This window comes from Chrysoperla carnea, chromosome 5 (genome assembly GCF_905475395.1).
Source record: "Chrysoperla carnea chromosome 5, inChrCarn1.1, whole genome shotgun sequence".
In the NCBI taxonomy this organism is placed as follows: Eukaryota; Metazoa; Arthropoda; class Insecta; order Neuroptera; family Chrysopidae; genus Chrysoperla; species Chrysoperla carnea.
In genome coordinates, this window is record NC_058341.1 from 26,780,561 (window position 1) to 26,852,649 (window position 72,089).

Below are 72,089 nucleotides of genomic sequence, written 5' to 3' on the forward strand. Positions count from 1 at the left end.
AATTAACAAATCGAATCAGTTACATGACTTACTGCACCAGAGTATGCCTTACTTTTAACTGAAATTAAAGTATCGAACCAGTTAAAAGTGTCACAGTAACTGGAATTATGTGCCTTAAAATTACGAATTTTTTTTCAGGATTATCGTCTCTAGGTTGAGCCCTGTTCAGAGTTTTATACCATACTGTATTGCGGGAAAAACTTTAGTTTTCAATTACCTACCATAAAATATGTAGTGTATAGTTTTTCGTAATGTCATCTTGTCGGAAGTTTTTCAATTTTCTTAGTGAAAAACTACTTATTTCTGATCATTGATTTTAATTTTTAGATTCAAGATACTAAAGATTTTTATATTCAATTTACTGATAAGAAAATTGTATTTTATAACAACCTGTTTCACGATAAATATATACAGGGTTAAAAATAAAAGATCTTTGCGGTTAAACAGGGCAACGTTGGTTTTTTTTTTTTAAATTGAATTAAATATTTTTTGTAGCAGAATCTTAACAGTTATTTTTATTACTTTTGTTTGAAAAATTTCAATTTTGAGCACTAAATTTCAAGTATTTTCGGGCAAAAAAGTTTAATAATCTTTAATTTAAGAAATTTTTAAAGCAGCAAATCTTCTAGAAACAAAATTTCCAAAGTAGGGACTCGTTTGACTATGAAAACAACTTCGTATAGAAAAGCTTAATACTGATACTAATTCCCCTGGATGATAATGAGATGATACGTGTTTTCTCGTTTTACGATTTACCGTTCCATTTTCGAAATATGAGAAACTTAAAAAAAAGCACGCTATATATAAATGTTCTTGTATACGGTAGAACGTAAAGTGATACATAAATATAAATGAGACTATTCAAGTTAAATCCCCTTTTATTATTCGATATTTTATCAATTTAAATCATCAATTTTATATTCAGTTATTAGGTTTACTATGCGACACATCTAAATATATCAAATACGGGAGAAAAAGCGTAAAATAAAAACTGAATGAAAAAACGCAATTATTTTATCATCAATTTTTTATTGAAATATTCATGGATTCTAAAACAATGAGTGTGTTTTTTCCAATAATATTCATAATGGAAAATTAATTGAATTTCAAAAATTGTCTCAATAATTTTATCAATATTTAGATATTATAAAAACTAATATTCAGAAAATTCGAGAGTTGTTCTCTATAGAAGAATCATCATTCAGAATTCAGATTCTATAGAATCTGAATGAGATAATATATACAGAAATAAATTATTTCCTCATTTTATTGGAAGATTTTATAAATTAATTTTGCTGTAAGCGCTAATTAATGTCTTGGAATTAAGTTGAAATAAGAAAAAAGTTGTATTAAAAATTAAAGAACTGATTAATTTCTTCTTCACTATCGGCCTATTTGGCATCTTTAAGAATTGCTGCAAACTGAAGATTCTTCCCGTTGGTATCTAAGTTAGTGTTCGCGTACCTACTTCAGATTTATTAAAATGCACAAAATAAAAAACTTCTTTTAACAAAAAAGAAAACACTCTGTTACAGTTGTTTCCTTGGCTGATACCGACCCCAAAATAGCAATAAATGTAACGACATTACTCGTATATTATAATAGTTATTTTAATTTATTAATTTATTATTTTTTCGAGTTGAGAAATGTGATTACATTTTGTACAAAGAAGTAAAAATTGAGCAATGTGAATAAATTCAAATAATTATTTCTCTCACTTAAAAAGCAAATCGAAGAACTTATGTTAATTTAAATTATAAATGAGATAATTTTAATTTAGAAAATAAAACCCTTTTTGTAATGTTTATTATTTAAGTAGGTGGAGAAAATATGACAATTTAAGTGAAGTCGAACGAAAATGTAAAGATATAATTATGTTTGTTATTTGATATCTTAAGAAAATTGAATATTTAAATTAAACATATATATACAGGGTGGAGCGTATTTTATATTATCTAGTTTTTAGTTATTACCAATGAAAAATCAAAACCGAAGAAGATTGGTGAGGAGTTCAAGATGCAACCTTTACACAGTACCTATGGAGAAAAGTGCAGAAGAACTTGTATGCAGCAGTATTATTGAAAGTCTATTGTTTTGGTAAGGTGGGCATAATCATGAAGCAGTACATACACAAATAGTATTTAATGGATGATCCACGTAGACGAACGAAACTCTAATCCTTCGCAGATTTTACCCTATCAATATTCTCAGGCTTGTAACGGATCCACCCTCAAGCAATTTTTTCCACCATCAATCATTTACTTATTGAAAATCAATTACAGAGACAAACTACTTGTGAGGGTAGAACAAGATTGTCAATATTTCCTCCAGACAATCAATTTTTATTGCCAATGTTAAATAATTGTATAATCAAACAAAACCATCATATCAATCACTATTTTTAACCCCCGAACTAAAAAAAGGGGTGTTAAAAGTTTGGACGCTATGTGTGTGTGTGTGTGTCTGTTTGTCTGTCTGTGGCACCATAGCACCTAAGCGGATTAACCGATGGTGGAGGCGCCCAAAATCAAAAATGAATCGAAAAATAAGTAAGTCTGTGGAGTGGACGAATATTTTCTACTTTTTAGTACAATAAAGGTTAAAAAGAATTTGTTATTAAAATTGTTTTTACATAACGATCAAAAAAATTACCGATAGTCTAGCATTGGCAATCAAGTGATCGTTATTATATAAAATAGTGTGTTATATAACTTTTATATACTTTTCTTTATAAAAGATTCACTGCTATATGGTTTTTATAAAATCCAAGCTTAAAGTGTAAGTAGCTATAGTGTTAGTTGAAAATATCCCCTAACTTTATTTGTTTTACAATGAAGAAACCTTAAAACTTGATAATAGAAAATGCTTATTAATAGAAATTTGTTTTATTTTTCACCCTGTGCTATAATAAAATCAATTTAAACAAAATATTTAAAGTAAATAAAATAAATATTTAATATAACATTAATAAAATATATTATTGCTTGGCTGTTATGTAGGACTGTGCGTGGGAATAATTGTTTTATTTTTCATCATAACGGTTATATTCAATTTAAATGAGAATGATTTCAATTTAAAAATGATTTTAAAAAGTAATTTGATATGAGGGCGCATCCTTTATGTTGTAAAACACACTTATAGAACTTCAAATCCAGTAAAATTTCAATAACAATGTTTTTCAGTTTCTGATTTTAGACGATATTTGGAAAACTGATCATTAAACATTTATAATAATAATAATAATTTTTGTAGTATTCAAAAAAAAAAAACAAACTAATTTTTGCTGGTGTAAAGAAAACCGGTATCCTGTATTAAAAGAAGAAAAAGAGTTCGTATGAACATCCGTATGAGCAAAAATTCTTCATTTTCGAGTTACAGGAAATTCGATGAATCCTGTTTCTTCAGATATAGGTATAGGCATGATTTCAGAGAACAGAAAGTAGATTAAATTTTCTTTTAGTGGTATCCTGAAAAGTTTTGATAAAAAATTTATTGAAAAATAGCCATTTCAATTTGACATTTCTTTCGCATTTCCATCTCTCGTTCACATTTTCTTGTAAAAATTATTAGTTTACTCAATGTAAAAAGGCATTTTACATTAATTGTTTAGGAATATATGATAATAAGCTTTTGTCCACTAACAATAAATCGGTTGGTTTAAAGTTTCTAATGATTTATCATAATATGTAGATAACAAAACATTTTTATAAAATATAAGGATTATTATTATCTATTTACATAAATTCTTTAAAAGAATACATCCGGCCACGTGACAGCTAATACTAATCAGATGTACTTTGAAGGTATTACACCATATGAAAGGCTATGTTAGCTTACAAATACAAAAACACGTAAACTTGCAATAACTTGTAATTTGCATATACCAAAATGATTGTATGTCAAGTAATGATGTCATTAAAGACGCCATGATACTCTACATTGTTTTAGAAGAAATAAAATACATGCTGAAAATAGTTTTTTTTTTTTTTTAATAATACTTTTTTGGTGAAAATCAGATATTAAGGTAGAAACAAATTTTTCAAAATTAGGAAAAAAGCCAATTACAACAAGTTTGTAACTCAATAATGTTATCAATCTTGATATCGCTATCATCATGTATATCTTCAATAGTACGTCGTCTTCTGTAATATAAGCTTCTTTTACATTTTCATGGTAAATTCTCATGCATTCCGGAACGTAAATACCTTAGTTCCTTTCCTTAATATGATATAATCAATAGCCTAGGTGCAAACATTATCTATCCCTTACTAAGTGAAGGAAAACATCTACGGTTTCTTTTTTGGATGCTCGCACAAAAGTTGACTGGCGTTGTTATTTTGAACAAGCACATTGATTAAATGTAATTGAAAATTTTTAAGAATGTACCTATTAACGTTCAAATTAATAATAAACATTTTTCTCTCCAAGGAAACTTTATATTCTGTGAATAAACTACAATTTACTGTTCGATATAAATTTTTTTTATCCCGTAATTGCATCCTCACAGGCAATTCACATATTATATCATACAAAGGATATATATTTTTATAGAAATAAATGAATATAGGAATACAAGTGTATCTTTTGTGTTTGTGAGAGAAAGAGATAGACAGCTAGAAAAGAGAGTCAGGCAACCTTTCAACAAAAGGTATTTGATGTATCTACTTATGTGCAACAATTGTAATATCATATTGAGAATAGAATTTGTATTTATTACACTATTATTATAATCATTATTGCTGTGACTATTCAAGTATGGTTATAAAGGAAATATAATCATAAAGGCAACTTAATATAGAGGTTTCCCATTTAAAGTGATAAAACTTTAAAATTAAACATCTTGTCTATGAGATATGATGAATATTTTAATAACTACTATTTGAGTATATTATGGCAGTTTTATGATATATAATACCAGCCAAATGAAACCCCAAATGATGCTAAAAGTAAAATGCCAAAAGAAATTTTTTTCGGAATATTAACCGCAATGACTTAAAATTTCAATGTTTAAAATTCCGTACCAAACAACAAAAAGTTGACACACATTGTCACTATGAGCCAATGTTAAACATGTCTTACACGGTAAGTAGGTAAAAAATTAAGCACTTATTATGCCTTACTTACCATTGCTTATCACGTTATATCATAATTTTCCCAATATAACGTTTCCTGTTCAAAGTTCTATCATTTTAAATGAACCCTTTATTATAAAATCCACTAGCATGAGTATATAAATTGAGAGCATAAAACGGAAACTATAAAATTAATTCGATATTTGAATTCCCTTTTCTGCAGTCAAGTGAAATAATTCAGATGCATAACAAATCTTGAAAAGTGTTGCATCCAATTAAAAAATGCATCCATTTAAAAGAAATTCATTTAAAACGCTGAAACAAGTTTTGTCCGAGTATAAAAAAATATTGTTAGAACAAATTTTAAACATAAAATTATCATTGAAATGATAAATTCAATTTCAGAATATAGACACATCCTTGTACGAAATACAAGAAGTATTGAAATTGAGAAAAATTTCGAGATTTTAACAGAAATATCCGTGACGTTTGTACGTGTTATAAACGTTCGTATACACAGCTCAAAAACTATTATACGTTAGAATGTTGAATCGTCACATCTAGTCCTTTTTCTACTAATATTCTACTACTAATTTTTTCTTGTACGTACAAGGAAGTCATATGGTGCGCACATCAGATATTTAAAATTTAATTATCAATCAGTATACCTACCGACACAGATTTAAGTAAAAATGTATGTAATTAATAATGAAAAAATTTCATTAGAGATATATTATATATAGGTATATACAATACACATATATATTGGAATATAAAACAACAGGCTTTTTTTCAAAATAAAAAATAAAAATAGAAAGTTAAAACAGTGGTAGTAGATTTACAGGTAATAAAGTTTTATTATTATTTTTTATTTTGTTTTAGTACGCAAAAAATAAAATCAGAATCCTGGTATTGTGAATAATACTCCTATTATCTATAGACCTTACATTTACATTCCGATAGTATTTTTTAGAACTGTATATAGACATATGTACGAGCACCAAGGAAATTAAAATCTTAATCTTATTGGAAACAAAAAAAAATCGTTGTGTCCGATTTATTACGGATGTATGGGCAAGGTCGTGGGGACACAAATTTAAAAAAATATATTTTTTCAATTTTGATGGTGAATTATGTTAATTATTACTTGAAAATATAAGACAAATAGTAAGAATAAAAACCTTCGATATATAAAATTGATTTTTTTTTAATTATTTAGCTTTCGATATTCCAAAAACTAAGGCAGATACCGAAAAATTTTATTATTTTTCATCGTCTACATTCATGAAATCATAACAAAATTGAAAATAAGGTACAAATAATTTCAATCACAGGTCTAAATTTGCCTTAGGCAAGAAGTTATTCCACAAAATACCATGAGTGTGAATATCTGGCTAAAATGATATACATTTTTATAGCAAATATAAAGTTATAAGAAATACAGCCTGTCAGCATACTTTTTAAAAGTTTGTTCTTTTCACCTCGGTATAGTACACTGAGTGCAAGTAGAAAAAGATGGTGGTATTACAATTTTCTATTCCTTGAAACACTTGAAAATTCCTTGAAAATAACAAAATGTCTTTAAACCTGTTCCAAACTGGTTAACTTTTATCTTGCAATATCAAAAGCATTAAAATCATTAGTAATCATTAAAAATTTAAATCCGTCTAGATCAGTTTGATATTAAAAATACATATTTCGTTTACAACCCTTGAATTCCCTAATCGTAACTATTATTTTGGTCTTCAACAAAATATGTAACTTTTCGCAAATTTTTACTTTTCCACTTGTTTTCCAAGCCATACATTTCATATTATGATTTAGATCACTGGAATTAAAAATTTGATTATGCCGTAGTGGCTTGCTATTAAACAACACCGTGTAGAATAATATAAACTACAACGCAAATACCCAACAATTTAATATTGAGAGATGAAAATGAGTATAAAATTTTTTATTGTTCCATCGCCTGTCATAAATGTTGGCAACCGTTCGAAGACCACGCCAGCAAGATAATTATAATGTTTTTTATTCATTTTTATAGCCGAAAGGTATACAGTATTTTTTATTATTAAAATATGCGGCAATAGAAAGACACAATAATACTGTATTAAGGTAAGCATGCACATTTTTTATTTTTTGTTATTTTTTGAAAAAAAAAAACTTTTTTACTTTTAACTTATCTTTATTTAAATTATTATTATTCACATGGTAAAACTGTAATATTTTAATTAATTTTATTTTTGTACCATCAGATTTTTTATTAAAATATCATTTTTTATTATTAAAAAAGTATGATCCGCAGTGATGGAACTCGGACATATAAAGTTCAAATTGAAACAGAAACAAATATAAAAATCCCGTAAACGCGTAAGTAAAATATGATATTTAAATCGAAATAACAAAGTTTGAAACACTTACAAACAGTCCAGATAATTTTCTTGAAATTCCACAGCACACCACTGGATACTCATCCAAAATTTAATACATATATGTAACTAGTAGATACCCACCTGTTTCGCTGAGAAATTCCACCTTTAAAAACAAATACTACCGCGTTATAGCCTTCATTATCCTTGTCCTCACTTATCCTTTCCTTTGTTCATAATTTTATGGATTTAAATTTTTTGCAGCGGAATGTTACATTGTCTGCAAGTAACATGGGCTGTATTTTTTTTAATTCAAAAACAGCCCGTGTTACTTGCCGAACTTTCTTATATTACCCCCTTAGAAGTATAATTCCTCTTTTATAGGTAAATCCTTTTTATTGGATACATACATCATACAAAGAACACACTCTCCAAGATTAAGGTCTCGTGGATCCGTCAATCAGTCAGTCAGTCAATCATTCTGGACTGAACATTTTATATAGATATTAGGTATTGATTTCACAATTCATTAAATAAAATTCATCTGTAAGTAACAAGCACATAACGTAGATATTGAATTGATAACGATGGATATATATGTTTTAATTAGAGTGTGTGCTAATAAGAAGTTATTAATACTTATAAGTAATATAACTTAATAATCAATTATTAGTTTCAAAACGTATTCGACATGTTAAATTAATTGAATGAAAATAACAAAACATGTTATACTTTTACATTCAATCAATTGATTGTATATGAATTGTATACGTTCTTATCGAAATTCCTGTATAAATTAACTTAAATTCATTATATTAAGGTATCCTGCCTATTCCTATATACCGGGTGTATCCGAACAAATGTTTTCGAAAATTATTTAAAAAAAAAACTTGCTGGTATTTAATAAGAACAATTTTGACTATTTCAAGTCTTGCTCTATCTCAAACGGTTAATTACATTTAGAGCTAGTTATTGTTATTTTTGTATTCTTTTACCAATTTTTTTTGCAGTTTCCTGTATATCTATCAAGTTAAACATCCCTCAACTTTTGTTGGAACAATTTTACGAAAAACCAAAAAAATTCAGTAGAAATTCAATATAGTATGCAAAGTTTATAGCACCTGTAGCTCCGAAAGAAAGCGTTTCTGGGCATGTATTCTTTATATCAAAATTATATTGTTTCCAAAAAATATAACTAAATCTGAGTGAAGATCTGTTTAACAATTTTGGTTACAAATATTAACGTGTTACGTGATAGGAAAGGGCTGTGAACTTAATACTTCTGTGCTTTTTGTGATTAATTGCATTTATAGGAATAGTTTGTATAATATTTCTCAAACTGTCGCTCTAAAAAAATCTGCCGAACTAAATATGGGTTCTAATGTCAGTTCGTGCGAACATACAAAACAATAGGATTTTGAGTTTTAGTGTTATAGAACAAAAATATGTGGAAAATACAAAATATGGCCATAAAATCAAAATATATGCACAAAAAATTTTGTATATTCGCTTTACCAAATTCGTAATAGTAACTAAAGAACCTCCTTCAATATTTGAATCAAATTACCAAACATGCTGTAAAGCTATGATATTCATTTTGAAACAGATTAATCTCTTTTAATATAAGGTCTAAGGATAGATTTATGTTTTAAAATTTGCGCCCAGGGTGCACTTGTGCTATGACACTGAGAGCATCCTCAATGGCCCACACTCAAAATTCCCAAATCCGGAGAGAAATTATATAGTGGGAAACAGTGAGTTAAGCATTTATTATGAAAATGGGCCGTTTCGCAAAATAATTTACAGAACGAATGATTTATGTGAATTAACATCGTGCCTAGTGACTGAATGAGCTGTAATTTCGATTGATATACAATTTAATTTTCAACAACCATAATCTAATAGACAAAGCCTATATTATAGATAGGTTTACACACAACAAGTGAACTATATTCCTCCCTTCCCCTCTGACTCCAAATAATTGATAATATTCAAACATATCAGATTTATGCTATAATTTGTGTACGATTGAGATTAAGATAATAGATAAATTTGTATATCCATTACTATAAATAATAATTATAGATTTGTACAGAATGGGATAGAAGAGAAATGTATGATTTTGAAAGCGTTGTTTAAAAAAATCGTACTAATTCATTCCTGATTATTTTGTATCATCTTTAACCAATAAAAATAAATAAAAATAAATATACTTGTGTTGCTAAGAAGATATGAGCGCCAGGGAAATTTTGGATCAAAACGTTTGCTTTTTTTAAATAACATTTGACAGATACTTAGAACAGTTAAAATCGTAGGTAAACGAAAATATCAATGTGCAGTTCACATACACAATAAGAGTAATTACGATTAGCTAATGCATACTGACGATGAATACTTGGTAGTCGAAAAATGTATTTTTATAATACAAAAAATTGATCTAGGAAATTGGGGCAAAAATCGAAATTCATTTTTATGTAGTTTAAGATGATATAAATATAATTTGAAAAAATTAAAAGGATCTGTCTTTAAAACTTTTTCAAAATTGAACAGTTCTCTGCTCCAAAATCTAAAAGTACCTACTTGAACATTTACAATAATATTATTATTAATAATAATGGTAATATATGTACACATAATTTTCATGTTTTTGTAATGATTAAATTAATTATTCAGTAAACTATATGTGTGTTTCATCTTTATTTCATCCTACCTATTCGCGCAAACACTCATACAGGCACCCAACTAATAAAATATAATATAGTATCTATCTTTTATGTTCTTTTTCTTAATATAAGGAAAACATACTTTGATTTAAATGTAAAATATATAACGGAAGAATATTTCTTTTATCTTTTGTCTTAAATATTAAATTTGTATAATTTTGTCTCATGGAGTAAGTACCGAGTGTTCAAAGATAGAACAAAAATAATTGATAGTCTGTAATTATCAACGCATTTTTTATTTTTACACTTCCTGTATTTTTAATTTATAATTCTTTAGTTTTCGAACTTAATTTTATTTAAACCATTTTGGGGTTATAATTTTAGGAGCAAGAATAAATATATAGCATTATATCCTCTAGAGGGCGCCGTATTCAATTTAATGTGACGGCATATAGCCTATAACCAGCGGGCGATCAAGACTATACCTCAACTATACCTCATTTGTCAAATTATGATACATCTTGGTCAAGCACATAACTCTCGCCATTGTTTAGTCGAGATAAAAAGAATAATTAAAGATAATTGATCATGCATTTCTCTGGTTCATTTGACTTTAGAAAAACAAATTGTACTAAAAAATATTTTGACATATGATTTCTAGGGTAGCAGACATAGAGAATAATAATATTATGGTAATGGCCTTGATTAAGTTAACATTATAATATGTAAGAATATCTAACTATCAACATTATTGCGAATAAAATATTATTATTATATTAAAATTTATTCAAGAACATGATAATGAAGAATGATGGATAAAATATAAAGAGTGGAGAATATTGACATTAGATCACTACCACCTACTTACTGACTTGGACTACTGTTACACCATCACCAGGAGCTAGACGAATTCAAGGAAACAGTAAACAATGTTGTCTTGGTATTGACATAGTGAATATATAAAAAAACATAAAGGGTGTTTGAAAGGTGTTTTTTGTGTTTTAGTTTTCAATTCTTTTTTGGAATTATTTCAGTCATTCGTTTTCTCTTTAAAACATGATATACACTTAAATAATGGAAGTAATCATTCCACGAGGTTTCTGAACTATAAAAAATTGAAAATTTGCCTTGTTATTTTTTCTTCTTTCCTAATATATTTTAATTAAATCTCTAAGCTTTCACGAGACCTCGAAATATCATCCACAGCAGACAAATACTAGATATATAATGTGTTAAATATTTAATTATTCATCGTTAACTCTGCTAGTCCGGTTTTTTATACGTTTTATGGCCTTTTGATGGAAGTCTCGTGAAACAGCTTTTTCTTTTTGAAAAACTACTTGATGGGAAGTGTTGACAATCTAACCTCCTCTTCGATCTTTTTCTGTAAATACTTCATTATATATATTTAATTTATTTAATAACAGCAGCGATCAAATTACCCAATTTGTTGAATATTTACAAAAATCGTAGGAACAGTTTGGGGAATATAGGAATGATACCTGAAGAAATATGAAGGAAAGCAGCCCCAAAGTTACTGAGACAATATAGAAATTGTTGATAAATTCTTAGGTGAAATATACGCTTGCAAGGATTCAAGGAAATATATTTTCACTGTTCCTCTGTGGGACCCAAACACCTCCACCAATTTCAACAAATCAGGTACCAATAGAAACTTGTAAATAGGATAACTTACTTCCCAAAAATAACCAGAACGGACTCAAAAAGGCCTGTCTAATTATTATACTGTGAAGCCCAGATACTCTATTCGATAAATGAGGTACTGTATGCAATACAAGTGGTACCGATCTAGTAGCTTTGAGAAAGTCAGGGGAACATGGCATATATTGTTTGCCACAAAAATTAAAATGGTATCTTCCGCTTAGGCGTTACGATGCCACAGGCAGGCAGACAGACACACTCACATAGCAGTCAAACTTATAACACTTTTTTTTTTTATTTCGGGGGCTAAAAATAATTAGGATGATGCCATTTTATAGGAATTCTTAATTTAAATAGAACTTAATATTTTTAACGAACACAAAGTACAGCTACGTTTTCCTAATTATAACCTTTTAATTCATCGATATACTAATACAACAAGCAGGAAGGCACATTAAACATACCTTCTACATTTACTAATTTTATTTACGTTTATATCATATAGTATAAAGACCCTGTATATACTATCAGTATATGTATACAACATATTATTATAATATGACGTAGTCATCGTAATGTTATAACATTAATGTCAATATCTAATATCATTCTTGTAAATAATGTCAAATGGATCCATATATTTATTATGATCAAAAAAACTTTTCTTTTTCATGTATGACTTCATCAGTCATCTTTGAAAATATATCACAGATTTTTTTCTATACACATAAAGTTTAAGATTCACGTAACATAACGAAATAATAATACTGCCATTTCAACATCATACTTATTCACGTATTACACAATAATCCAATCTATATTTAGCCTTGTCATTTCGCTGTAGTTCTTTTAAATTCACAAATTTTTAAAACCTAACCAGATTTTTCTCCAAAACTTTCTTACAATTTTCCAACTGGATTTAAAAGTAATAAATTAGTTTTATAGCAATAATTACCGAATGTTTTCCTTGTTTCATTTCAAACGATCAAAATTTTTCGTAAACTAACTTTTTAATTCAATATATTAAGAAGCAATATCAATGATTAAATAATACAAAAATATAATATTTTATTACATTTTCTATTTCCAACAAATTTTTTATAGTGATGTCAAATTTTTATGACTACAAGCAAAATATTACAGAAAAAATTTATGATTAAATATCGTTACAAAAATACGTTTTTGTCTTGACTCGATTTATTTCACTAAATGAAAAACTGTTACCTTCTTAAATATAAAAAAATTGTAAAAGTTATGCTATACAAACCGAACAAAACTCTTTTATTACATTTAAAATAACTTTGTTATCCAATTCTTTGTTTCTGCACTAAAAAAATTGGAAAGTATACCATATTACTTTTTCTTCTATCTTAACATATTCTTAATTTTTGTCTTTTAACACTCATGGGGCCTAGAATATCTAATAAATCTTCAGAAAACAAATATTAGATAAAGGGTGTGTTAAATATTTAGTACCTGTTTTAGTGTCTAAAAGAAATTATAGTAGGTAATTATTGTATTTAAAATTTTATTTCAGCAAAATATACCTAATTCAACACTAATTCTGCTTGGCTGTAAATCTTTTTTTCTACATTTTATAGTATTTTAGTGTTGTCAACTCCTCAGTCTCTATTCCTATTTTTATATCAAAACTCCATGTTTTTTCACAGTTTCTAAGACTTCCCAGAGGCAGTTAATGTAATGGGACCGATTTTGAAAATCTCCAATTTTACATAATTCCGCGGTTTCAAGGCCACAATATCCGAATCAAACCTCTTCAATGTGATGTCTGTGTGTGTGTGTACGTATGTGCATTTGTTCGTTCGGATTCTTCCGCCTCGATTATCTCGCGAACCAGTAACACGTGACTGGGCTGGAAGAGTTTTCAGGAGAATTATTTGAACCGTTTTTTAATGGTAATAAGAAAACTGGAAAAAACTGAATAAACAGAATCTGAAAAGTGTATAAAATGCATCATTTATCTATGGAGATAATGATCGTTCCAGCATAAGCTGCAGTACATGTTCGAAGAATAAATCTATGAAGGCCAACAAGACCTTTTTTAAATGTTTTTCCCCTTCTGGAAAATTAGTCGTGCGAACTACAGAGGTCGCACTCACACGACTTCAGTACCGCCAAATTTTTTATATTACAATTTATGTTAGTAGCGCTAACCAAAATAATACAAATCTTTCAAAGCAAAAACGTGCTCGTGCTTCATCAAGAAATATAAGAAAATGTTTCAAAGACAGAAAAAATATACTGACAATTCCTTCAATTAATCGACTTTGACATTTTTGACTTTTGAAATTACTACAAATATCGGATGCAGGTGAAAAAAGTTTCTTTTACTAGTGTACTTATTATGAATCTATAATATCAATTAAAAATAAATACGTATAAATAGTAATCGTTAGTACATAACTAGCCTTGTAACAATTTAAACGACAAACAAACATGTCGATATCAATATTACCTATATTGTTAAATAAAATATACAAAACATATAAAGGATTCTTGCTTGTTATTAAAACAAAAGCTTTGCTTTGTTATTGTACGATATTATAATGTATTTAATAATGACTATAATATTATGCTTTAGCTTTTGTGTTATTGATATTACTTTTATACTAAATTAGCTAGCAATAGGTAAGTAACTTTATAATATTGTTTACATTAATTTAATTACTGTTTGTGATTTTGTAGCTTATAGAGGGTACACATAGGTATTGTAGGTATGTACGTTCGTTATAAATGTATATATCCATTATAACATACACAATATTCAGTACTTATGTACAATATCCGACAAAATTAAAATCTTACATAAAATCAAAACTTTATAGCAAACAAAATGAAATTTAGTTTATACTATATCAATTTTCAGTTACTTGCAGAAGAAGAAAGTGCATTGTTTAGGGAAGGGAATCTTTGTATATACATATAACCGCTGGTACATCTGTATGTAATTACGTAACTTGACTTGACCGATTCCGAATAAATTCTCACCATAATTTTTTTAGCAAAATGATAAATGTCTGCTATATTAAAACCCCTCATCCTCTAATCCATACTCTTTGTGGTGTAAGGTTCTGAGTGGACAAATTCAGTGTACGACCAAAGGTTAAAGCCAAGTCAGGGGCTAAAACTATATAGAAAGAATATTGAATTCCTCTTTGATTGTTCTATAGAGAATTAAGCACTTGGACTACAGATATCATAACACTATATTATCTATTTTTTGGGAGTGTTAATGATATATTATGAGTACAGCGAACTTTGAGGTTGAAGTCCGATAGCAGGCTGATGGTTACTATGACTTATCCTATCATTTTTTACTCCCTTCCCCTTGAATGCCCAAGCCAAACTATCAAAACTATACCATATTTCGAGCGAAGTGATCTCTAATGCTGAAGACTGAGGTTTGATTGAAAGCCTGTTTTGGTTCCTTGAATAGGAAGTTAGGAGGGACGGTTAAGGAGAAGAAAGCAAGTGGGAATATTAGGTGGTAATATTTATTTAAAAAAGTTGAAGCTGTAAGACGAAGGAGGAGCGTAACCGCTTGCGTTTATATAAATATTATCTCGATTACATAAGTCCAAATATATATTAAATAAATATTATCTCAAAATATCTGAAAATACTTGTATCAATTAACTTCACTAAGCAGTTTTTATTGAAAATATTGAAAATTATTTTTCCTAGAATTCTGTTTATCAACAAATTGTTTTAAAGTTAAAATGTTAAAACATAATATTATTTGTAACATACATTACATTTTATAATGGAATGTTATAAAATTATGAAATAATTTTACCTTTATGACTTTACATATTTCATTACGGGCATGTTATTATTTACAGAATTTTCTGTATTTCAAAATTTCACATAATTATACAGACATACCCATATATACTCCTCGAATAATACAAAAATGTTTTCATAAATTTGATAAAATTTAAAATATACAAATCCTAAATTATAAAATATATTAATTTTAATAGACTAATTAGTAAAATTTTACGAACAAATATTTGATAAAATTTTCATCTAATGAAAAAAATATAAAGTAGCTTACAGTGGCACAATTTCAACAAAAACAGAATAAAATATTAATAGTATTTATTGATTCCTTTATCCCACAATTGATTACCAACTTTTTGATCAATACAATTTCAATATCTTTCTAAATTTTATAATTTTTTTTGAAATTAAACTTTGAAAAAATGTTGTCGATTTGATTGAACGTCATTTTTAACATTTAGCTTCGATAGAACGTAAAATGTACGTGCTTTATACCCACCCCGAGATGTTGCTTATTTATCCATTATTTCTTAAGTCTTGATTTTGTACAAAAAAAAAAAAAAAACAGTTCAAGTAAGTAATTGTTACGTTAAAGAGTCTCTGTTCTGATATGAAAATTTTTCGTTGCAACTTACACGAACCCTTCGTTATCTAGAGAAACTGTGCACTTCAAATCATGATAACACATTACATCATATATGTATACTTGAATATAATATATTCTCTGGTTTTAGCCTTTTCATACCGGGAAAAAATTGGAATTTTACAATTTATAACTTAAATTATAAAAATTATGCGAACATAACATGATCGTCCGAAGGAATAAATAAACAAAGTTTCAAATGAATGAAAAGCAGCTATTCAAGAAAAACACAAAAATAAGTTTTTCTGTTATCTAATTTTTCTTAATTAACACATCCAAAATATGCAATGTCCTATTCTTGGACCAGAATATAACATGGCGACTGCACACTTTCAATAAAAATTAGTCTGTGAAAGTATGAGAACAAAACTACCACCTTTAGTTAATGTTTGTTATAATTACACAAGTTTAAATATCTATACAAGATATGCATATACTCGGCTCTTTGAATAATATTCAAAACTACTAATTTAAATATTTAAAAGTATTGTATTTTATACTTTCTGAAATAAATAGTTCGTTTTAATTCAAATATTCGAGTTCTTATATTATATAGATATGGTAGGAATATGAAGGTGGTGGTACCTTTACTAATGTAGATACCAGGTTGATATAACTATTATAAAACATAATATATACAGAAATATATTTTACTTTAAAATACATTATCTTAAAAGCACAAGCGTAAAATAGAACAAGTACCCTTGTATTATATAAGTATACAAAAGTATAGGGTAAGGTATTATACCTGGATGATATTCTTGAAAGATATTGTAATTAGGCAACCTGTATGGCGTTAATGTTAAGTGTTGGTAAAATAATCGAAAACTATTACACATACATACGTAATTCAAGTTGCCTATTTATTAATTTTGTAAGTTGAGTTTCACATTAACCGTTCCATTGAATTAACAAATTATTCTTTATTAACAAATAGAAACATTTGCACCACTAACTCATTTGCACCACTTTATTTGAAACATCTTTAACTGTACTTTCAATGGTTGGTCCGATTTAAATGGTTGTTGGTGAGGTAACAACTTTTTAAAATCAAAGCCAATTACCGGAAGCAACCGAGACAATGATTGAACATGTACTTTTGTTTTTAAGAAATATAGTTATCACAGCTTATTGTTGGATATTTTATTATGCCATATTTTAGTTTTAAACACATAAATAGTTGTAAAATGTTAAGAAAGTATGGCTTTAATGGATCGTATCTCCCATCATTGAATAATGGGTAGGTATGTATACAATTATTTTGTCAACTTTGATTGGTTAACAAGCAAGATTATCGTAGTACATATGGAAATACTTAAGTTCTATTCATCCTGAGACCTTGGTCAATTCAAAAGGGGGTTCTGGATGTTAAAAAAAGAATTTCTATGCGAAAATTTTGTAGGGTATTCAATGTTTTTTCTTTCTTTCCGCTTGAATCAACTACTTGAAGACATAATCTAGTCAGTCCGGGTGATCCTAGGTAGGTAAGACTATAAACCATGGTATATTATGATCTTGTACTATGTATCACAATAAATACAACATGATTTTTTTTCTGTTTTTTTAGGAACAATGGTTCTATAAGGAGAAATTTTTTCCTTTTCTTTTTTTTTAAATGAATCGAAAAAGCATGCACTGAAATATAATGTATGCTCCAAGGTACGAGACTCTTTCCAGTATAGCCATAGATAGAAATGTAAGAAGATAGATATTTTTACCAGGGTATACTATTTACATTGCTTATTTCTCTTAATAACAACACAGTGAAGAAAAAAATAATATTAGGGATACATTAACAAAAAACACATACATTATACGTTGCAAAAAAGATAAAAGAATTATTTATGAAACAGCAGATATACAAAACAACAGGAATAACAGGAAAAACAACAAATACAGGATAGCTCAGTTTTTATAGATTCCTCTAATGCCAGTAAGGTGTTGAGATCAGAGGCAAAATTTTAAGTCCGACTGCGCATATGAACCTCGACTATCACAAATTGGAATCACGCTGTTTTTTTGGTGACTCTTATTTAAAGGCGTTGGAGCTCGAACTTTTCGATGACGTCCAATGCTGCCTGATTATTTACTAAATCAGTCTATTTAAATTATTTTGATAAACGGTGAACAATCGACTCAGAAAGTTGGTAGAATTTTTCGCTAGCAAAGTATATTTTTTATAGTTGGTACTGTTTGTCTATAATATAAATCACACAATATATAGAATATTCAAAAATTTAAATTAATAAAAACAAGTGAAAATAAGCAATTGACTGAGTTAACTATTGAAATATTCTGTATAAAGACAGCGTTGAATATCAAAACTTGTTTCTTTTAAAATTGGATAAGTTTGAAAAAACAAAAAACTTTTATGTAGAATAAAATGAAGACATTCCGCTCATCATTTCGAAATTTCTAATATATTTCTATTTGATCATCTTAATATAATCCAACAGGTTTGTCAAGAAAATACAATCAATAGACTCTTTATTTGAAACTATCTAAAAATTTTCTTTTCTAACTGAAGTTTTCCCATATTTAAACCGTTACAGAATATATGATGTTTACGAAAAAATGTTTCAAACAAAAGTTATTTAGTTTAAGGAAAGCATTTTCATTTTAACTTTTCCTCTATTTTATACGACTTAAAAGACAGCATCTACCGATCCATGACCCTATTAACCTAATTTGATCATTTATGAACCCAAAGTCCCTTTTTAGGTCTGAAATACAATATAAAAATTTCAGTTTGGCTAATTATATGATCTTATAACAGTTGCTCCAAAATTCTGATGTATCATCACTATTTCTAAGCGTTACGAACTTTACGAACTAAATTTAATATACCTTGATATATTTCATTTATACAGAGTTTGATAAACACACACTTGTGCATTTGTTCAAATATGCAAATGAATGGCTATTTTACTTTATTTAACACGTCAGTTTCAAAAACAAATATTTTCACAGCCGTACTTTTTTAATCAACATTTCCAATATATAAATGTTTCAATTTATTTCACTTGAACATTAATATTTTTCAAAGGTCTTTCAATAATTGATCATCATGAGATTTCTTTCTTTATTGTGTTTTGTTGGCTGTACATTATTTGTGAATTCAGAAAGCGTAGAAGGTAAAGAAAATATTATTTTAGTACTAAAAAATTATAAGAAATACTTTTTAAAAATATCTCTAAGACGTTATACTTGTAGGTCGATATATGTGCATGAAGATATTCTAGGTATCGTTGTTTAAAAATTTTGAATGAACCAAAACGTTTTTGTATTAGGCCAAGCTTATTGTTAAACGTCTGCTTTCAAGCTTATTGTTAAACATTACATTTAACGTATGTGAATTTTGATCTGAAGATTTTCTTTTAGAAACAACTTGTTTACACACATCAAACCTCTTTACACAGAGTATTGAGTTATATGGCAATTTTTGGAATTTTTGCTTTGCATTTATTAGGAACCGTTCAATTCCCTTGAACAACAACTCCGGGACAATAGTTTAAAAAATTACTGATTTTTTGCAGATTTGCAGAATTTGATACTTAATGGTGTATTGAAAAATCGTAATAATTTTGCAAATGGTTTCGGAGGAAAATTACCCTCTCTAGATCCCCTTCAGATCGATGACAGTTTTTCTGTAAATGCCAACACTATAATTGAGTAAGTTGTTTTATTAAAGATATCCAGATACCATTCAAAATTATTTTGTTTTTAGGCTAAAGGATACAATCCAGCATGCAACATTTAAGGGTTTGACTTCATTTGATCAAGCTAGCTTGCATTTAAATACAATTAATAGTACCTTTAGTTTTAAACTTCACATACCAAAAATCGAATTTTCAGGAGATTTCAATCATGATCCAGTAGTTCTTAATGTCTCAAATGGCTCATTCAGGTATGGATTGATTATTATTATAATATAAAAAAATTTTTCATCAATATAAGTATTTAGAACGAGCATCTTGCCCTCAACCTTGGACTTGCTCGTCAATCGCTCAACTTATTTATAACATCTAATTTATTGACGATTCTTGTAGCGAAAATCAAACTAAACATAATGGAGCTATAAAATCCTAATTAACGAGTTAACGATGGAACCGCTTAACGAAAGTTGTCAATATTAGCCACAATTGGTAGCAGGTAGTGTGGATAAGTTATAAAAGTGTGTGTGAAGATAATCCTTTGAAATCTAAAAGCGGTGATAAATGGATATATTGATAGAGCCGCCTTTGTAAATTATGATCCCCGAAAATTTTTAATTGCCCCAAAAGCTTCAAATTGGCTGATTTTGGAATCCTGTATGAGTACCTGCTTTTGTTCATTGTATAATAAAAAGTTTTACGATTTTCCGATACTGTCAACTTCGGTTTGTCACTCAACAAAGCCGATTTGAAATTTTCAATATGTTAGATTCAGAGATGCCCCTATGTTGAGGGTTACACCAAAAGCTACAGTATCATAAATTTGATTCTCTTTTTATTAAAATAAGAAAAAAATATGTGGTTATCAACTTAAAACTTGCAGGAAAATAAAAAATTGACCGAATTCATAACTTAAAAAATTACAGCTCTCTTAATATCGCCTTTGCTCCGTGTGTTAAGAATAATTTTTACGTTGCTGCAACACCAGTTTTGACTTGCTACCTCTTGGTAATATTGAGGATTCGAGTATGTTAAAGCTAAAAAATCAAAATTGTGACTGTATATTATGATGATGACGGTGGTTTAAAAAACACATCCACTGGGATCAAAGCGATTGTTCCTGCAATTCGTCAAGAATCTTTCTACTGCCTCAAATCGATTACTAACACTTTACCACGAACCGCCTATTAATGTACGGAATGATTTTAGCTCAACTTTAAATGATGTTGAATTAAATATAATTGGAGATTTTAATTTTGTTACTTACAAACACCAGAACGGCAAACGGCAAATACCAGAATTCAGTAATCTTCGTGTACTCTTCGAATTTGGTGGACTAACAACAAACGTGAGCTCATGAGTTATTTAAAAAATTAAAAACATTCAACAATAAATTTCATTTTACAATAAATATTTTTTTTAGATAAAAATTCAGGCTGAAAATATTTCGGAAAATTATGTGCAATTATTTATTCCATTGTTAACAACTGACATGGGTCCTTTACTACAGCAAGCTAGCGAAACTTATCAGACCGAAATTTCCCAGTTTGTTACTAATTACCTTAACGAAATGCATCGAATTAAAGCATAAATTAGTCATCTAGGCAACATTAACTGTTGTAATCAGATACCCATTGTAAAATAATGTATTGTGCTTAATAATAAATTAATGCAAATAACTTGTATATATTCTAATAATTCCATGCCCAATTTCAGAAGAAATAAAATTTTCTAAGTAAAAAATATTAGATCCAATGACCAAATCATATTTTCTGAAGCGGGCCAAATTTTTTGAATACAAGGCATTATTTTTATTGAAAAATTTATTTTTATTAGATTGCAGATATTTAGATACTTTAAAAAGCCTTTCGATTCCTTCAAGGTTGAGTTGTCACATTTCTCTTTTTTATTTTGGTGCGTCCAGTATTGACACTTGGACTAGGTATTTATTCATTTTGAATTGTTTCAAAACATGTTTTGGAAAAAGTATGAAAAATAATGAGAACGAGTAAGTATTTAGTGAGTGGTGATTTGTATACTTCCTCCGAGATTAAAAATACCAAACCAGTTATAATATTTTCCAGGGGATTATGTTGGGAAAAATGAAATTTTTCGAAATTTTCTGTTAATTTGACTTTATTTCAAGTCTATTGATGAAAATTTCAACTTTCTAGCATGTTTAGAACAGAAATATTGTTGGGTGATTTTTCGCGCGCTTTCTTAACAATTCACAATCAAGCACTTCAATGCAAAAAGGTCAAAAATGGAGGGATGTTGTAGAGTAAGCTTTAAACTACAAATAAAAATTTTATACATTTTAAAAATCCGATTTTTTCATAGACTTTTTGAGGGATAAAAACCGTAAAAATCCCGTTTTCGAAAACTGGATTTTTGCGAAAAAGATCAATTACATGATAAAAAAAATTTTAGAAGGAAATCGTTCAATATTCTATCGAGTCACCCACCGGTAACCTGCAGTTTTACGTTCAGGAGCATGTTTTGATGGGGATCCTGGAAAAACTTTCCATGCGAAAATTAATCATGCTCAAGGTCGGATTATGTTAGAATCTATTATTTATTTTAGTATGTCCTTTTGCATACAATACAGTACATCCGAGAAGTCCTTAGCCATCTTCACTTCCGTCGTTGATTTCATTCATATGTTCACAAAAATGAGGAAAACAACTACGTTTCTTGGAGTTTTGATCAAATCACGTATATCATATAATGAACTATGGCTTATTTGCGAAACATGAAAAAAGATTTCAAAAAATTAAACTGAAGAGAATAAACGAGGTAATGTTGACAAATATTTTTAATAATTCAAGGTACAAAGGTCGACTTATGCCAGCAAGTACAAGGATCACTATTTAAACATTTATTATGTAAGAATACGAACAAAAATTTGCTAAAAAATAAAAAACTTTATCAAATACTATGAGATTATTTACTTCTTTCCACTTCTCAGACTGAATATTTTTATCCAAATTTTTTTTTACTTGATGACGTCATCAGAATCTAAAAAATTTAATTTTGTTCTTCCACATCCAAATTTTATTCAATTTTGATAAACCAAGTATGTAATTCTACAAAATTTGGGTCATACTTTTCAAATTTGAAATGTTAATTAACCTAACTCTAATAGGTTTCAAGAATGTGGAGTAATGGTCCCGAAATTAAGCACATAAATGATAGCTTACGAAAAACCGACATCGCAGCTGGAAAAAAAGACCCAAAATTAGTGGGTTTTAAAAAAAATTCCACTAAAATCGGATCAAATTTACACATTTCCTTACTAACTTTACTTATAAAACATACATTTTGTTTCGCGCCTCTATTTCTTACGCATCGGTGGCGGGTGCCTCTTTTACCACGCCCTAGTTACGGACCTGGTTGGAAATCCCCGGTTAAATCCAAAGTTACATGGCATGTAATATCACACTAGCAATGTTACTTTGGTTTTTTTTTTTGGATGCTATATTCAATGGGCATAACTGATTGTAATTTTCACCAATAATTAAAAGATTATAATTAAAACAAATATATGTTTAAATTTAATTAGGACTAATAAATTGGATTAAAAAGTTTTTAGTATAATAAGAGGGTTTTTTTTAGCCCCGGACAATAAATAATTTTAAAAAATACAAATCCCAACGCGATAAATAAAATCAGAAAAAAAAATCCAGTAGTTAATACGACAGATTTTAACAGTCGGAGTTCGTTATTGAGAAGATTTGACCCTTTCTAGAATTGAATGAACCCCGACTGTTAAAGTCGCTGTGTATACTACCTGAATTGTTTCTTTCTTTTCAGAATTTATTTTACATATTCAAGTTTTTGATTTTTTAAATTATTTATTTTATTAGAAAGTTTGAAGAGTTCCGGGAATAAAAAACCTTATTATATACTATATTAAAATTTTTCAAGCCAATTTTTAGTCCTAATTAAATTTAAACATATTACTTATATAAATTTTTGATCCCCTTTTAATTCCTTTATTTTGATACCCTACTCGATAGGTTTGGTTAATTTTTTTTATTAACGTGTTACTATTTCGCTCGCAAAAATCCGCCAATTTGTCTTTTTTTTATTCAAACACCCATCTAAGGACACTTGGGTTTTTAGACGAATATAACAATAATCCAAGCCGTTCGGAAAATACGAGGTAATAAAAAAAATTACAAACAAATATAAATACATAAAAACAAAACACGAGCGAAAAACTTATCCTTGATAGTCGGTTAAAAGGGCGACGCTCACTCAGCCTCGACATTCAAATATTTAAACAACAACAATGTCACAATCTTAGCATAATTACCTTTGTAATTATAACAATACCGCAAAACAAATATTTCCACAGATGTTTTTTAATCATTTCAAAATAAGGTATATAAATACTTAATTATCTTCAACTCAGGCATATTAAAAAATTAATATTTTTCAAAAGGCATTCCTAATACCAATCATGAGGTTTCTTTCTTTATTATGCTTTGTTGTGTGTGCATTATTTGTGAATTCAAAAAACGTACCTGCAGGTAAGAAATAAATTTTACTTTAAAGCTTAAAATATAATACCCTAAGAGCCTCTATAAGTGATTAAAAAATTTAACTAACACCGGATTATAAGTTCTAATGTGGCATCAAAATAATGAGCATACCCCAATATCATACAACACGGCACATACAATAAACAAGAAATATATCATAGGATGTTTTTCTTTAGGGCGGTGTTTTTGTAACAACTTTTATTCTACAGCGCGAGCGTATCTACAGCTTTTCAAAATTTTTTGAAAACTACAGAGAATTTAGTCGCCGTACAAACTTACTTTTCATATTGAATCATACACTTACACTAAGTAGATTTTTATATTAATACAAATTTACTCATGGCGTTATTCCTAAGAATATTGAGAAGAAAATTATTCTCTCAAAATATTCTGTTCTCAATATTTACAGCAGCGCGAGCATATAAATTTATCAGAAATTTCACACTATTTTCCACGTAGCTGAAATAAATGCAAAACAATTTATTTTCTTGATCGATTAACTGCAATACAGTGTTCTTGTGTCAGATTATTAAACACAAGGCCCAAAAACTTCAGAACCCAACCAACTCCTCTGTAGTCGACAAACTCTACCCACCAGCCAACACGTAAATACAACAATAATTCAGGTATATAAAATTTTCGGCCTTTTTCTCTGGTTCTATTTTTTCCGATTTTATTTTTTCCGTTTATTTCTAATATAAATATTTCAGATCTCTAAGAGAACAGGGCCAGCATATAAATTTCTTGCAGAGTCACCATCTAAATACTATAATAATACTTATTTTGTAGATAATGTATCTGAAGTATTTTTAAAGAATCGCGAAAATTTTGCAAATGGTTTTGATGGAAGTTTACCTTCTCTGGATCCTCTGAATGTTGATAGTTTTTCTGTGGTTGCAAATACACCATTTGGCCAGTAAGTAACATTTTATTGGGCTTCCTAAATTGACATTGTACAAAAAAATCTTTCTTTTTAGGACAAAAAGTACACTACAGCATGTATCGTTCAAGGGTTTCAATTCATTTGATAAAATTAAGAGTCATACAAGTCCAAACGGCAATTTTGCTATACAAATTCATGTACCAAAAATAGAAATGGCAGGAGACTACACTACTGTGCCTGCTGTTCTCGATGTTGCTGGTGGCCAATTAAAGTAAGTAAAGTCATCACCTTCGTAATTTAATGTCATATTATTTCTCTAATATGTAATGATTCTATGTTGGCTATTCAATTTAAAATCTATATCTGAGTGTTGGTGTTTTTCTAAATATTAATTATAACTGGTTATTAACTTTTAAAGGAGAAAATAATGGAAAAATTCGTTCCAACGGCCTTCAGCCATAGGTTTTTATTTCAATTGAGACTTTGTACAGGTCCCATACTTCACGGAATCGTTATGCAAAGGGGCTCGATGTGTTGACAATGGCAAACCTCTTATGCAATTTATTTTAAACTATCTGACTATATATTTTGATTCTAGAGCAACACTAAATGATATCACAATTAATATTGCTGGCGAAACACAAAAAAGTAAATCTACGATCAAATTCAATAATGTTCACGTACAAATCGTGTTCAAAGCACCAACAACAAATGTAAGTTAACAAAATAATAATAAACCGATGAAAAAGTCATGCAAAAGTAAATTTTGTAACATAAATTTCAACAATTTTTTTTTTTTTTTAGATTGAACTAAAAGGAAAAAATATTACTGAAGAATATTTAAAAACATTCAAACCACTTTTAGCTTCTAAAATGGGTTCACTTTTATCACAAGCCACTAAAGTTTATCAGTCCGAAATTTCCGAGTTTGTTGCTAATTACCTCAATGCTATGCATGAAGGCACTGTTAAGCTTCTGTAGAAACATGTGAAAAAATAAATAAAGTTTTATTATTTCAGAACAATGCATTTTTCTTAGGAAATAAAATTCATTAAAATCAATTTATTGTTTTTATTTTTATTTGTTTATTATAATATTCGCATTTTTGAAATTTGTGTTATTATTTAGATCAAATTGTTTTATTTCATCTATATTTCAACGAAATCATGGTTAAAGTTGCAGAGGATGTGTGAAAACTTAACAAAGAAAACTTACAAATAAAAGTTCAATGTATATCATTAACTATTATCGATCAATTTTCGAAATGGTAATTTTTTTTCATTACAGGTTGCATAGGTTTAATTTGTGATTTTGGGAATAACGCTATCTTTGGGTTATAACAATAAATTCAAAAACGTCTTCAAAGTATCATTGGTCATGATCATATAAATTTAAATAATAGGTACTCACGATATAATATAAAATAACATAAATTAAAAATTTTAAGAAATTCCCCACACAAAATCATGTCTAATCGATTCGTCTGTGGCAACGTAGCTCCTAAACGGATGGACCAATTTTGATATTATTATTATATATTTTAAAAAAAGGTAATTTGATCGAGTTCCTACGGAGGATAGGAAGCCCTAAACTTGCATGTGAATCATAGCTAAGAACACTCTCGATCAAATTACCTTTCAAACAACAACAAATCAAAATCGGTTCATCCATTTAGGAGCTACGATGCCACAGACAGACACGCAGACACGTTAAATCTATAGCACTCTCTCTTTTTCAGAGTCTAATAATTTTTGCAGCTCAGATAAAATTTTATTGAGGAAACGATTCATTCGATATTTTATTAGTAAGATTTAATTGAGAATCTTGACTGTTGTTTAGAATAGTGTGACCATCATTTTTTTTTTTTTTTTTTGAAAATATTAAATTATCAAACTTAAAATGAAAAGATAGTATAATTCGAAATGCCACATTATGGCTTTTGCAATTTCTTGTAAACTTAATATATACACTACCTACCTTATCGATATATGTGCAAGAAGAGCATCGTATGATTTGATATAGTTAATTTTTCTCAAGAAATATAGAAAAATTTCTATAATATTATAGACTATTTATAATATTATAGATATACTCCAAACATCTTAAGGTTTCACCTCGGAATCTAACGGAATAAGCTGAATTTTTGTACAAACTTTAATTTTGATGGTACAAATTCAGCTTATTCCTTTAGATTCCGAGGTTGATAACTTATTTTGATTTAGATGATCGGGTCGAAATATATTTAGTGATGAAACAAATGTTGTATACGCACAAAAAAATATTTCGAACTCTTCTGTTAATTTGTATAAAACAGAAAATCTTTAGTTATTAAAATAAATAAGGGTTAAATTTATAAAAGGGACATCATGAAATCTCTAGCCTTAGTGTGTTTTACTATATGTGCGTTAGAAATTTTTGAAAGAGTCAAGTAAAATAAATATTTACCTAGATAGATGACTTTTTCTAGAATTCTTGGAATGAATAACCATTTGGGTCTTAGGGTGAAACTCAAATGAAGTGGTTTGCCGCCCAACTTATAGTTTTACTGTACTACTTTCATATTATTAAACGTACTAAATTTTCAAAATAAGATGATAGCCTTTATTTCCTATACAAATAATTTTAACATATACAAACATATATTTTTAACATATGTACAAAAACTAATATTTCCACAGCTTTCTTCTACATTCATTTTACAAGTTTTAGAACAACAGTTTGACACAGAGACGGGGTTTGAAAGATTTTGTTATTTGTATCATTTAAACATACTAAAAGCCCATAAAAGTCTCCAAAGTATCAAAAATTGTATATAAGTATTTGTATTAAATATAATTTTAAGTTCAAAAATAGCAGATATTTGTATGAAATGGTATCAAAAGGTCGAAAGGTAGGATATCAAAATCCAGGAAATGTTATAATGCTGAAGATTATGATAATGGTTTAAAATGGGGTGAAAATAAAGATAAATCTGAGTGACAAATTTGATTCTGATCTATTTCTTCATGATTTTTCTAGGCTCTCAATCCGTAATTTAGGACAGTACCATATTGTTTTTTTTTCAATATACATATTTTGTATTACACTTTCAACGAAAATCGGCATTTATCGCTGTCAGATTTCTCTACAAATTCGGTCTCCGATTTAAATAAACACCATAGTCTTCTCGAACATAAAATTTTATATGGTTTGAAATCCCACCTGACTTTTAATAAACTATCAAACCAGCATAAAAAGTAAAAACAGTCATATTTCCTGTAAAGCGAATTTTCATTTTTCTGAAAATCATTTGATAAGATTATTAAATTATACTATACTTACATTAAATATATTCTTGACGTATTATATGTCCTTTCTTTGTTAGAAAACAAATATTTCCACATCTGGCATTTACATATTTTATTTTAGTATAAAAATACTGTAAGTTTTATTTCATCATATTTAAAAATTAATACTTTTCATAAAATACTAATCATGAAATTGCTGTCTTTATTGTATTTTGTTAGCAGTGTAGTTTTCGTGAATTCATTAGAATGTACACGTAAGCAAAATTTATTCTGAAACTAAAAGTATTTACCTTTACAGGGGTCAAATTCTGAAAGCGTAAGCCTTGAGAAATTTTTTTTTCATGATGAATTCATTTCTTTGCCGGACTACAAACAAACAATATTTTTTTTCTACTTAAAAACTATCTCTGGAAGTCTGGAACGATAATCGTTCCTTCAAAATATTTTAAAATACTGTTTTACCTGTTAACAGAAATCTTGCAATATCTCAATAAATAAAAATAGTAGATACGAGGTAGAAGAACAGATAAAGAATAAACTAATTAAAGATGAAATAGCAGACTTAGAAAGTAGAATATATGCTGCAATTCCAAGGTCAATTAGGATTGGATTTTTAAGCTGAAATTAGTAATGGTAGCTTCTAGTATTGTTGAAAATGTATGAAACAAGGCGGTGCCTTTATTAATAATTGAATAGAGTGAGCACGCCTTAATTTTTTTTTTAAATCGCATTAGAAAGCTGAAGGCCCATTATTTTTATGGATTTTATTTACTATACAATTTATATGACAACTTTTTCTTGCAGATCAAGATGAAAGCAACAATCATACCCAAGCTATATTTAAACACCGTGAAAATTTGGCGAATGGCTATAATGGAACATTAAGTCCTCTAGATCCTCTGCATGTTGGAAATTTGACCTTCTCTGACAACATTGAAAATGACGTGTAAGAGATAATGTGTAACCAAATCATCTGGGCTTTTTAACTATCAAAAAATACGATCTGAAAACAAAAAACCGAGAGTTATGGGAACACAGAGTGTCTGATAAGTAGAATAGAATTAAAAAGAATATATTTTACTCCTACATAAGAAATCCTCCATTGCAAATTTTTTTGACCAAAAGACAAAATAAATAAAAAATTATGAAAACTTATTTCAGGAAAGTAAAATTGCCAATGGAATACTTATCTGTCCTGTTAATAATTGTAGGAATTTTTTCGTATATTTTCTTCACGGCAATTTATTGAAACAACTATTTGAAGCCCCCCTCATAGTTTTTTAATGATAGTTTGGTCCTATTTTAAAAATTTCGCATGGGAATAAACTATTAACCAATTTTGTTTTTTACGAAATTGATAAATATTTCCGTTTTTCCAGAATGCAAATTATTTTTAAAGCAGAAAGATTATTAAACTTTAATTTTCATAATTATTTATTATTTCTAATTCAATTTGCCATTACGAGATGAGTTTACATTGTAGATGATGAACTGTTTTATTCAATTCTACTAATCGAACACCACGTATTTCTACATCTTTCAGTTTGTTTGTAAATTTTCTAACTTATCATCTTATTTCAGGGTAAACATTACAATACATGAAGCAATAATTACAGGTTTATCTTCATTTAATTCTGTTAAGAATTGTTTATTAAGCAATGGCTCCTTTGTGTCTTTAATTGGTATACCAAGCTTAAATGTCGCAGGAAACTACAGTACAGTTTCAGAAATTCTCGGTGTGTCAAGGGGTACAATTAGGTACGTATTCAAGCAAGCTCTTCAAATGGGTGCGATTATTATGGTTCACAGATTTGACTGGACCCAAATGATGAAAATTCTATCTTTCTTCAAATGTCTAAAACACTTCAACGTTATTATTGAATTGTAACAGTGAGTCGTGTGGCCTAGAGGTAAAATACTCGCTCTCTGTGCTGAAATCAACACCCTGCACTTGGAATAAATTTTTTAATGTTGCACAAATTCATAAAATCAATTATCGTTTATATTAGTCTTACCATTAGAAAATTATCAGGGGATTACATTATTCAGTTGTAGTGATTGTCTACAACTGAACTTATTATCAAAATTTTCAGTTTCATAATATTAACAGAAAAAGTTTTATAATGTGTAGGAATTTTTAAATAGCGTAGGCTATAACTAACTAAAAATAATAAACAATGACTATAAAATAATTTCCACTCAAAATTGAAGAAATCGAGTTTATTGTTCATGAAATAAGTAGTTTTTTTAACTGTAAAGATTTTTAGAATCGTTAATTCAGAATGTTTTTTGTGGTTTAAGTGCAACATTAAATAATATCGAGATATCCATTAACGGAACTTTATCGCGAGATCAAAGGAACCCAGTCAGCAATCTAACAATGTCTGTGATATGGGACCCTACTGCCATGACAAATGTAAGTTGGCTTTTAATTTATAAATAACTAAAACACATTGAAAAGAAAATTTTTATCAATAATTTTTAACGTACTTTTTTAGATTGAAATCAAAGGTAAAAATATTTCTGAAAACTATGTAAAATATTTGAAGGACACTCGTTACTTAGGGAAGATTTTGAATCTAACCTACTCAACCTACCAGCCTGATGTTATCCAGTTTCTTACTAATTACTTCAACGCCATCGAAAACCGATACACTCCGAAACACCAATAATAGCAATCTCTATTACTATTGATTTATGTATGAAGCTCGTTAATAAATTCATGCGAGATTACTTTTGTTTAATTATTCATATAAATACTAAACGAGTTTAAAATAATTCAAGATTTTTTTGTAGTGTTTATAATGCGAAAACAAATAAGGCATGCATATGGTCCAAGATAATTTTGAGGCCTATGAGTTGACCTGAAAAAAAAATTCTCTTTTCTTCAATTCTCGAATGAGACGAGTATTGCCACAATAGAGATTTAACCATTCAATTAACTATGATAATTAACGGAAACACAATCTTTACAATTTAATTAACGTCAAATTTAGAAGAGGTAATGTTTCAAATACGGAAAGTCATGTACCTTGAATCAAACAACATTATGTATCTTGATTCACTTTACAATTATACTCTTTCGTTTTTTATTGCTTGATAAATATAAGAGGGAAAAGTTGGAGCTGTTGCTGAAGCTGTAGACGACTATAAGAGAAACGTGTAAGGTTTTCAATGGCTCAATTACTGAGTGAGCTAAGATACATTATATTTTACCATGGCTCACGTACCATAGTTTTTACTTTTTTTATTGATAGTGAGTGGAATATTAGTGCTTAAAACAGGGACAATTCTCATGGCAATATTTTAATGCATACTTGGTATTTTGGTATTACATCTTCCCCTACTAAAAAACTTTAAATTTATTTTAATTATTTCTAAAATAATTACCAAAATATCCATGATTAGTATAGTTTATTTTTCCACAGCTACATTAAATAATACGAAAATTAAACACAGGCTTTATGACTACGATAAAATATAATTTTGAAATATTCTGTAAATAAAGCTCATCGTACCACTAACTAAAAAAAACCTCAAATAACCATATAGTTTTCCATTGTATTTGATGGTGTGAGTATGTAATATAGAGAAAGACCTAAATCAGCAGACAATGGCGTCGATATGCCGGCGCCAGACAACACCATTTTATTGTATACCATGGCAATAAAATTCACTTGTTGTCTTTACTTACTCTTGCATACTAAAAATGTCTATACTTTAAATCTATCCTCTTTTATTAAATGTACAAATAAAGTTAAGCTCATAAATAGAAATATTTTTATACAACAGTATGAGTTCATCTGAATTTCAACCTTTCATATCTATAGGAACACAGACATTTAAGTTAGATTTTTGCCTGGTGAAATTTTAGTGGTACGGTACTGTTATTGTGATAAATTTCATAAATCAAGTTCTATATTTATCGTGGCAGCAGTTTTAATCTTAGGGGTTAAGAGAGAAATGAAAAGAGAAATTTCCAACTCAAGAGTGTTTCCGCTGAGCTTAAGGCCCTGCCTGTAGTCGTAAATAAAATTTAGTGAAATCATAAACCTATCAGGTACCTTTTCTTGCGAATTTCACGGACAACGACTTTTGTGCCAAAACTTTTGAAATTCTACCTTCAAATTTTGATACTTGGCAGGTTTTTAATGAATAAACTTTGAAAAACTGTCATTGGTAATATTATTAACCAATGTTTCCATGACAATTGCCTTTACGTCTAAATTGGTGCTGACTTGCTTCCTACAGCGAAGGGTTTCGGAGGCTAATGACCCAAAATATGTGTCATACTTGGAAGGAGAGGTTTTTTATTTAACTTTCTTTCTGTTAAGATTCTCCAGAGTTTGTAAAAAAATGTTGATTTTCAAATCCGTTTAAAAATCAGCACATGTTCATAGATGAAAAGAGATAAATGAATATTTAAAACTAGAAGCAAATTTTTAGTAAACGTCATAAAGTTTTAGGAAATCAAACATTCGAAAATCGATTAAATTTTACGAAACCGATTAAAAAACTGTACAAATAGACTTTTTCATTCGATATCCAACGAATTTACAAAAAAAGTTACTCACAAATACCAAGCAACCGTAAGGATTCCTACAGAATAACCACTTTACTTCAGTCATTTATTCCAAAAATACTTAAAGGTGTGCGATAAAAATCGAGGATGAGATAGTGCTCAATTAAAATTTTTATTAAAAAAAGCTTGGTGGACATATCCGAAACCTTATACAAGAAAAAAATCACATGAAAAAACACCTTTAATAACTGTGAATGAAAAATGTTGATATTTCATTTTCAATTTCACGCATATTACATTTTCTACAGGATGAAAAAAGGAACTTTATAACATTTGCAAAAGCTATATCACATAAACATTACGGTTCTATAACCATACAGTTAAGCTCAACTACAATTCGATATATCAACAGCCATCACACTGAATAAATGGTTTTTCTAAGATAAAATATTAAAAAAAGAAAAATAATATAATCCAATTATAATAGTAAATTGCATAAATGTACTAAATCATAGATGAGATGACATAAAGGAATAATTATTATAGCTTTTTTATTATTATAGCTTACCAATTTTTTGTCTCCCCGACAGAACTAAAAGATTTTAGAGATACAACAAACTGTTACAGATAGACCAAAATTTTTAAATACAATAATGTTTTTCTTTTAACTTTGTTTAACATTTTATAAAAAAATTTACATTTACATTTTTGGCGAGTGCAACTACGAAGAGGCTTTGGAGATAATATTCATAAAAACATTTTCTACTGTTTTGAGCTCAATAAAAAAGATCCCTGCAATATTAGGTAGGAAAATGGCTTCCTGTAAAACTGCTTCAAACCGTCCCTAAAATGTTAAAATATTTTTCAGGTTCTGATCAAAGTCTCTTATGACCACAAAACTTTTTAACCGAGCTTAGGACGATAAAAGCTGCACATACATTATAATTATATAGGCCGTAGCTCGAAAATAACTCGTTAACAAATTTTTTGGCCATGAGAGCTTTTCATCAAAACGATCCGAAGAACGTTTTGGGGGTGGTTTGAAAAAGTTTCCTAGTCATGTTCTAAAATCTATAATATATTTGTAGCTTTGATCGCCCATAGCTTGAAAACTACTCACTATAAATAATTTGTGGCCGTAGGACCTTTTTTTAGAAGGATATAAAGAACTTTTAGGGTGATTTAGAAAAAATTTCACAGAAAGCCATTTTCCTAACTAATATTGAGGGGTCTTTTCTGAAGTAAATACAATCTGTATATTGCGTACGATTGTGTGTTTGCATTTATGAAGATATGTGAATGTATAAATGTAGGGGAAAATCGATTGTATTGTACCAGTTTTGACATAGACTCAAATATTAAATACTGTGCTGGTATCTGGTATCTGCTGAAATAATATGCTTAAGTGATACAAATATCAATAGTATTTTACTTTCTTTTTATTTATAGGCAATTTAATTACTAGTATGATATACAAATTACATGATGAATTCGTCATTAACTAGCAGAATAAGCTTTAAAATGAGAGGTAAATCATGGAATTTGATTAAGGAATAAGGAATATCGATAAAGGAATTATCCCGAAAGGAAGCTATTGATTCAATTAGTTATTTTTGGTTTGGTTGCAAGAGTAAAATTAGAGACATCATCATATTAAATATTATAATAATCTGAACAAATATGATCTAAATGCATGAAACTCAGACTTTGTCTTATTTTTATTGGCCTGTTTTTAAACTTAAAGATACTTAAATAACACCAATACAATTAAGTAAACTACAAGTGGTACGATTTAAGAAACCAGAATTTTTTTTTTTTTAAGAATCAAAGAAATATACGTTAAATTTTAGACGTAGCCTTAAAAATTGAACACGTCTCAAAAAAAAAAATTAAGAAAAAAAATATTTTTGAAGTGTATACTCTCCCCTATATTGTATATCTTAATATATATATTTCTTGTGTGCGTGTGTATGTGACTGAACTCCTCCTAGACGGCTGGACCGATTTCGATGAAATTTTTTGTGTGAGTTCAAGGGGATTGGAGAATGGTTTAGATTTACCATTCGGTCCAGTACAACTGTTTTTGAGGGCTCCGTACCAAAAAAATGAAATTTCATTAAATGGTGGGAGCGCATATAAATCATATCACATTATGTATACTATGTGTACTATGTATTTTTAATAGTATTCAGGTATTGTCAATAGGAATTTATTAGAGCCATATGCGAGCGCAGCGAGCTCTACTATCAAAGGTCAGGGCAAAGGTCGAAGGTCAGGCCAGTCCAATAAATAGGAGTTAAATTGGGGTTTAGCGGGATGGGGTTTAGCGGACAGGCTAAACGTAGTATAGGTATTCATGAATTTGAGTTACGTTTTTACGGGACAACGTCCGTCGGGGCCGCTAGTATATTATAATATTTGAACACTTGTCAATAAAGTAAAGAAAACGTCGATTGTAGTTTTCGATTTCTGTTTTTGGAGTGAAAATGTGAAAACGGAAATTGGCACGAAGTTTGTTATCATCAAAAATAGGAAACGTTAACACTTTTAGTAGCATTATTTCCTTATAAATATTACCGTGTATTGTGTTGTTACTATATACATGTATATACAGTACACAAGTTGGACTATTCAGGGTGAGTCATTTGACGATGAAAAATTTTGCTAAGAAAGAATAAATATGGAGTAAACAAAAAAAATGTTGCGCTAAAAGATTAATACTTTTCAGTCACCTAGAAATTGAAGGCGATCTTAGAGAAAAAATTGGAAATTTATTCATTATAAAAAGTAAACATATTTTGTTCGATACAGTTTAACTTTTAGATAATGTTGAAGAGTAAGGAAAATCTCTAGGTGTTTGAAAGACAGACGTCCCAGTTCAAGTCTCATATTTTTTGTTTGAAAAATTTTTTCCTGTCTTACAGCTTCCTTACGAGATTTTTCAACTAAAATGGTGCGCCTTGTATATGAATGTATAATACCAAAGTAAATTTTACTGAAAAAAACATGTAATGTATTTTTTTTTCCATTTTCTTTATTTTTATTGTATATTTTTTAAAGAAACATGTCATAACAGATTTCATGTATATAACGAATCAAATATAAAAAAAAAAAAAGAAGAAAAAAAATAGTTCTTTTTTATATTCTATTTACAATGTCAATATTTTTCTATTTTTTCTACTCTGCTAAAGAGTGTCAATTATCGATTGTTTTATCAAATCACTTAGGAATTTTGTATAAAAAGTATCTCCCGTTCAAAAAAATGTGGCACAAAAAATTTACCTGCACAAAACTTGATTACAAAATTGTACGATGGAATTTTTCTAGCTGAAACTATTTAATATGCACGATTTTTTGTGCATATTTTGAAAAAAAATTGACTAGAAAAAAGTGCTTCAAAGCAGCTACAAAGAATCGTTCAAATAAATATTACCAAGGATAATGGATCATTCATCTGCGACAACTTTCTAATTTAAAATAAGGATTATCCATCGTCTGACGCCTTCAAATTGAACTAAAATATTTCGGTGCCCAGATCAAATTCGTAATGCTTTTTGGTAAGTACCAACTTCCCATCCCTTCAAACAAATTTCGCGATTTTTTGCAATTTTTTAAGGCAAAATACCCCTTTGAATTTGATGAAACTCGGCGGATGGCGGGCTTTTGATCCAAAAAGTATAAAAATCAGGTTAATTTAATAATTAGACCGATAGAAAGTTACAATGTCAGCGAGTATCATGGACAAAACTTCATTTTCAAAAAATTAAAATCCATAAAATTGTGAACAAAAGTGACGATAAGTGAGAGCTATAACGTGAAAGTCTTTGTTTTTAAAGGAAATAAATTGCCCAGCAAAGCGAGCGGGTATCTGCTAGTGTTAATTTAAAGTTGTGAATCCCTAAAAAACACTTTTTACAAAATATGATATGACTAAACTTATTTTAATAAAAATGACGATTTCAATAATAATAATCATTTATGAGGAGGAAATATGACCTTATAACCGGTAAAGTAAAAACAATGTACAAAAAAATTGTTTTATCACGATCTGTTTATATAAATTTTACATACTTTTTATTTGGAAATACACCAAAAAAATATATATACTAAAATGAACAATAGATTTTTTTTTAAATAATAACAAATGCAGCCAAATGTGAAGAAAATAATATAAAAATGAAGAGAATGTGTCAGGAAAGTATAAATGATTTTCAGTCTCATTAGATGTTCACAGATAATAGAGATTACACTCTTCAGATAATAACAATACCTCTGACGATAATTCTGAGTAAGTATAAACGTGGAAAAAAAGATAAAATTCCCGTTTCTTTCATAAGTCCCTCGTGTGTTGGTATATATATTATATAAGAAGGCAGACGCCTTTTCGTTATGTTTCGTTAAGAAAAATATTTTTCATAAAATTAAAAAATATAATATAAATATGTTTTTCTACACGCTGACCCATTTTCATCAATAGCGGTTAAAATATTGTTGGGTGACCTAACTGTCTTAATTGTTTAAATAAAATGAATGTAAGTAATAGTTTAAAACCATTTTATTCTAATACTGACCATTTTTTAGTAGTGTTAATAAATTGCAAATTAGAGATTACCATATTCCTATAAATCAGTGCCCAATTAAATTAAGGAAATAATATTTTTCCATTTTCAAGAAAACTTTTTTAATTTCCATATCAGATGTTTTGCTGTCACTAGTTTACCAAATCTGCAGCTAATATCCTTGTTTTTTTCTAAATAATCGACAAGCTTCTGTAACTGTTTAATACTCTCATCTGCGAGTTCACTGTATGACTGGTCAGGCTGCGTTGGTTTTGCTGTTGGTTTTGATGTTGGTTTTAATGTTGGTTTTGGTGTTGGTTTTGATGTTGATTCTGGTGTTGGTTCTGGATGAGGTTTTGGGACTACAATTTCAAAATTAAAATATACCTAACCAAGTTATCAATTATTTGAAAGGGATTTCCCTTATCCTTCGGACTCCCAATACCAAATAATCATTCATTTGGTAAGCACTACTACAACGTTATCTCCGAGTTCACCGTGCTCCTCGCGTAAGCAAAACCGTAGAATTCAAAAAAGCTTTTCTCAGATTTTTCATGATAAAAGTAATAAATAAATAAGATAATTAATTATTTACCTGTCTCTTCACCCAAAACAGCACAAGCTAAAGCGAAAATCGATAGTACAAAAATTGCCAATTTCATTATAAATGTAAGCAGTTTTAATATGTTCCAAAAAGAAAATGATTTACTTTTTTGAAAGGACTTACTTTTTTCCAACTATATATACCATTTTGAAAGATGATTAATCATTTTTATTGACAAATATACGTAAAGCAGTGATAATCATTTCTTTTTCAGATAATAAAATACTTAACACAAATTCTGAATAAAATTTTCAACAGTAATTAGTAGTGACGAAATAAAATAGAATACCTATTGTATTATGCAAATAATAATGATTGACATGTCTAATTTCAAACAATAATTGCGATTGTGCATCACGAATTCTTTTTTTCATTCAAGTGAAGTGAATTTTCGTTACATATGAGATAAATTGAAGTCACGGTAAAATCGAAAGTCCGGTATAATTTTGAAAAGTCTTAGATTAACTAGATTGAGTACTACAATAAAGAAATTTTTGGTAAGAATTCTTTGTCCTTACGGTATACTCGAAATTTGCAATTTTAATCATTGAAATCATTTAACAAATGACTTAAAATTTATAAAATAAAAAAACCCCAAACAAATTTTTCGGGTACGGAACCATAAACTCGCACTGGAAACACATCGTAGTACACTTTCCATTAAATTACCCTTTTCCTTTAAGCCTTTTCCAATCTGAGCCGATTTTGATGATCATCGCCAATTTTTTAGTTTTTCGAGTACTTATCTTTGTTTTGCATTACAGCCATATTCTGAAATGGAATCTTCGTGCAAATCGATAGTTATAAAGAAGTTTTAAACTGGAATTAAAATCATCACCCTGTCGCCTAGCACGAATTTTTACCGTGCATCTCCCGGACCTTAAGATTCTTAAGTTTCAGTATAGATTTATATAGAATGCAAAATTCTACACTTGTGTTTCTCTTTTTTTATTACTGAATAATGCTGACCCAATAACAAAAGTAAATAACCATTGTTGGCGGACTTGAAAAATAAAAAAAAGATCATTTTAATCGTCATTATCTATCTCTTCTTACTTTTTTCATTGATGTATTTTCTAGAGTAGTATAAGTATTATTTAAAAATAAAGACAAATAAAATATATATGGCATAAGAGTTAAAATATAGATCATCTAACCTCGATCTTATATTTCAAGTACTATGAATTGAATGAATGCATGAAGCAAACAACAATCTACTCTCATACTCTTCAGGAAAATCATTGAACAGTGATAGGGTACTTCAGACTAGAGAGAAGAGAAAAATATCTTTATATATAAAGTTGTATATTTATATGCATCTACATTGTGTGTGGAAAGTTTCTTTCTAATACGATTTATTCCAATACCATGCTGAGTACTATATATCATTGATATATCATTGGTATTCTCGTAGAATAAACGGTTGCTGTGCTGGATGTAACACGAAATGGCGAAATATAAATAATTTTGGATTGATACAACTATGTCAAATAATATCCTATCCAGGATTGTAGTAGACACAAAACCTTTGCCAAAATATCCTTTAACTAACAAAACATTATTAGCTATTTTTAACCAAAATAAACCAAACCAGTAGTTATTGATCACAAAAGATTTACAGGTATTTAGCTGAACATACCAATTCGAAGATATGTATTTTAAACTAACACATTTAAAACTACTCAATCTCCAATCAATGATAAGTGACAATAATTTAAAGTGCTAAAATTGATACTTTTGATATTGAGATAGGAGAAAGCATAAAAGGATGCACAAATTATAGCAGATTAAATCTCTCAATAAACTTGCCATGCATTAATGTCGTCGTAACTTCCCTAACTTAGTTTAATTGGGTCCTGCACTTCCAAGTAATTTCTTATAAGATGGAAACGGATAAATAAAAATTTGGTTGAAACAGGTTCCTCAATATTATGGGGCGAAATTCAAATTCACCCTGTTTATGAATTATATGGGTATCTAGAACTTAGTAAAAAGTCTATTAAAGGTTCATCTAACGAAGAGACAAACATTGCTCCACTATAAAATGCATTCACCCCGAACACACATATATTTTTATTGTATATAATAAGTATGACGATATGTTAGATACAGCTTACAGAGCCACTAGTAATATATGATATAGTCAAGCGACTTTTGCTGCTTCGCAATCTTACATCGCAATAATAACAATATGATATATGTATACAAAATGTTCCATTTAACCTGAGACTGAGCTCAAAAAAAATTGTATATTTAAAAGCTTTCAACAAAACTTATATGAATATATTTTAAATAAAAAAAGTCGTCTCAATAAGATTGACGAGAAGGAGTTCAGAGGTATTTAAAAAATGCAATCCTTCTGTTACAAGGTATAGGCATCAATTAACTAGGAAAGTTGCAAAAAAAACAGCTTTTGTTCGAAATTTTTTGTAAAACAAATACATTCAGCTGAAATCTATAAATTCTTTATATTCTTGTTTTATTGCTCCCAATTATTCGAAAAGTTGATAAAAATTTGGTTCCACATTAAAATAAGAAGGTTACCTCGAAATTCCCTAAAAAACATGTTAGTGTAGTTTCTTTTAAAGATGATTTTTGCTTTAGATTTCTACTCAATGTATTCGATTTCGAAAAAATGTTTCAGGAGAAAAGGTTTAAGTTTTAAATGTATGCCTCTATCTCTTGCAGCAAGCACTATTTTGAAAATCCGCAAGTGCAGATTAACCAAATAATGCTGACTCAATACAACTTTTTGTCATACATTTTTTTTCCGGATTTGTAGCTCAGGCTTAAGTTAAATGAAACTCCCTGTAGAGCTATTGTTTTTGAGAATGAAAAGATAAAAAGTGGTTAAATGTAATAAGAAAAATAGAATATCTAGTACAACGTACTTAGACCACATGAGTGCAGTTACTAAAATAGAGAACTGGTATACATAATGTGGTCATTTATAAAGAGAAAATTTTTCAAACATTGACGAACGGAAATGGACTAATTAGGTGATTTTATGAACATCTATTCTAAACTTTTTTTCGTATCATTAATAGTTCTAAGCGTTACAAACTTGGGACTAAAATTAGTATAAATTGATTAGTATAAAAAGAGCAGGCCAAACATCATGTTGGTTTTGTAAGATTTTTTTTTTTTTGGCTTTCGTTAGATTGTTTTTTTTGCATACATTCATTCTATGTTACCCGGACTGTCCCTAAGTGTCACTTGTAGCTCATTTTTATAATTAAGATCAAATGATTTGTCTCATACAGAAAACAAAAATTATTTATCTGTTTTAGTTTGTTGGGTTATATTGAGACAACTTATGTTTGTATAATTTTTTTTATTGATGCTAGCTGGATTTTTATTTAAAAAAAAAAAATAAATCATATTAAAAAAAGCAGGTGCAATAAATCATTTTTCCACTAGATTTTCCATTTTTCCATTAAAGCAATAACCATTACAAGACCAAGAGCAGCTTACGTGCTACTACTAGTTTTATAACCCTTCCGAATACTTTATGCTCTTCTAAGTAAGCAATAAGTGTCTGCAGTTGTTTAATTGTATCTTCTCTGATTTTTTTGTATTCACCTTCTGGTGGAGAAGGTTCTTCAGTTGTAACAGAAGATTTCGGAGTACTTTCTGTAACTGTAAGAGAGAGTGGAGAAGTATTAACTACAAAAAATAAAATTTATAATTTACAAACTTTGTTATTTATTCGAAATAAAAATCATATGCTATTTCTTATAACAAAGTGAATTCAAGGAACTTGCTAAACTTTTTGATTTTGGTGTCAACTAGCGCCCAAGAATATACGCTTCTTTACGACCATTTTGATAGTTTAAACACATATTCCTCCATTTTTGTTTACATAGAATGTTTGATTACTTTTTATGATACAAAATGATATAATGTCAAATCTTGAATGATCGTTTTGCCTTAATATGTCCCTTAAAACACTTAATTATGTAAATATTGACTTACTTGGTTCTGGTCTAGATTCTTGCGTTGAAACCATTGACATCAACACGAAGAAAGAAAATACTAAAATTATGATTTTCATTGTAGTTATCGCTACAGTTTTCAGATTTCACAGAAGAAAATTTTAAACTATTTTTGTTATCTGTATGTTGTCTTTATATACCATTTTTAAAGATAATTACTCGATTATAGTTAACGATTTGGGAAAACCAGAGATAATTCCGACTTTCATAACACATTTGACGCAATTTAAATACCGATTATAATTTTTAATGTTTTAGTTTATTATTTTAATTTGTGAGTTCTCGATATCTATGTTTAATTACTATGAACAGTAATCTAAACAAAATTATTTTGTTTCATGGATAATTTACCGATAAAGTTAAAAAGGCACCCATCAATTAAATAATTTTATTTCTATTTTTACTGCTCGTATGTAATTTAAAAGTTCATATTTTATATTATTTAAATTTATAATAATAATTAATAATAAAAATTTGATCGAATGTTGCTGGTCGAATAATTCTGGCTAATTTAAAATATATGTTTTCGTTTTTCAATAGGTGGTTTTAATTTGACTAATTTTTGTTGAAAATTGTAAAGTCTTTAATCTACCTTTTATTAAACAATAACGGCAACAAGAAAACAAAAATATTATGTAAATTTTAATATATATGTTAAAAAATTAACTTACCTTCAACAGAAGAACAATTTAACTTGTTGTAAGGTGAGGCGATACAACAATTTTTATTCAAACAAACTGAAACAAAATTTATTCAAAATTACAAACTTTTATCTTCAATTTACATTTTAATAAATAAATTATGCTCTACATGTAACAAAAATAATTTTCTCAAAAATTATATAAAAATTTGTAAACAGGGTGCATCCAATTTGGTAACTGCCGAGTAAATTCAAACATAACGGTAAAGAGATTTTGAACAAAGTTTCGGAAGCAAAAGCACTGAAGATTAGCAAAAGGACTAGCCATTCGCGAATATCTACGTTGAAAAGTGTGTCACAAAATAAATAAATAATTTATCAATTAAATTTTGGTGGTGAATATACATATTTATAGATATGCCGATTTTCCACTAAGCGGACGGGCAAACAAAAACAAAACTGAAACTGCAACAAAACTGCATCAAAAACAAAACTGAAAGGAAACATAAAAGCTAGCTGGAAAGAGATGACCATACATACATACCGGTCAAAAACATAACCCTCGCCATGGTATAGTCGGTAAAACTAAAACTTTAATAGTCATTACATTGCCAGCCCCCAAAAAGTTTGTAAAATGATACAGTTTTATTTATTTCGATTCGAGTTTCAGTTTTGTTTTTGTTTGTCCATTTAGTTGAAAACCTCCTATAGCTACTTGTATAGTATACCAATAAAACTATAGCTAAATTTTCTGATACACACAATTTATTTTTAATATCCTGTTTGTAAGTGTATCGAAAAATTGTCATTATTTTAATGTTATCTACCATTTGATGAAGTTCTGTTGAAAAATATCAGTTGGAAAGTGTTCTTAGAAGATTAATCTACACAGAAAGGGATTATTTTTACCTTTAAGGGACTTATTTTAACATTTCTTGCTCTAAAGATAATTTTTTGTTTTTGTAAATTTTTTGTTGGTCTATTATACCAAAAAGGGAAATCATAGTCATTTAAATGTGTATTTATTCATACAACATTAATTATTAAAAACTAATTTAATTAAATAAAACATTTTCGTAGTTTATTTAAAATTTGTTCTGTGGTAATAAATAAATTTAAAAAAATAAAATACTAATTTATTTATACACACATTTGTCAATTAAATTATTGTGGTTTAATAATAACATAAATATGTATATTAATTTTAATAAATATTGGGTGAAATATTAATAGGGAATATTAGGGATTATAACATAATATTATATTGAGTAAGATAATAACATAATATTATATACATATACTTGGGGCACATTATAATAATAAGGAATTATTCCAAAAATATTATTAATGAATATATCATTTTGATGTTTCATACTTTATCGCAATCATACAACATGTAAGAAACTGTGTTGAATGTTACCTAATCGTATAAAACAATGTTTGTGGCGGAAATTGTATCCTCTTACTTTAAATATTTAGTCCAGTGCACTCACATAAATCGTAGAAGTGTGACCCAAAACTTTCGACACTAGATTTTAATATTTATTCATTCAACAGGGGGTAGTTTGGAGACCTTGAAACTGATTTTGAGTATTCGAGAAATTAACCTTTTCACCTCCATCTTTGGAATGCCTGGCCATCAAAAAGTGTCTGACCTGCCATAGTCTCTTTGAAATTCGCCGGCATAGTGCATCTGAATACTGAAACTCTGGCCGTGAAAGCCAGCTTTTAATAGTACCATACTTGATTCCACCTTTTTGTCACTACTTTTTTCCATTGTACTTCTTTTTGCGTTTACACAATCAAATTGTAAGAAACACCAACAAAATTGTTGCTTTCCGACGCCATATTGACTGTGTGTTGGTTTCAGCGCCAGATAGCAGATAATGGAACTAAATTGAAATGATTAGGTGTTTGATTGAATGCTGAATATCGCTCGGGCCGCTAGTTGAACGGCGTCGTTTATTAAATAGGTTAGCATGTTAATTGAACGTCTAATTGAGCTTGTTGGCTGCGACTTATAAACAAGATTTAAAGTTGATAAGAAAACGTGAAATCCTTCGAACTTTTTCACTTAAATTAAACCAACTATTTTTAGGCAAGTAATGTTATTAACATTCAGCCATTTACTCACACTTGCTACGTACAAATGTAGGTACTAACTGCTCTAAATATTCAAGAATGTATGAAAGTTTTAATAATAGAATACGTGAATGCGATTATTTTCAAGGGGGAATATAATTAATTTTTATTAGAATCATTTTCCAACGCATACACACATAATATGGTAAGAAAATGTATGTACACATAATTCTTAGATGTATATCGAGGGAATATGAACATATTTCTGCAAATTGAAGTACATTTTGCTCATATTAATTTACATTTGAAGTTAATTACTTTTTGATTATGTCTCTTTATTTAACAAAATTACATTTTTACTGAAAGAAAAAGATGGTTTTTTAACAAAGTTACTAATTGTAAGAAAAAAGTGTACTTTTAAACAATTTTTTTATCTCTAATTTCGATAAAACTCAGTATAAAGGGGAATTTTGACTCAAAAAGTACCTTATATATAACCCCTGAAAGACAGTTACAGGCGAAAAATGAAAAATGCCGAAGAAAAAACATTTTGCGTAAAACATCGAGTGACGTACTTACGTAAATTAATAAATGTATACTGAAGTCAACAGGCTTTAAAAGTAATGAGCTGTTATTACGAATACGAGGAACAGAAAACAATGATATTAGTCGCTTAAACTTATTTTCTAGCTATCAACACTAGATAAAATTTTTTCTTTAAAACCTTGCATTGAGATACCTAAACTGCGTAAACCTTGAATCTTGTAATAATGCTGTATAACTTACAATGACACGGCAACTTGCATACAAAAAACATTTGAATTTTTAATTAAAATAACTCAGTGGCATACATAATATTCAAGGGAAAATCATCGAGAACCAATTTTTAAAACTATACGTAATTTTACTGAAGACAATTTTGTTTCAATTTGACTGAAAAGCACTTTCAACGATAGCCCCAACTAATAAAATGCCAATTTTAATTTGGGAAAGTAGTACCCATATTTAAACATGGACAAACATTTGAAACAGTCCTTTTTATTTTCAAGTGTCATTTCATTTATTCCCATTGCAAATAATAATATAGGAGTACAACTTTCATAGTTATACAACATCCTTCCTATGTAGTATACATATACATCGCATCACAGTGAGGTGGTGAACACAGTGAGGTGGTGAACACAGTAAATGACAAACATTCCATTTAATAGAAATGGTACCAACATTGCATATCTGAAATGATTCACACAATAATGAAGTTTCCCATTAAATGCTCAATTGTTGTGGTATATAAATAAGTACCAACCTACCAACTTACTCTCTATTTAAATAAACTATTTGCCAAATAATTAAAATAATGTTCTAGAATGAATATCATTTTTTGTTTAAATTGGCACAAAATATTTCAAGGATAATGGATAATACTGTAAAGGATAAATGAAGTTTTGAATTTACCAAAAAGGGCTAGTTCAGTCTTACCGAAATTACCTGACCTAACATAATGTCAGGTCAGGTAGTTTATTATTAAAAACCTTAAGTTTTATAGTGATATAGTGACCATATGAAACATAGTGTAGGCGCTGACTGGGATTCATATACATTTACAGATCCCACCAAACAAGGAGTGTTTTTCGACGTATTTTGATCCACTGAACCCGAACTTGCTCATTTCTCAGAACGAGGGGAAATTAATTGTTTATACGATCATAGCTCCTAAAATATTGAAAATTTTAGTAAACATATCTACATAAAGTCAAGTTCTACATGAAAAAACAAACATTTATTTCTTTTATTCGTCTTGATTCGTCGAAGTCACCCTTGTTATAGAAGAGGAAGCGCAACGGGTATTGGACTCTTCTACCTATCTCAATTTCTCTAATAGTAATGAGATATGTAGAAAAAAATGCTGTCTCACTGTCTTACTCGTATTAAAGGTTGTCACAGGTTAGCTTATCACTGTCGTACTCGTATGTTAAGTTAAAAGTCCGAGGGATTTCTGTGAGCACCGCTTGGCCAGGCCTGCTTTAAGATACTCATTTTAAAGGTATAGTTCTATATTTTAATGTTATGCTCATAAACATACGAAATCCACTCAGCACCTACACTAACATGGATGGTTAAGGTTTTAGCATGTAGGCGCCTTACTCATATCTAGGAAACAACATCTGAGTCAGTGTTGGCTCAAGCCTTTTTGAAGATTATTGAACATTGGACCAAGCTTGGAATGAAGAATTTGTTTTCATGGGATTTAACATGAAATTTGCTAATGTTTTGAGGTCTTGGAATTTTCTTACACTTTATTTTTGGTTCAGATTTCAAAGAATTCATTTTATTAGGAAATCAAAACATTTGATTACATTGAATATAATATTATAGCTAACAGGCAGTTTGTTATACAAGTTTACATGGAATTTAATAGTCAATAGTTAATAATAGTGCTGATGAATAACTAACCAAAACCAAACCCAACGATTCTCCCCTCCGTAGCTTCACAAATCAAACTATTGATACACTTACAATAAATTTGAGTCCACTGTTCAATATTATAATATAGCATGTACCCACATTATTTTGAATAAATACTAATTGTTTAGCATACAAATTATAAGCACAAAGAGGTTAACTAGCCTTTGTTTGGGACTTTGCAACTAATAGTAGTCAATTTTCAAGTATGTCAAACAAATTGATGTTATACCTTAAAGCACAGAATTTCTTTTTAAATTTAGTGGTTGAAGTATACAAATTTGGTATAGGTACTGCATGAATTCCTTATACCAACGTAATACAAGATGAAGAGAAAAATATGATTAATTATAAATAGGAAAAACTATTTTCTTCAAATTAAAATTCAATTCAATCGTGCATCAAAACGGATTCAAATAGCCTACTGCAACACAAACTAGTCATTTTCATTAAAAAGTAGATACCATAATCCAACAACAAATAATTCAAAGAGTTGAGCACATTTAAAAAGTCTTAATATTCAATGGTTTTATTTATAAAAAAATAATATAATTCGGAAAACGAAACGGAAATACTGAAAGATAAGAAACAGTTAAACAATATTAAAATAGAAACAGGGCTACATCGATAAAAAGATTGGGAAAAATTAACATACCTTCGACCATGCATAAAAAAAAACAAGCCAAAGAGCTTAATATCCTTTGCAAAGGAGAATATAATAGGTAAAAGTTATTTGTCTCAGTAGAACTAGTGAGAAATGTCCAAGAAATTGAGAATCTAATACATGCAGTAGAACTAACGACTAAGAAAAAGTATCTAAGTATTTAAAAAATTATTAAAATTTCTAGTTTAAAAAAAATGGAAGCTATTTTCTTATTTCTATTGAAACCAATAAAAGGCAAAATTTTTTAAAAATATCTGAATATACCTTATTTAATTAATACCTTATTTAATGAATTATAACATAGAAAATATAGATTCGAAGATATGGAGTTTATCAGAATACACAATATGTAAATAAATAAGATAGTGTAAGCTCCATATTCATTCATTGCTTGTTAAATGGAACACACATTGAGTTTACATATGAAAATGTTTATTGAGTGCAATTTGATATGCTTGCTCTTGATGTTCATTGTGATGAAAAGTCCATCATAGTTCATCAACATAAAACATATTATTGAAAGTGGTGTACATGTATATGAATAGTTCAATGTTTATTAATTTACAGTAAAAGCTAGGTATAACGTCTTTGAAGACCAAGTTATGGTGGAGTTAAAGACTGACTTAGCTTTCAACTCTAGATTAGTTAAAACAATAAAGTCTATATATATTAAATTTCTACAATTTAAGCCGGCATTCCACTAATCGTAAATTTTTAAAAGACTAGCGTGTTTTGCAACAGTTGAAAAACCAATACTTGATATTATTATTTTTCAACTGTCGCAAAACACGCCAGTCTTCAAAAAGTTTACGAAAAGTTAAGTTATTATATGAGTTTGAATTTTGTTTTTGTTTGTCCGTTAAGTGGAAAACCGATTTTATAAGTATACACTTTTTAAAAGTTTAAATTATTTCCAAAATTTCAAACAACTGTATCTCAAAGAAAAATATTAGAATAGATCTATAGCTAAAATATTCTTGCAAATAATGATGATGTATTACCGAATTCTTAGCTTTAAACTGCGCAATTTGTGCATTTATGATGTTTCTCTATTGAATATTATACATCTAAACACCCGGTTCAACACCGTTATTTAGCATTTACAACCTTTCCTTCATAGATGTCCCATAGAAAAACGGATTAAGGCTTTAGAATGACGCATTCTGTAATTACTTTTTTCTAGTTTGTTAAGGTTTTTTTCTAGTTTGCAGCTTTGAAAATGGCTTTTTGTATTATACTGTATATTTTATTATACTTATTGTACATTAAACTGACTGTAACTCAAAAACAGCCAACTTTTCAATAAATGACAAGAGACCTATAAAAGTAGCTTTTAAGGCTAAAAAGTTCAATTTATTCGATTTCATGTAACATAAAATCCAACGGAGTGGAAAAATGTGCAATATTCTCCATAACTTCTTCCATTTTCCTTTAATGTATTTTCTAAGAATTATTATTTTGAATAGAATTTTTCTTCTGAAAGTCAGAGATATTTCATATTTTTCAACATTCAAGCTTTTTTTATGTAACATTATTATGCAATGCTCGATTCCAAATATCAAATTTTTGTTGTCAAGTGACTTTTTAAATGTATTTTACTGTATAAATCGTCTTGATAACTATTCAAATAGGTATACTCTAAAATGGTGTCTATTTATCTAACAATTCACTAATAATATTCTATGTAGGCTTTCGAGTAGGTACTCTATAAATACATGAAATTATTATTAATTACATATCACTTCTAGCATACTAAAACAGCTCAGAGCATAGTATCATCTATCAATTTACACAGAATTGGTAAATGTTATTAATAAATTTACTAGAATTATCTATTTATATAAACAAAAATGAAAAGTCAAATATATTGCTAAGTGCAAAACTCGAGAATGGCTCGAGAAGTTCGGCTTTTCTTTCATAATTTCGAAAAAGCACAAGAAAGGTTCTGGGTGGAAAAAAATTACTTTTTAAGTAGTCTTCATTATTTCTGTGGTAACCGCTCCAAAACGTCTTGCTGGATATAAGTTTTTTCGTAAAATCATTAATTCCCACCCCCAATCTGTAATGAGCCCGATTTTGTAAAACCCGACTGAAAATAAATTATACACTAAAAAGACCGAAACAAGTTTGGTCTTAAAATAAACTATAAACAAAGTAAACTCTATTTCGATTTAACAAACTATATTATGAGCTGAAAACCTAAATTAAACACCCACTACAGATTGTGGGTGGGGATTTATGGTTTTAACCGAAAATCTTATATCAATCATGATGTTTTGGAGCGGTTTTCACAGGAATAATGGAGACTACTTATCTGAATGTTTTCATGATTTTTGTATTTTTTGAATCAAAATTACCTTTTATATTGAGTGTCGTAGAAATCACTCCGGAAAATTATCGAGCATAGAATGGAATTGTAAAAAATTCTCTGTTGTAATATTAACAGCTTAAAACTTAATGAATTCCCTACAGGTACGAAAAAAACACTTTTTCTTATTCCCGAAATGTATATTTATGATTTATTTACCTAAAATGGCTTATTCACCAGAAGATATTAAACAAATGTAAACAAAATTAGGTTAAAAAAATCTAAATTAAAATAATGGAAGTAATGTTGTAAGAAACATTGCTCGCTCGTTCATATATTCAGTGATTATAATTGAGTTAACAAGTTTATACGAACAAACAACTGGAAATAGGTATACATTAAAAAGTGTATTATATTGAAAAAGAGCATAGTTTTCAAAAGCAAGTAGGAAAAATAAGGAAATAAGCATATTATATAATTATAAATTTCTTAAGACTTGGTTGGTACATGTAAATAATATAAGAAGTAGCTATCTTCAATATCTAATCTGGCTACTTAACTACAGGATGCTTTAAAAAAAAGGAAAAAAAACTCCTTAAGGATACCGGAAGTGGTTTATTTGTGATTATCTCTTCTCTGGAAAATTTACTTAAAAATTTAGTTTTGGTTATTACAGCGGAAAAAATTTGTATAATTTTCATCGAAAAAGTACTCCACCGTCTTCATGGCTATGCTAGTCTCAAGCGTAAATGGATTTATTCCATCTCTTGTTGGGAGAAGTATGAGAGGCCTGGAGTTCAATTATTTCAATTAAAATTAATTTTTAACCACAAAAAAGCGCTCCATTCGCAGATAAGGAGGGAGCTATCTTCATCCATTCTCCGCCTCTGTATTCGCACCAGTTGCTTAGACATAAAAATTCTAATTGAGCCACTTTAGAAAATATTCATTTTTTTTCTTTGTTTCTTGCATAATCTTAACGAAATTTAATTGAGACAGAGAAATATTAATTATTATTTAAAGTATAGTTACCATAAACATATTGTAATCTTATATGTCGGAATTTATTGTTTTCATGAATTATAGTATTAATTATTCGCATTATAGACTATAAAATGAATTTCAAAATTTATGTTTTTCTAAATTTTTCGTATTCATAGAATTCTTTGTTTATCATATTCATAAAACTCTCTTAATTCACTCGGTATAATACAATATGTAATAACCAACTAGGGAGAGTTAAGTTTATTATTTTAACTTTGACTTATATAAGTTATTAATATAATTATTTTAAATTTAATTTTTCTACAAGTTCTATAATCTTTAATAATAATTTAAATAATGCTATACAATATATAGAAAAGAAATTAAAGCTGTCTTTCATCATGAATTAGCAAATTCTTAAGCGCATTAAGAATATGAACTTCTTCCCGCGCAGCTTGATGCTCGTTTTCTAGTTTGAAAAATAAAATAACATGAAATGAAAAATAAAATTACATTTAAAGATTTCTTGGAACATTTTATTATAATCACAATTAATGTTTAAATTGTAAACAATTTCTTATTAGTAGCCTAAAGACTAATATAATTCATTCAATAATTGGAAGAGGTTTATATAAAAGAATCAAAAAGAAATAAATTTAAAAAAAAATAAATTAAATGTCTAAAATATTGAAGATAATATTACCGAATTTGTGATATTTATATTATTATATACCTTAAAAAGAGAACAGCGGATCCATAACGATCTCACGAAAGGTACTTTAATTTCCCAAAAGATATAACAAAAGTTTCTCATATTGCTCAGAACCAATATTGTGCAAATAAAACACAAAAGGTTAGCAACATTTATAACGAATGACAAGAGAAAATACAAAATACATTTATATTATTTTTGAAATGCGACTTCATTTTAAAGATTCACTTATAAAAGTGGCTTCAATATCAAGATCCGACCATGAACTGCCTCACGATAACCGTTGACAAAAGAAACTGGCCTTCGAAAGAGAAGTTTTTATAATTCCATCTACATTCCAACTTGCATGGATTTTTCATTTCGAGTAACACGAAAGATAGAATTCCAGTTTTAACCAGTTTTTATCGAATAAAACATATATTCTCACAAATAAAAAAAAATTTCAAAATTTCCGCCAAATTTGCCACTCTTAAATTCTTGCCCCCCTAGGAACGTACCTACTCTGCCTGCATGGTAAATCTGGGCCTAGAGACAGATAGATAACATCTTAATTCTATATTTTGTCATTTAAGCGAAAACTGTGCAAAATTTGAAACAGCATTAGTGAAGAAGTTTGTATAACAGAAAAATATATGCAAAATATAAACATCTAAGCATTCAAAGCTCCTTCAAAACTCAAAACTTTCACTTTCATCTTTTCAAAATTTCCATTCTTCACATTTTTTTGTGAATTTGTTCAGTATTGTATCAAACTTTTAAGTTTAAATAGCTTTATATTACTAAATAATTCAATGTAATAAAATGTTTTAAATTCTTTTAACATAATATTCTTATTTAATTACGAGTAACAATTGTTGTTAAGTTTACTTACTGTCATTTTATATCAATTGACAAGCATATACACTATACAGGGTGCTCTAAGTAAAAAAAAACAAACATTAAAACATCGTAATAAAATAGCAATAAATATACCTACTATAAAGTGAACCTTATCTCGAATGTTGTTAATAATTACCCCGACAACAACGAGGGCTATGTGTTTCACCGGTATGTTTGTATGTTCATCTCTTCCCTCAAAGCTTCTTAAATACTTGAACTAGAGGCATGACATAGAAATATATTTTAATTTAATGATACCATGTTAAGTATCAAATAGAAAGGTCTAATTAGCTATTAGAAATAATAAAAAATTCTGTCTGCAAGTCTACGTACGAGTAACATCGAATAATGAATCATAAATCTATGAGACATATCAATCCTTCTAAGAAATTTAAAACTGGATAAAGAATACCATGAGGATAAGTAAATCAAATCTATACACTGGCTATTTATAATTGAGGAGTACGTTTATGGCTAATTTCTCCTATATATGAGAGATTCATAAAAATTCTGGACCTATCATTTAAGCCAGAATTCATTTAAGCCATATTTTGCATTTTGTTTTGTATTATCAACAATAACAGGGAAATAAAATTAACACTGTATATTTTCATCTTTTCTGAAACATCTATTTTATAATTTTTTTTTTTTTTAAAGAACGAACCAGTATATGTATTATTTCTATGTAGATACCTCCTATGTAATCTTGCAAGTAGTCTATTTTTATAGGTAGTATGGGAGTATTCTAGTCCTATTACTGTTATTACTCATATAACATTGTATTTATAATAAAATAAAATGTAATTTCAATTTAGTTTACTACACCTTAGATCGTAAACCCATAACGAAGCGAAATTTCTTTTTATTTTAGCATTTGGACGATTGGTAAAGGTAAGTTTTATGATGAAAAAAATTATCTTTTTACCCCGACTATACAGTGGCGAAGGTTATGTGTTTGGCCGATATGTATGCATGTTCATCTATTCGGACCTAGTTTCTAAACAATTTATCATAATTTGACAAATAAGCGTCTTGATCATCCTCTGGTTATAGACCGTCACATTAAATTGAATACGGTGCCCTTTAGAGGACATAAAGCTATGATAGCACTTTTCAAATATACGTGTGTTGTTATACTTTCTCACGCAATTATAACCCCAAAATAGTTTAAATAAAATAAAGTTTGAAAACTAAAACCCCGACAATTACAGGATCGCGCTCTTAAAAGTATGAAAACAAGAAAATATTTTTAGCTGTTGTTATGATAAGTAAAATCGTCATTACAGTCGGGAGACTTCTAGAAATAAATGTTCAGCGGTTCGAAATTTTTATTATATCATTTGCCTTTCTGTATGTACACCTCCTTCAACATATAAAACAACAAAAAAAGGTTTTGAAATATGAAAATTGAAAAATATGTCTCTGTCCCAAAGTTGCGATAGAAATTTTGTTTTGTTATATGCTCACGGTTTACCATGTTTGAATATAGATAAAGCTATCAGCTAGGATGTTGTTGTAAAATTAAATTCTAAATTTGAATTTACATTTTAAACTTTTAATATTTACATAATGGTAGGTAATAATAATAACAATAACAAAAATGTTTTTATATGCTTTGCGGTACAACAAAGTATTATTATTTATAAGGACTTGCTGATGAATGGGTAACCGCATTCTATAACCACAAATTATATTAAAATTATGGCAATTATAGTAAAACAGAATGAATAATCAACGAAATTTTTAATTATTAGTATAACCTCAAACTTATATAATAAATGTGTAATTATAGTTCTAGCTGCATTACTGAATTCTACCACTATTTCAGTTAAATTTCTGTAGCCAAATACTTTGAGCTTTTGAGATAAGGATAGTGTGTAATTAATTGGCTAAAAGCGTTTAAACTCTTGACAGACAAGCCTCAGACTTTCTGGATCATTTCCGATTTCAATAAGCAAATTATGGAGCCTTTGATTGAAAGGATTTCTTAACTACCTAAGATCCCGATTATGTAAATTCTGTTCTGAAATTATATTCTCTAGAGGCGTTCATTTTTAACACACATTTAATAGCTTGATATGCACTTGTGTAACGGAATCTTTCAACGTGATTTTCACCCAAAACGTCAGATTAGATTGAAACTATCCACACTTATGGAAAGCGGATGTCGATGAGTGCAATAGTTTCATAAAATTGTAATATTATCATTATCGGGATCTTCAGGATTAACAATTTTACAATATAAATTATTCATATAATTCTGGTGGAAGCGCAGATAACATTAGATAATAATAATAGTTTTAAAAATTAAAAAACACGCTTTCGTAACTAGCTGAATTTAAAAGTAGAAAATAATATCGATAAGATCAAATCAAATAATGATAATAGCTTGATTAGGAAAACAATCATTTCATCGTAAAAAAACGTGAGGTGCTTATTAAGATGAGATCAATAACCAGATACTACTAAAATCTCCATTTACAAATTTTAAGTCTGTATATCGAAGTTCTTTGACACTCACACCAAGTTTTTCTTAATTGACATTTGAAAATAAGATTAAAAAAATTCATCAGTTTTAATGTGCAAGTAAGAAAAAAACATGAGATAAAACTATCTTTATATAAAGTTTTACGTATTAGATACGATATATGAGCAAATACATATATATGAAACAATTCGTATTATAGAAGGTCATCCATTAAAGACACAACTATGAACTGACTTGAATACCCCCGTATTATATGAACTTTATATATTTTACAAAGTATTAACTTAAAGAATTATTGGCCGTAACGCTACGTAACATTGAGCGAAGAGGCGATGTCGTTCCACTACATAGAACATGTTATAAAGTTTATCAACCAAAACATAATAAAAAATGTCATTTTCTAAAATAAAATGATATTTTGAATCATCGTTTATTTTTCTTATTCAATAATTTTTGTAATAATCCTTAATATGTTATTTTTATAAAAATTCATTAATTTTTTTCAATTTTGGAAGAAAGCGTATAATAAAAAGTTTATTTGGGAATAAGTTTTAGATGTATACGTGCTTTTATATATGTTACTAGCGGCCCCGACGGACGTTGTCCCGTAAAAACGTAACTCCAATTCATGAATACCTATACTACGTTTAGCCTGTCCGCTAAACCCATCCCGCTAAACCCCAATTTAACTCCTATTTATTGGACTGACCTGACCTTCGACCTTTGGCCTGACCTTTGATAGTAGAGATCGCTGCGCTCGCATATGGCTCTAATAAATGCCTATTGACAATACCTGAATACTATTAAAAATACATAGTACACATAGTATACATAATGTGATATGATTTATATGCGCTCCCACCATTTAATGAAATTTCATTTTTTTGGTACGGAGCCCTCAAAAACAGTTGTACTGGACCAAATTGTAAATCTAAACCATTCTCGAATCTCCACGAACACACACAAAAAATTTCATCAAAATCGGTCTAGCCGTCTAGGAGGAGTTCAATTACATACACACGCACACAAGAAATATATATATTAAGATTGATAGATAAAACGAATTATGATTTAATGAATTCAAAGCTTGAGTGAAATACTATCAAAATTTTAACTTTATTTCTAGTCAATAATATTTTTATTGAAAAACAAATTTTTATTTTTACAGAAAAATAATGTAAATAAACCACAGCAACAGTAGATTCTTGATTATCGGAAACGACCAGTAAACGTCCGGTAACACTTTTTAAACCACCCTTATATACTCTCAACTTATTTTCGTACTCTCAACCAATTACAAAAAAATGATATTGTTTGTATAAACATCTGATATGATTAATTGTTATGATTGTAAAAACACATTATCGTCACAATAATACGTGTACTGTTATTATTATAACAATGTATTTATTATAAACTAAAATGTAATTTCAATTATACTATTACATGCATTCACTGCAGCATAGACCGTGGAATCACAATAATACGTATTTAATACTGTGTTTCGAGTCTCACTTAAATTAAATTAAAATTAAAAGTTTTTGCAGTGCTTTATAATGGAGCAACCTTGGTTTTTAGGAATAGTGATTATCGAGACTCTACTGTACTTTTTTCTTTCGCAAAAGTAAAATATTGAAAAAATTCACAAGATAAAATTATACCAAATAAGAGCAGTAACAAAACTAACAAAAATTTAATACCGTTCGTTGAATAAGAGTATTTTCTAAAAGCTTCCATCGTACTTCACCAGTTTTAAAGTACATTTATGCATTGAACTGCAATTTATTGTAGACGACAAATAAAATCAGACATCTTTAATGGGAATCATTCGTATTAAAGCTGATTGCACAGATACTATTTGATAACAAAGCTTTGTCACATTGAAGTGTTCACATCTATACGAATCAATGCATTATAAAAAAAATACCTGCATAACGAACCTATCTATATATATATATATATATATATATATATATATATATATATATATATATATATATATATATATATATATATATATATATATATATATATATATATATATATATATACAATTTGGTCTTCAAATCCATTGAAAAGGATTTTTAAAATACATCCAATATCGAAATGCAAAGCTGTTTAAAACATCACCAAAATGGAATAGAAATTTGTCTAAAACTACTAATCAATCTATATATTTAGTTATCTACAGAAAAACATACTAAATTTTGCTCTTTTCGCATGGTGTAGTTGAGGATCGTTGATTTTTTTCATTGACAATATCCGTTACAAGGTCTTCGAAAGGTTCAATGTAACACCAAATTATAAATAGAAGCAGAAAAATCTAATCTGTGTTAAAAATAATGTTAATATCTTAGAGAAAAACTAAATAAGCTAAAGGAAAAACACATTAATTAGAAGACATCACTTAAAGTGAGTAATAAAATTTATCATTTACAAATCACATTCATTTTGGAAACCGAAATAACGGTAATCCTTAAGGACCCTGTTGTTGAAATTATTTATTTTGTATCATCAGAATATAATTTTTTGTTTTTCTTAACTTTTTTCAATGATAAGAAATTATCACGTTCAGGCAATTTTTGCGATTGTGTGATTTCTAATATTTTCTTGTAAAAAACATTATTTATCAAATACTTATCCCCAATAGCTATTATTACAATTGGCAGAAAATACTTGCTTAGTTATCTTGGTTACATTGGCTACACATTGGCTACCTATTGAATTTGACCAAAATTGAATTATAGAGGCAAAGACTGCCATATCTAATACTGACCCGATCACATCTTACTTTTTACTTACATTACGGTGAACAAATCAAATAGTTAAAGCTACAATAATGCAAACCACTTGGTACTATCAAGCATAGTCTACATTTATAGATAACTTCTCTTTAGTTGAATATAATAATACCAGCCAGCTCCAATTTCAAACTCAAACAGTGTGAATATCATTTGTTCGCAGTCGATCGATCAGGTAATTGGATGGTTTGTTCTACCATACCATACATACAATATATCTTATGTACCTATAATTCTATTGAACAAACGATAATGGTCAATATAATATGTTATAGACTTAGAAAGCGATATCTTATATCTGAATAAATATAATTTACATTGAAGTCATCTAATATTTCAATATTTAATGACATGAGAAGGACGTCAAGGTCGTTAATATTTTTTACTTATATCTATAACTTTCGTTTAACAAAGATTTGGAGAAAACCAATCTCATTTTTTGCAAACCTTTCAAGAAAATTTAATGACTGGTCGAATAGTTTTTGAGATACGGACTTAAATCGATCTAAATATTTCGATATCTCAGAAACTTTGCATCCAGTCATTAAATTAACCTGATTTTTAAACTATTTGGATCCAAATTACCCCATCCATCGAGTTTCATCAAATTCCAAAACAAACATTTTTTTGCGTTTTTCTCCATTTTTTCAAAGGGGATCTCCAATTTCGATAAAATTCATAATATAAGATAACTTTGACCAAAAAGTACAAAAATCGGATGCATTTGATGACTGGTCGAATAATTTTTAGTATCAATGAACGGTGGGGCTTGACGTTATGAACTTTTTGGTAATAATTAAATTTTTAATTTGGAGAAAATTTAAAATATGGCTGACGTATTCGTGATTATTTTGCCGTAAGGTGTTAACTTTGGGATCCAGGGCTCAAAGAAAATTAGAGGATGCAATATAACAATATCGAAACATACCATTTACTTTAAAAAACAAGCTTACGGAATTTTTTGATACTATTTTATTTTATAAATATCATCACAGTAAAAGTAAAGGTTCGTAGAATAATTATTTCTGTAAGCTCCTTTTATAGAAACCATTCTGTTTGAATACAATCCATATTATTTACGATTTATCTTATATTATTGTAATATACATTTTAGTTTTGGTATTTATATTAAAAGATCAAACAAAGAAATACTTGATTAATTAGTTCGTAAAATTTAATTATAAATTCTAAACATTTTATGAAAGTCATAACGAATAATACGAAATAATTATTAAATATTATTTATAAGAATTTCATAAATATATTTTGAAGAATTTCAATTATTGTTTTATAGAACAGCAATTTTTTTCTAACAATATAGGTATTAGCTTATCTGTATCAACCAAGATATAGCGAAATATTATCATGGGCAACTTTTTTGGTAAAATTATACCCGTGGCCAACTACGTTTTGTAGAATGTATTTATTTACTCATTTGCTTATAAAATATAATTTGATTATTTTACAATAATTTCTTAAGTACTCATAAATATTGGTAAGTTTATAAAAGCTAAGTACTTGATGCAAATTCAAATCTTGATAGAGCAGTTCGTAACTTGGTCAAAAAGGTATTGGAAACTGATAAGATGGCTTTATCTTCTATTGCAAAAAATCGAACCTTTTTTTTAATCTCTAATTTCAATAAACCTCAGTATATAAGGTAATTTTGACCCAAAAAGTACAAAAATCGGGTGCATTTGATGACTAGTCGAATAGTTTTTGAGATGTGGACTAAAATCGATCCAAACATTGTGATATCTCAGAAACTCCGCATCCAATCATTAAATTAACCTTATTTAAAAATACTTTTTTATACACCAAAATTACAGAGTTTCATATAAACTTTCACCCCCTTGAAGAATGAATATTTTGAAAATAGTAATACAGGAAACTTGTGTAGTGAACCATGCGTAGTGCTCATATATCATTTTTTACATTGAAACCTCAAAATTCAACACTGATTTTAACTCCTTGAGGGATTAATTTCCGAAAATCTTTTCTTGCTTACGTAACTTAAGGAACATTTGTACAAATTTTCATTCTTCTAGACTCAGTGGCTTCAGCTGCGCGTTGATCGATCAGTCAGCTTCCATTCTTTTGTATATATATAGATTGGTATAAAATCAAACTAATACAGTTAAAAATATTTAAAACACTTATAACAAATGAAAAATAACAATAGTACTTTTAATTTTTAATTGTAAATCGTTTTGCTTGTATAATATCGGTAGAACAATTAAAGAACAATAAAATAAGCTTTAAATTCAATTTAGTTATATTCAAATGTAACTATTTAGTATTTTGTAACAGTTCGCTGTAATGTTGTGTGTTGATTATCTATTGTTTTAGTTTCCACTAGTAATTATAAACTTTATTACATTGATAAAACTACAATTGGTTACCTAGTTAATCCTGTTTTTATGATCTTCAATAAGTATACAACACTGTAAGGTAACTATGTAATATTAAATTGTTCTTTCACGTTTAAATAAACCTATTTAAACTAATTATATATATTTAACTATAGAAGTATTAAAAATGTATTTGTATAATTATAAAGTTAGTAGAAATTAAAAGAAGACATTATTTTTATAAAAGTAGATATAATAGTTTTTTAACTTATACTATACTACCACGAAGAACGTGATCTACCAAGAACGTGATACTTTGTAGCATTGATAAAGGAGATAGTATTGCGAAGTAAATAAATTGTCTAGGGAAGGATTAATAATCTTTAAAAGATATATAATACAGAAAATTTGTAGATTTACTTCATTATGACTTATCTATTCCCATATTAGTTTTTATACCATGTATCTATATATGAAATATATTAAGATATAATCAAATTTAGTCCCAAGTTTGGTGAAAAAAAAATATTGATGAACAAAATTTTGCTAGAGGTGTTCATAAAATCTAATTAGCCCATTTTCGGTTGTCTGTCCGTCTGTGAGCACTATTACTCAAAAACGAAAAGAGATATCAATGATTTTATAAATTTCCTTAAAAATTATTTAAAACCAGCTATCTTTAGCAATTCGCACTAGTAATAAGCAGCAGTTCTCACGTGCTAGGATAACTTCGTCCTCACCTTATTTCAAAATGATTTCTTTCAATTCGAAAAAATGATTTTATCGTAAAAAAGCGTGGAGTGCTAAGTTTTAATTATTGAAAATATTTTATAGACAGATATTGGTAAAAGTAAAGTGATTATATAATATCTTAAAAAGCACCCCACACTTTTTTACGATAAAATAATTTTTTTGAATTTAAAGAAATTATTTTCTACCTTTTAGTTCAGCTAGTTACAAAAGTATAGTTTTAAGTTTTTTAAAATTTACTTTGTGTTTTTTATTGACTTTTATTTATTTATCAAAAATTCAGTATAAATATGGTGGGAGCGCAAATAAATGTATATATTTACAGATATGGAAACCGTAAATCCTGAAAATCCTGATCAGGATAATCAAACAAACTTAAAAACTTTTAAATTATTGTATTGTCATCGGTCCTTGATAAGTATGCCAAATTTTGAGTTAATCTGACGTTTTGAAGGGGATCAAAATCATGTTCAAAGTTTCCATTACATACTAACATACTAACATACGTATGAAGCTAATAAAAGCGTATTCAAAAACAAACAAATATCTAAAATCCAGACGTCTTGAAATCAACTTTTTCATAACGTTAGTAGCACTTATACCATTACGTTTGTTTTAATTATAACTTTACTTGTCTTATAAATAGAAATTTTATAGACAATTGCAATTGACTTCGTATTATATAATGAAAATTGTTTTAGAGAGAAGAATACATTCGTTATATAAAATAGAAGTTTCTACAGATATAGATAAAATAGTTAAATATAATATTTCTACACTATTATATAAGTTCTATAAATAGAAATGATGATATATTGTTTTCCAAAAACAATATCATTACATTACATCTAAGACATATTTATTACAATATAAGACATCCAAATAGAAAATACAATAAATAAAATTTTACTAGTAGCACATACATACGTCTACATTATATTTACTAACGGTATGTATCTTCGATAACAGAATATTTGCTTTAAGAATAGTCGTAGAGACAGTATACAAAAAGTAAAGACAAAATTTGACATTTTTACGTCATTAAGAAAATAAAGGTATAGTCTTGCCTGAAAAACCGTTCATAAAAATTAATTTAATTAAAAAAACTCTTGAAAACTTTTCTATTGAAAAAGAGTGTCCAATTATAGAAGAATTTAAAAATCAATAAAATTTCATAAAACAAGTGAAAACAAACAATTGACTGAGTTAATTGTTGAAATACCATTATATACAGTGTTGATGACGCAACTGTTTTTTGACGACACGTAAGTAAAAAAAAAGTTGTCTAATTTTAGATAGCCACACATTCCTAACTGATAATCCCATATAATACATATTATAAAATTTGCATCTTATTTCCGCCCTTGTGGGTAAACGGTGATGTTTACAAAAAAATGTTTCAAACAAAAGTTGTTGTTTATAAGGAACATTTTTTACATTTAAACTGTTGTTCTATCTCTTACGGTTTACAGAAAAATCCTACGAATCTAAGACCCAATTGGTGGTCTAGGTTGCTGATTTACGAACTCGATCTCTTTTTTACGTTCTGAGCACACTATGAATTTCAGCTGGATATCTCTTTTCGTGTTTGAGTTATCGTGTTAACAGACCAACAGATATACAGACAACCGGAAATAGTCTTATTAGGTGATTTTATGAACATCTATACCAAAATTTTGTTCGTAGCATCAATATTTTTAAGCGTTACAAACTTGGGACTAAACTTAGTATACTATGGCATATTTCATATATACATGGTATAAATATGTCTCATCTGGTTATCAGATGGGTGACTCTTGTACTATAAAAAATTGTTCGAAATTTTTTGCCAGAGTTTTCAACTCTATAACACGTCTTTGAAAGCTGCAACCTGGACATACTTATACAACTTCTTTATCCTGTATGTTTCAAGATTACCCATATGATATTGCAACTTATATATATTTTTAGAAAATTGTTATATAATACTTACATTTTGCAATACACAAAAGTGTAACAACAATATAAACTTCAAGTATCTACCATATTTGTTATTTATGTATAATATTTTGTACTATATGAAGCCAAATGTGAGTAGGTACTTGACTCTCTGAAATCCTATACTTTTTGGTGTTTTTAACCTATATTTTTATAAGTTTGGGGTTCCAAAAATAGCACTGTTCTTCAATATTTTATAATTGATTGTTTACGCTATTACCATTGTCAACCCTATTAGTTGAGTTGGTTAAGGCGTAACCAATTCCGTTTGCGGTATTATAAAGCTCATCCACAAGGAATCAGATTCGTTAAAGCTGATTGGATGTCGAAATAGGTGTATATTCAATCGGTATTATATTTTAATAATGATTAACTCATATAAAAATACGAAATGTTTCTGACTATTAAAAAGGTTTTAATTCCAAAACGAATGGATTCAGAGGGTTCAGCCCAATTGGACTTTAAATCAGAATAACAATATCGTCCTATATCTTGATTGAAAACAAAAATTAATAATAACAAGTGAAAACAAACAATTGATTGAGTTAACTGTTAAAATACTCTGTATAAAAAATGTTGAATGTCAGTGCTTGCATTATTATTTATAAATCAGAAGAGTTTAAAAAAACCAGCAGAATCTATGGAGTACTTTCAGCCGCAATTTATTTGGTTTTTCGAAAATTTTTGAAAGTGTTTTCTAGAACTTTTTTTTGTTTTTCGAGAGTGTTTCACAAGACCAATAGTTGAAGTTACCTGCAAATTTTCAATTGCCTATCTTTTATAATTTTGAAGAGAGTTCTAATTTGCACCCTCATAAGTAACGAAAATTTTTGATCAATCTTTAACGGCTTACAAGATGGGTCTTACAGACCCAGGACTCAATTTGCCTATGTTGCTTATTTACGAACTTTAACTCACTTTTTATGTCTTGAGCACGCTTTAAAATTTCAGCTTGTTATCTCTTTTGTTGTGGAAAGACAATTCATGGTTTTTAAACGACGCTAATGCACCGTCCCATACTGCATAATTCGTGATTAATTTGTCAAAATCTAAACACATATCATTCCGCAAGCACCGTAATCACCTGATCTGGCGACGTGCGACTTCTGGTTCAGCAAGCTCAAAAGACCACTCCGGGGACACCGTTTTGATACGATAGAGGAGTTTCAAGCCGCAGCGAAGACGGAACTGAAGGCAATCCCGGAAAGTGGCTACAACCAGTCTTTCGGAGAATGGAAAATCCGTTGACATAAGTGCATTTCATCGGGAGGAGATTACTTTGAAGAGGATGAAAGAATTTTAATTTTGAAAGAACTTTCAAAATAAATACAATGTCACCTTATTTTTTGGGCACAGTATATACCAAAAGTTTGATCGTATCATCAATATTTCTATGCGTTACAAACCTAGGACTAAAGTTAGCATACCTTGTTAGATATTTGATATATGCAGGGTATAACAAGTAAGTAATAATACTTTAATGTTTTCAGATTCATTTTATTACATAAATTGAAGAATAAATGCACATGCTTACATATAGATGCATAAATAATATATGTCCTATTTATTTCAACATCAGTGTTACGGTATAGTGATACTATTTTATTCTTATATGTATGTATGTATGTTTACATATTACATGTATGTTAGTTTTCAACAAATGCGCGAATATCATATTTTATATACGAATGATAACTTTAAACTTCTTCAACAGAAACATTCTGAATGTTTCACAAGTGCCAATATTTGAAACTTGATTCACGTTCAATACTTGTAAATAAATACCACCTAAGTATGTTAAATGCACCTATTTTCTTTTTGTCTCTATACATCGCAGCACCGTTGCTCTAACATACTATATCTGTAACATTTCCTCCATGTTCAAATAGTTTTTCAAATTATTTATTAACAAATTTTAAAGAATGCAGGAAAAATAAAATACACTTAAATAAAGTTTAACCCGGCTGCTGATGTTCTTATAACAAGTAAATACTTCCTGAGTCAACGATTTCAATACTAAATTCAAGTATTTGACTGATTAAAAATTAAAGTATAACAAGTAAATATTTTCTTGATTTACTTGCTACCATGTTATATTTGTTCACAACTAACATTTTTTACTAGGCTTAAATAAATATTTTTAAAATAGATGCAAGATAACCTCAAGCTTTTCATATGTCATACTTGGGTGACTCAGAAGTATCGAAATTATGTTCGCGCGATATCGAAGCGATACGTACGTACGTACACACACGTTCACATACTCCTTCTCCAAATGGATGTTAATGCCTTATCCTGGCCATGAAACGTAAAGATTTCTAATATCGGACCCTAATCAATAGCTTTCTATACCGGGAAATTAAATTTATTGTGTGAAATTGTCAACAATTTATTTATCTTCTTAAATTTTCTATCCTGTAACAAAATTCCCGATCAATTTTTGGGTACGGAACCCTAAACTCCCATTCAAAGCATATTTTCGGACACTATCCATTAAATTACCTTTTTTCTTAGAGCTTTCTCCAAACTGAACCGATTTTGACGATCATAGCTTATTTTTAATTATTCCGAGTTTCGCTCTTAATACAAACATAGCTAAGAACACTTTCCATTAAATTATCTTTCAAATGAAACAAAGCATAGAGGTTAAGACACCTTTTTGGTTCGGGGGTTAAAAACATCATTGATTTGTTGTCAAATAATGTATTTATAGTTCTTTTAATTTGCGACACAACATTTATGTAACGAAGTCGTTATATAGAAGTTAGACGATTCGCCTGATTTTTATTTTATAAAGTAAATGTATAGCATTTGATAAAATAAGTATAAAATTCTTCTACGAATCATATAAAAGGACCCCAAAGAGAATTGGGTAATGGGTACACCTATACCATACAACGACTTAAATGGATTGGGGAATGGGAGCCTATACTATACAACGACTTAAATTTAAGTATAACATTTTAAAGCTATTAAGCTAATACTGTTAAAAGATGGTATTTATTCGACCTCAAGCCATGTTTACTATACCGATGTGCATAGTCATAGACTTTATAGAATAGAAATAATATATTAAAGACTTTTTAAACACTAATAAGATGCAGTGTGTTTCAAAATTTAACAAATATAACAGACATTGGAGTAAAATGTTTAATCCTTTAATTACTTGAAATTGTGACAAATGTATAGAATTTATTTAAAAAATATTTAAACAAAAATAGTTTTTAAATTCTTTTTATATATATTGTTTTTTAATTTCTATGGAAAAAGTTGATGGCTTCGAGTCATACCCAAATAGAAACCACTTTTTAGCTACCGAGCTCGCTAGTTAATCTTCGTACTGACTGCTGAATAAAAATTTTGATGGTAAATGGTGGCTTTATTAATTACCTTTTCATTTTAAGAAGTTTGATATTTAGATTTTAATCTTTCTTTTTTTTTTTGGAAGTTATTTCTGTCAAATTAACTTGTAACCTAACTCTGTAAAGTTCTTTTGTACCACGATTCTTTAAAACTATTTCAAACACTGTGATTAATGATATTTTTAGCCCTCGAACCAAAAAGGGGATCTTTGTGTGTCTGCCTGTCCGCGTGACATCGTAGCGCCTAAACGAATAAACCGATTTTAATTTCTTTATTTCGTTTCATAGATTATTTAATTGAAAGTGTTCTTAGCTATTTTTCATGCGCAAGTTTAGGGTTCCGTATTCGGATATATCTAAAAAATGATCCTCAAAATCGGTTATCAAGAAACAGATGGAAAAGGAGGCAAGAGACAAGGAACAGAGAGGAGGCCAAGCCGAGAGGCAGACTAACAGGCATGGAATTCACGAAATTAAACAATTCTTTGACACTTGTTTCTTATATTTTACATGAATTTTACAAAGAATTATACAGCCTCCGGACTATATGAGTTATAATAGTTTTAGTGGCTTTTAAAAGTTATAATAATTCAAAACTACAATCGAGATACTCTCTTGGTTTGTTATTCTTATAATATGCACACTACTCTGTGAAGAAAATATATCTTTGTGCACACTGGCAAAGGTAGTAATGCTATTGTGTATGCAAAAACATATTTCAAACCACTAACGCTGCTGGTTTTATACAAATTCGTGCATAGAGAGATCTACAACGATTATATTTGACAAGCTGGCAATTTTATAAAACTATCATTGTATGTATGACGAAGATTCCATCACACAATGTGCTGGCAATAATGCTAAAAAATTATTATCAACTACTATAAAACTGATTCTTTTATAGAATATACCAGAATGACCTCATACAGAAATACAGTGTAATGAGGAATAAAATTGGAAGCAGAAGAAAAAATATAGACCCTTATTCGTTCCCATACACAAGATAATAAGAATGACACTAAATTTAAAGGCCTTTTTCATAGTTTTTTAAATCTTCTAGGATGATTTGATACTTGGATAAGAATAATAATAATACCAAGCTTATGTATTGTGGTAAGCAAGACTGTTTGAACGGTCTTGGAATTTCTTCTCATTTCAATGCTTTTTACGATTGAAAACCTATAAAAACACTGCGTGATTTGAAGGCCAACAGCACAGGACTTAATAATATTTCATGAATTATTTGTTTACATGACCGAATCTAACAAAACCTTTCGAGTCTATGAAATCTTCAAAAAATTGGTATGAGTAGTAGCAAAAGGAAATGCTTTCTAACTGAATATTTTCTTCTAAAAGAGAACATGTAATTATCTGCAGAGGTTTTCGTTGAGCCGCACTGTTTAAATGTAAATGTAACATATGTTTGCTTTTATAATAATTTTCAATATTAAACTAGATTGTTCATATATAAATAAAATATGTGTGATCAAATTACATTAAAATGTTGCGGTTTACATCGAGGTTACTGCTAGTTTTTTAATAATTTACTACTCTTATTTAATTTTGAAAAAAAAAAAAATATATATATATATATATAGAAATTTTATTCATTTTGGAAAATATGAATGGTATATGTTGGTTTTATCATCATGCATCCGGTGGAAAAGATGTTTCTATTTGATTTACAATGCAAAATAAAATTATTATTAAAGTTTATAGTCACTGATTTTATGGCTTCCTAATTTTTTGACGATTGACTATTGGCCAAATAGCTCTAATCAACATTTGGTTTTATCATTTATACTTCCGAATATACAGTGTGTATCATTTTTCGTGGGATGCTCGTATTTAGAAGAAAACTAAACAATTAATTTTTGTTCGAAACATTAAATAATCGAAGAGATTTGTTCGATGAGTTATCATATCTTGGCGTTCTGTAACTTAAATTATGTCTTAAAGCATACTTAAACAACGTTTATGAAAATAAATTTGAAAAACCCCTTTATACAAAATCGAAAAAATCGAGAAAATTTTTTTGTCTCTGATTTTGATAAAACTCTGTTTATAAGATAATTATGACCCAAAAAATTCAAAAATGGTATTAATATAACGGTTAGGCAACTAGTTTCGGAGATATCGAGCCAAACTATGGGATAATGGGTGATATTTCAAAAACTATGCTTCCGATCATCAAATGAGTACGATTTTTGAATTTTTTGGGTCAAAATTACCTTATATATTAAGTTTTATCCAAATCAGAAACCATAAATTTTTTTCGATTTTTTGGAATTTTTTTAAGGGGTACCCCTTTACAAAAATCGAAAAAATCGAAAAAAAAATGTTGGCTCCGATTTCGATAAAACTCTGTTTATAAGGTAATTTTGACCCATAATTTACAAAAATCGTATTTATATAACGATTAGGAAACTAGTTTCGGAGATATCGAGCCAAAATATGGGATAATGGGTGATATTTCAAAAACTATGCTTCCGATCATCAAATGAATACGATTTTTGAATTTTTTGGGTCAAAATTACCTTATATATTAAGTTTTATCCAAATCAGAAACCATAAATTTTTTTCGTTTTTTTGGAATTTTTTTAAGGGGTACCCCTTTACAAAAATCGAAAAAATCGAAAAAAAAAAGTTGGCTCCGATTTCGATAAAACTCTGTTTATAAGGTAATTTTGAATCATAATTTACAAAAATCGTATTTATATAACGATTAGGAAACTAGTTTCGGAGATATCGAGCCAAAATATGGGATAATGGGTGATATTTCAAAAACTATGCTTCCGATCATCAAATGAATACGATTTTTGAATTTTTTGGGTCAAAATTACCTTATATATTAAGTTTTATCCAAATCAGAAACCATAAATTTTTTTCGATTTTTTGTTTATTTACTTTAGTTTATGTATATGAAATATACCAAGGTATACTAAGTTTTGTCCCAAGTTTGTAACGCTTAAAAATATTGATGCTATGAACAAAATTTAAGTATAGGTGTTCATAAAATCATTAAATTAGTCCATTTTCGGTCTGTCTGTCTGTCGTCTTTCCATCTGTCATCACGATAACTAAAAAACGAAAAAACATATCAAGCTGAAATTGTTATATAATGCATCTAAGTGAGCAGTATTATATACATGTGTTCTCTCCCACTCTATGCAGGCACACAACAGAAGAACTGTTGTATAGCTGAAAAGACATCGAAGCCACGATACAACTCTTTTTTTGCAATTTCATATAACATCTATAATATCTCTTACTAAGATGCATTGCTTAACGCATGTACTTTGTCATACTCGCGATATTTATATGCCTAGATGTAAATCGAACTAGTGGTATATGTGTGACATGTATGTATGTGTAATGTGAAAGAGTAATCAACACTGCCTATACATGGTATTTCAACAACTAACTCAGTCAATTGTGTGTTTTCACTTGTTTTCTAAAAAACTTCGAAACAATGCTTCTATAAAAAATTTAGCCGCTCTGCTAACCTATTTTATAATGTAAAAACTAATAAATTATTTTTCATTTAAAAAGTTTCGTGGTCTGTTAACAAAGTTTCAACTATCAACTAGTTTGAATATGTGCTTGAAACATTGATGACAGTATTTTCGAAGCAAAATTAAATACTTTTGAATAGTTATTTATACAATTTACAATTTATTTAAACTACCTTTAATCCTACTATCATGATTCTCATGAATTATCTTATTGCCTCAAGTCAAATGATAAACAAAAAGAAAATTAATTAAAATTTATTAATAATAATAAACAAAAAATTTAAAGAAACCCCCGACATTAAATCACGGCTGGTAGATTCGTTTATTTTCATGCTTTTGTTTGAAAGGTAATTTGATAATTTGATCAAGAGTGTTCTTAGCTATTAAGAAAATTTACTCAGCCACAAAAACAGGTCTGATCGATTCGTCTATGACTTCGTAGCTCTTAAACGAATAAATTTGATATTTTGTTTGAGTGATTTCAAACAAAAAATCAAAATCAATTCATCCGTTTAGGATCTACGATACTACAGGTAGACACTCGGACCCGTTAAGCTTATAACACCCTCTTTTTAGTCGGGGGTTAAAAATGAATTTTATCAATAAATTATTGTGACGTAAAATATTATGATATTATGTCACATAGATTACATTCAAGTTGCATCCTCTGTATGCATATTTTATTTAATATCTCTTGATTTGCATACTGAATTGCAACGTTCTTAATATTACATGATAAATATTATTGTGAATATTTTACTGATGTTATAACGAAATAATAAAATATTTTAATACAGTAGCAATGTCGGGCTTACACAGTGGGAGCGTGTGTGCGACCTCAATTTGGACCTCGCTATAAGATTGCTTAGACGTTTACGCTGATAAAGCGCACTTTTTGTTTTGTTGGCACTTTTAGCATCAAAATATACACGAAATCGTTTTGAGTTCCCACAAAACGAATACTGCCTTATTTGCGACAGCAATTGAAATTTGATCAGCTAGTCGTAACTAGTCGAGTTGTAACAAAATGTAACCAAACAACAAGCTTTTACTGGGTGAAATGAAATGTTTTTAATGCCCCCGACAGACATTGCTTAAATGGCAAAAAAGAAGTTTTTATCTAATAAGAATTTTAGTGGATAGTTAAACATTTATCTAGCCCATTTTGAAAATTGAAATAAAGTTGAATCACAAGGCTCGACTTTTTAATTAAGAAAGTGTTGGAAGTTAAGATAAGATACCTCAAAATTATGAGATATACATAGGTTATAATTCAGTTAATGTAGGTTTTTAAGATATTTACACAAAGTTCGACTTGACTGACTTTTATCAAAGGAAGTTTATGGGATTGGTTCAGTTTATCTTTCCAAAAAATTGCCACCAAATTTCAACTTATTTTTAATTTACTTACAAACAAAATCAATTTCATAAAAATTTTTGTAATATAATTTCTATTAAAACTTAAATAATAACGAAAGCTTATAATAATTTTATGAAATTTATTAATAATAAATAACACGTAAAATATTACAAAACAAAGTCTATATTATAGAACTTTTTATATACATTGAATATTTCTAACAAAGAGATTCATGAACCGGGTTTTCGATGCTCCTAAAATGAGCATTATTATAAAAGTAAGATATGGCCAAATATGTAATATGCGTCAAGCCATCAAGTGAAAATGAAGGTATGAAATCAATTAATATTAGCAAAATATTGCGTATTGGAATTAAATTAAAAAACATAATTAAGAAATGTTTTTATTTCAAGGTCGAAATAGCCGATATTTTTAGGTAGGCACAAATATTTTCTTTTTTCGAACTCTCCGAAAACTTTGACGAATGTTG

At 28.5% G+C, this 72,089-nt stretch overlaps 4 protein-coding genes across 5 annotated transcripts; 3 read left to right on the forward strand and 1 right to left on the reverse strand.

Moving 5' to 3' along the window:
- Positions 1-19,215: 19,215 nt before the first annotated feature.
- On the forward strand, positions 19,216-21,545 carry LOC123301504. Its single transcript, XM_044884268.1, has 5 exons — positions 19,216-19,347; positions 19,750-19,885; positions 19,941-20,120; positions 21,076-21,214; positions 21,290-21,545. The coding sequence occupies exons 1-5, from the start codon at positions 19,281-19,283 to the stop codon at positions 21,455-21,457; spliced, it is 690 nt and encodes a 229-aa protein (XP_044740203.1). The 5' UTR covers positions 19,216-19,280; the 3' UTR covers positions 21,458-21,545.
- Positions 21,546-24,280: 2,735 nt separating this feature from the next.
- Positions 24,281-26,305, forward strand: LOC123301506. Its single transcript, XM_044884270.1, has 5 exons — positions 24,281-24,401; positions 25,203-25,329; positions 25,391-25,567; positions 25,895-26,009; positions 26,101-26,305. The coding sequence occupies exons 1-5, from the start codon at positions 24,332-24,334 to the stop codon at positions 26,275-26,277; spliced, it is 666 nt and encodes a 221-aa protein (XP_044740205.1). The 5' UTR covers positions 24,281-24,331; the 3' UTR covers positions 26,278-26,305.
- A 2,421-nt stretch (positions 26,306-28,726) lies between these two features.
- LOC123301505 lies at positions 28,727-31,316 on the forward strand. The gene is made up of 5 exons (XM_044884269.1): positions 28,727-28,837; positions 29,388-29,529; positions 30,165-30,341; positions 30,885-30,999; positions 31,082-31,316. The coding sequence occupies exons 1-5, from the start codon at positions 28,771-28,773 to the stop codon at positions 31,253-31,255; spliced, it is 675 nt and encodes a 224-aa protein (XP_044740204.1). The 5' UTR covers positions 28,727-28,770; the 3' UTR covers positions 31,256-31,316.
- A 5,944-nt stretch (positions 31,317-37,260) lies between these two features.
- On the reverse strand, positions 37,261-38,385 carry LOC123301512 (protein TonB-like). Of its 2 annotated transcripts, none has more exons than XM_044884279.1 (2): positions 38,260-38,385; positions 37,261-38,026 (listed from the first exon to the last, which is right to left on the reverse strand). In XM_044884279.1, the coding sequence occupies exons 1-2, from the start codon at positions 38,324-38,326 to the stop codon at positions 37,773-37,775; spliced, it is 321 nt and encodes a 106-aa protein (XP_044740214.1). In that variant the 5' UTR covers positions 38,327-38,385; the 3' UTR covers positions 37,261-37,772. The 2 variants fall into 2 exon arrangements, with proteins under 2 accessions (XP_044740214.1, XP_044740215.1); XM_044884280.1 differs by having other exon boundaries at positions 37,261-38,008; positions 38,260-38,383.
- Positions 38,386-72,089: the final 33,704 nt, after the last annotated feature.

Excerpts from the sequence above, each read along its gene's own strand:
- LOC123301506 (XM_044884270.1), top strand. The coding sequence starts at position 24,332 with ATGAGGTTTCTTTCTTTATTATGCTTTGTTGTGTGTGCATTATTTGTG. Across the intron at positions 24,402-25,202 it reads TTCAAAAAACGTACCTGCAG|ATAATGTATCTGAAGTATTT; the intron begins GTAAGAAATAAA and ends CTTATTTTGTAG. Across the intron at positions 26,010-26,100 it reads TCAAAGCACCAACAACAAAT|ATTGAACTAAAAGGAAAAAA; the intron begins GTAAGTTAACAA and ends TTTTTTTTTTAG.
- LOC123301505 (XM_044884269.1), top strand. The coding sequence starts at position 28,771 with ATGAAATTGCTGTCTTTATTGTATTTTGTTAGCAGTGTAGTTTTCGTG. Across the intron at positions 29,530-30,164 it reads GACAACATTGAAAATGACGT|GGTAAACATTACAATACATG; the intron begins GTAAGAGATAAT and ends ATCTTATTTCAG. Across the intron at positions 30,342-30,884 it reads GTGTCAAGGGGTACAATTAG|TGCAACATTAAATAATATCG; the intron begins GTACGTATTCAA and ends TTGTGGTTTAAG.
- LOC123301504 (XM_044884268.1), top strand. The coding sequence starts at position 19,281 with ATGAGATTTCTTTCTTTATTGTGTTTTGTTGGCTGTACATTATTTGTG. Across the intron at positions 19,348-19,749 it reads GAATTCAGAAAGCGTAGAAG|ATTTGCAGAATTTGATACTT; the intron begins GTAAAGAAAATA and ends GATTTTTTGCAG. Across the intron at positions 21,215-21,289 it reads TTGGTGGACTAACAACAAAC|ATAAAAATTCAGGCTGAAAA; the intron begins GTGAGCTCATGA and ends TATTTTTTTTAG.
- LOC123301512 (XM_044884279.1), bottom strand. The coding sequence starts at position 38,326 with ATGAAATTGGCAATTTTTGTACTATCGATTTTCGCTTTAGCTTGTGCT. Across the intron at positions 38,027-38,259 it reads TGTTTTGGGTGAAGAGACAG|TCCCAAAACCTCATCCAGAA; the intron begins GTAAATAATTAA and ends TTGAAATTGTAG.